Source organism: Oryx dammah, unplaced genomic scaffold (assembly GCF_014754425.2).
Source record: "Oryx dammah isolate SB20612 unplaced genomic scaffold, SCBI_Odam_1.1 HiC_scaffold_13, whole genome shotgun sequence".
NCBI lineage: Eukaryota > Metazoa > Chordata > Mammalia > Artiodactyla > Bovidae > Oryx > Oryx dammah.
Window position 1 is genome coordinate 15,135,584 of NW_024070197.1, and position 64,010 is coordinate 15,199,593.

The 64,010-nt window shown below is 44.0% G+C and overlaps 1 protein-coding gene and 1 pseudogene across 2 annotated transcripts; one reads left to right on the top strand and one right to left on the bottom strand.

The window, feature by feature from the left end:
• Positions 1 to 23,047: 23,047 nt before the first annotated feature.
• LOC120873275 lies at positions 23,048 to 34,982 on the bottom strand (annotated as a pseudogene).
• A 12,811-nt stretch (positions 34,983 to 47,793) lies between these two features.
• LOC120872401 (cytochrome P450 2F3) lies at positions 47,794 to 59,510 on the top strand. 2 transcript variants are annotated; one of them, XM_040252736.1, is made up of 10 exons: positions 47,794 to 47,934; positions 49,471 to 49,674; positions 49,755 to 49,917; positions 52,030 to 52,179; positions 55,090 to 55,250; positions 55,534 to 55,710; positions 56,115 to 56,256; positions 57,001 to 57,188; positions 57,715 to 57,878; positions 59,036 to 59,510. In XM_040252736.1, exons 2-10 carry the CDS (start codon positions 49,504 to 49,506, stop codon positions 59,244 to 59,246), a joined length of 1,527 nt encoding a protein of 508 aa, XP_040108670.1. In that variant the 5' UTR covers positions 47,794 to 47,934; positions 49,471 to 49,503; the 3' UTR covers positions 59,247 to 59,510. The 2 variants fall into 2 exon arrangements, with proteins under 2 accessions (XP_040108670.1, XP_040108671.1); XM_040252737.1 differs by having other exon boundaries at positions 47,796 to 47,934; positions 57,715 to 57,856.
• The last annotated feature ends 4,500 nt before the right edge of the window (positions 59,511 to 64,010 follow it).

Below are 64,010 nucleotides of genomic sequence, written 5' to 3' on the forward strand. Positions count from 1 at the left end.
CTCATTCAAACCAGACATCTTACAAGTGTCTGCAAGGTGAGACTAATGATCTCACTTTACAAATGAGCAGAGGGACTTGGAGGAAGTTTAAAGAATCTGCCCAGGGACTTCCCTAGCAGTCCAGTAGGACCAGTGCAAGGAATGTGGGTTTGATCCCTGGTCTGGGAACTGAGATCTCACATGCTAAGGAGTGACTCAGCCCGCACATCTCAACCAGAGAATTTGTGTGATACCACGAAAGAACCCACGTGGCACAGCAAAGATCCTGAGTGCTGCAACTAAGGATTGACAGAACCAAATAAATAAATAACTATTTTTTTTTTTAAAAAAGAATCTGCATAAAGTAACACAGGACACGACAAACGCAGGCAGCTGGGTTCCAGTACGCCTCTCTGGAGGTTCCGATGGTGATTCGGATGGACCTCCTGCCCCCAGAGGAATTCTGAAAGAGGGGAATGGTGCTTGGAAGAAATGTTGGAGAAAGGAGGTAGAGGGATGAAAATGCAGATGTCATATCACCCCTGACTCAGATGCCTGATGTGCCAATGTGTGGCTGTTCCCAGGACGCACGCAAACCTGTATAAACACGTGCACAGAGATACCTGTATAACTGAAGCGGTGCTTTTCTTATTCTTGAGAGGCATGCTGCTATTTTGTATTGTCTTCTGTTTTACTTTTTTAATGCTGGTGACAACCCCTCAAGCTGCTTTTATGAATCATCAGTTTGATTCAAACTGCAGTTTGAAGAGAGGAAGCTTAAAAGATAAATTCCAAATGTGCTGAGTCAGTCTCCAAGATCCTTTCCAGCCTGGGTTCTGCCCTCCTCTCCCAGGCTTGTTTCATGACATCTGTCGCATGACACTAAACAGATCCTATTCCCCAAGCTCACCAAACTTGTGTTACTGTGCGTGGGTTTGGCACATCTGCAAGCATTTGAATCGACTGTTCCCTCTGCCTAGAATGCCATTCCTGCCCTCTCTGCTGAAGGGAAGGACTGTTGTGGTGGTGATATTGGCAGGAATAACAAGCCAACAGGAAAGAAAGAATCCTTTCTTCTTCTACCAGGGACATTCCATTCTCCTCTTAATGGTCTAGTGGGATCCAGCAGGAAATGGAGAAAAAAAAATGGTTCCCAGGATTTCCAAAGAAGTATCACAAAGGAAAGTATCAAAACATAGCTTTGACATGTAATTTTTCAGACAATGTTGGCTATGATGGTTACTTAGCATCTTTCTCCATGATCTCTTGCAGAAAACAGAAAATAAGGAAATACTTCTCAACTTGTTTAAGGAGGCCAATATTCCCCTGATGCCAAAGTGAGACAATGATAGTACGAAACAGGAAGTTACAGACCAATATCCCTCATAAATACAGATACAAAAATTGTCAACAAAATATTAGCAAATCAAACCCATCAACATTTTTTTTTTAAAAAAAAAAGAGCAATATAGCCAGTGAGGTTTATTCCCAGGGTAAAGACTGGATCAACATTCAAAAATGAATGTTGACCAAGGAACAGATGCAATTCAACCAAGAAAGTATAGTCTTTTCAACGAATGATGCCAGAACAGCTGAATATCCACATGGATAAAAGAAATGAATCTAGACACAGCCCTGACACTGTCTACAAAAATCAATTCAAAATTGATCAAGGATCTAAACGTAGAATGGAAAAGAAAACTTTTAGAAGATAACATAGAAAATCTAGGTGTCCTTGGGTCTGACAATGACTTCTGAGACACAACACCAAATGTCCAATCCAATTGATAAATGGACTACAATAAAAATAAAAACTTCTGTTCTGCAAAGGACAGTTAAGAGAATGAAAAATACAAGCTACAGACTGGGAGCAAATGCTTGCAAAGCACATATCTGATAAATGACTTGTATCCAAAATATACCGAAATAAAAAGACATAAAATTGGACAGTAAGATAAAAACAACCCAGGGCCTTTCCTAGTGGTCCAGTGGCCAAGACTCCGTGCTCCCAATGCAGAGCGCATGTTCCATCCCTGGTCAGGGAACTATATTCCACATGCTGCAATTTAAAAAGATCCTTCATGGTGCAACTAAGATCCAGCACAGCTAAATAAATAAATGTGTCTTGAAAAAAAAGAAAAAGGAAAAAGCAACCCAGTTTTTAAATGGGCGAAAATTCTGAATGGACCACACACCAAAGAAGATGTACACATAGCTAATAAGCGTAAGAAACAACACTTGACATAGGGAATGTCATTTCATTAGGGAATTAACAAATCTTAAAAATACTGAGCTATCCGGGATACACATCTACTGAACAGCTAAAATCCAAAACACTGACAAGACCAAGTACTGGCAAGGATGTGGCATAACACATACTCTCACAGATTGCTGGTGGGATTGCAAAATGGTTCAGCCACTTTGGAAGACAATTTGGCAGCTTCTTACAAAGCTAAACATTGTCTATCATATGACCCAGCAAATGTGCTGTTTGGTATTTACACAAATGGGTTAATGAATTCCTATTCTTAAATTTCCTTGAAATCAAGACCCAGCTCCTTTTTGCTTAATATCCCTTTCCTCAATTTATCTCTGCCCACTCTCATTTTACTATAAGCAGTAAGAAGAAAAAGAAGAGAAAGTCATTCAGCCTTGTCTGACTCTGAGACCCCATGGACTGCAGCCCACCAGGCTCCTCTGTCCGTGGGATTCTCCAGGGAAGAACACTGAAGTGGGTTGCCATAAGCAGTAAAAAGTAACCAGATCACACCTTCAATGTTTCGCCTGGAAATATCTTCAGCTAAATATCCAAGTTCATTGTTTACAAGTTCTGCTTCCCATACAACTATAATACCCAATTCAGCTAAGCTTTCTGCCACAATATATTTCCTCCAATCTCAAAGCACATTCCACATTTCCTTCCTTCTGAGTCCTCACCAACAGTGCCTTTAACATATATATTTCTACCAACAATTTATTTAAGGCAATCGAGACACTTTTTATCATGTGCCTCAAAATTCTTCCAGCCTCTACTCTTTATACAATTCCAAAGTCACCCACATTTGAGGTATTTGTAACAGTGGCACCCCACTTTTTTAGCATTCTACCTCACAGGCTTCCCAGGTGGTAGTAAAAAATCTGCCTGCCAAAGCAGGAGATGCAAGAGATGCAAGTTCAATCTCTGGGGAGGGGGAAGACCCTCTGGAATAGGAAATGGCAACCCATTCCAGTGTACTTGCCTGGAAAATTCCATGGGCAGAGGAGTCTGGTGGGCTACAGTCCATGGGGTTGCAAAGAGTCAGACACGACTGAAACACACAGAGGAAGAAATGTATAAATATGATCAGATTAGAGGTAACTACGCCTTCCTCTGAAGTATATCCAATAATGAAAGAAAAAAAGAAGGAAGGAAGAAAAGGAATGAGAGGGGAGAGAAAGGGGGGTGCCACGGAAGAGAGAAAAAGAGCTCTGGATATAGGAAGAGAAAACAAAAACAAAAACTGGAGGGACTTCCCTGGTGGTCCAGTGGCTCAGACTCCATGCTCCCAATGCAGGGGGCCTGGGTTCAGTCCCTGATCAGGGAACAAGATCCCTCGTACCACAAATAAAGATCTCACATGCCCCAACGAAGATGGAAGATTCCATGTGTCGCAACTAAGATCCAGAGCAGCTAAACAAATAAATGAATAAACTGGAGTAAAAAAAATCCCAATTTGATCTAAGTGGAAGACCAAGATTTATAGAGAGAATTTGTACATTCAAAAGATAAAAGAGACTGAATAGTTTTTGTGCCTTTACACAACAGCTTCTAAATTAGTGTGCTGAAATGTGCAAATTGGCAAGCCTTTGTGGACGTAATCAATACAGGGCTCAAATTACAGTTACACCTGGAGATCCCACTAAATTTAAACAAGATACTCCCTATAATTTTAAGGGAGTTACTGAACATAAGTTCATGGCAAATACATCACTTCATGGCAAACAGATGGGGAAACAGTGGAAACAGTGGCTGACTTTATTTTCTTGGGCTCCAAAATCACTGTAGATGGTGACTGCAGCCATGAAATTAAAAGACACTTGCTCCTTGGAAGAAAAGCTATGACCAACCTAGACAGAATATTAAAAAGCAGAGACATTACTTTGCCAACAAATGTCTGTCTTGTCAAAGCTATGTTTTTTCCAGTGGTCATGTATGGATGTGAGAGTTGAACCATAAAGAAAACTGAGTGCCAAAGAATTGATGCTTTTGAGCTGAGGTGTTGGAGAAGACTCTTGAGAGTCCCTTGGACTGCAAGGAGATCCAACCAGTCCATCCTAAAGGAAATCAACCCTGAATATTCATTGTAAGGACTGATGCTGAAGCTGAAGCTCCAATACTTCAGTTACCTGATACGAAGAGCTGACTCATTGGAAAAGACCCTAATGCTGGGAAAGACTGAAGGCAGGAGGAGGAGGGGACAACAGAGGATGAGATGGTTGGATGGCATCAATGGACATGAGTTTGAGCAAGCTCTGGGAGTTGCTGATAGACAGGGAAGCCTGGTGTGCTGCAGTCCATGGGGTCACAAAGAGTCAGACACGACTGAGAGACTGAACTGAACATAAACTAAACTGAACTGAACATACCTGCAAGACCAGCAGGTATGCCTGTATTAGCCACTGGAATCGTTGCCTTGTCTAAGTTCCCCATAGACCTAGCACTCATTACCTTAAAATATGCTATAGTGGGCATAGACACTCAAATATAACAACGATTATATACTAACAAATTGAATAACCTAAATAAAGTAGACAAATTCCTAGAAACATTCAACCTACCTAGACAGACTGGATTATGAAGAAGCAGAAATACGAACAGATCTACATCTAATAAGGAAATTAGTGATCAAAAAGGTCCCATTAGAGAGAAGCCCAGGACCACACTGCTTCATTGGTGAATTCTATGAAACATTTGAAGAATTAGTGCCTGTCTTTCTTAAACTCTTCCCAGAACATTGAAGAGAAAATTCTCACAGTGTTTTGAACATCAGTCTTAGCAATATCTTTCTGGATATGTCTCCTCAAGCAAGGGAAACAAAAGCAAAAAAAAAAAAAAAGACTCTGGGACTACATAAAACTGAAAAGCTTCTGCACAGTAAAGGAAACCATCACCACAAAAAAGACAACCTACTGAATAGGAGAAAATATTTGTAAGTCATACATCTGATTAGGCGTGAAACCCCAGATATATAGAGAATGCATACAACGAACAATAAAAAACAAACAACCCATTACAAGTGAATAGAAGAGCTGAATAGACATTTTTCCAAAGAATACATACATATGGCCAAGAAGCACATGAAAAGATGGAAAACAGTATTTGTTACTAACGTTCATACTGTCTAAAGTGATTTACGGACTCTATGCAATCCTTATCAAAATCCAAATAGCATTTTTTACAAAAACAGAGAAAAGCAAAAATTAATATGGAACCACAGTTCAGTTCAGTTCAGTTGCTCAGTCGTGTCCGACTCTTTGTGACCCCATGAATTGCAGCACGCCAGGCCTCCCTGTCCATCACCAACTCCCAGAGTTTACTCAAACTCACGTCCATCAAGTCGGTGATGCCATCCAGCCATCTCATCCTCTGTCATCCCCTTCTCCTCCTGCCCCCAATCCCTCCCAGCATCAGAGTCTTTTCCAATGAGTCAACTCTTCACATCAGGTGGCCAAAGTATTGGAGTTTCAGCTTCAACATCAGTACTTCCAATGAACCCCCAGGACTGATCTCCTTTAGAATGGACTGGTTGGATCTCCTTGCAGTCCAAGGGACTCTCAAGAGTCTTCTCCAACACCACAGTTCAAAAGCATCAATTCTTCAGTGCTCAGCTTTCTTCACAGTCCAACTCTCACATCCATACATGACCACTGGAAAAACCATAGCCTTGCCTAGACGGATATGGAACACAAAGGATCCCCAAATAGCCTTAATAACCTTGAGGGGGAAAAAAAAAGCTGGAAGCATCACACCTCCTGATTTCAAAATATGTTACAAATCTACAATAATTAAAGCAGTATGGTGCCATTATTGCTGTTGTTGTTTAGTTACTAAGTCATATCTGATTCTTTGGGACTCCATGGACTATAGCCTGACAGACTCCCCTGTCCATGGAATTTCCCAGGCAAAATACTGGAGTGGGTTGCCATTGCCTTCTCCGGGGCTCTTCCAGACCCAGAGACTGAACTTGTGTCTCCTGCACTGCAGGAGAATTCTTTACCACTGAGCCACCTGGGAAATTTAAAATAACTTAAGACTTAAATATAGGACATGACACCATAAAGTTGCTAGAAGAGAACCCAGACAAAACATTCTCTGACATAAATTGTATCAAAGTCTTTTTTTGTTCACTTGTTTTCCTTTTTTGCCACACTTCAAGGCTTGTGATTTTATTTCCCCAACCAGGGATCAAACCAGGGCCCTCAGCAGTGAAGGTGAAGGCACGAACCCTAACCACTGGACAGCAAGGAATTCCCACCAATGTTTCCTTAGGTCAGTCTCCCACAGCAGTAGAAATAAAAGCAAAAATAAACAAATATGACCCAACAAATTATAAGCTTTTGTACTGCAAAGAAAACTGTAAACAGAATGAAAACTGTGAACAAATGGGCTGAAAGAAAACATTTGCATGTGATGCAATCAACAAGGGGTTGATTCCCAAAATATACAAACAACTCATACAATTCAACAGCAACAACAAAATAGAAACCAACACAATCAAAAAATGAGCAGGAGAGCTAAATAGGTCAGTTCAGTTCAGTCACTCAGTCATGTCCGACTCTGGGACCCCATGGACTGCAGCACACCAGGCCTCCCTGTCCATCACCAAAACTCATGTCCATCGAGTCGGTGATGCCATCCAACCATCTCATCCTCTATCTTCCCCTTCTCCTCCTGCCCTCAATATTTCCCAGCTCAGGGTCTTTTCAAATGAGTCAGCTCTTTGCATGAGGTGGCCAAAGTATTGGAGTTTCAGCTTCAACATCAGTCCCTCCAATGAACACTCAGGACTGATCTCCTTTAGGATGCCCTGGTTGGATCTCCTTGCAGTCCAAGCAACTCTCAAGAGTCGTCTCCAGCACCACAGTTCAAAAGCATCAATTTTTCAGTACTCAGCTTTCTTTATAGTCCAACTCTCACATCCATACATGACTACTGGAAAAACCATAGCCTTGACTAGACAGACCTTTGTTGGCAAAGTAATGTTTCAGTTTTTTAATATGCTGTCTAGGGTGGTCATAACTTTTCTTCCAAAGAGTAAATTTCATGGCTGCAGTCACCATCTGCAGTGATTTTGCAGCCAAAAACATAAAGTCAGCCACTGTTTCTATTGTTTCCCCATCTATTTCCCACGAAGTGATGGGACCAGAAGCCACGATCTTAGTTTTCTGAATGTTGAGCTCTTATATTATTTGAGAAATGCAAATTAAAACTACAATGAGGTATCACCTCACACCAGTCAGAATGGTCATTATTAAAAAGTCTACAAAGAACAAATGCTGGAGAGAGTTTGGAGAAAAGGGAGCCCTCCCTCATTGTTGGTGGGAATGTGAGTTGGTACAGCCACTGTGGAAAACAGTATGGAGGTTCCTCAGGAAACCAGAACTAGAGATACCATATGATCCACCCATCCCACTCTTTGACATATATCCAAACACACCAGAGTTCAAAAAAATACAAAATGCACACACTCATAGCAGCGCTATTTACAATAGCCAAGACATGAAACAACTTAAATCTTCATCAGTAGATGAATGGATAAAGAATATGCAGCACATATACACAAAGTGATACTCTTTGGTCATAAAAAAGACTAACTTGCCATTTGCAGCAACATGGGTGAACCGAGAGATCATCAGACTAAGGGAAGTCAGAAGAGAAAGGCACATACCACATGATCACTTATATGTGAAATCTAAAATAGGAGACAAATGAACTTATCTGTGCGACAGAAACAGTCTCACAGATACAGAGGAGACTTGCAATTGTCAAGGGGGAGAGGGGTGGGGAGAGATTAATTAGGAGTCTGTGATTAGCAGATGCAAACTGTTATACATAAAATGGATAAACACGGTCTTACTGAAGAGCGCAGGGAACTGTACTCAATACCCTATGATAAACCATAATGAAAAAGAATATAAAAAAGAATAGACACATATATGTATAACTGAATCACTTTGCTGTACAGCAGAAACTAACTCAACCTTGTAAATCAACTATATATCAATAAAATAAATTAGGAAAGAGAGAGAGAGAGACTGTTGGCTGCTTAGCTGGTTAATATAATCACCACTAAAATCACAGGGCTCTAACCGTCTTTAGGTACTGTTCTATAGTTGGGGACTCACTTAATCCTCTCAACAATCCTCTCTGAAGCAGATATAGTTATGACGTCTATCTCACAGGTCAGTAAGCTACAACCCAGAGAGACTGAGTTTTTTGTCTAAATTCACACAGAGAACAAGAGGCAGAGCTAGGATCCCAGCTCAGCTCAGGGCTGTGCACTTAACTAACATATTCAGCTGCCTCTCTGTGAACAACAGTGACGTTTCATGTTTGGTCTTCTACTTCATGTCATGTGTTCATATATGGTTTCTAAGTCATGATGGTGGGAACAGGGGGACTGAGTGTGAAGCCTGTTGTAAACTCAGCCTTTAACTCTGCAATGCTTCAATGCATCAGAAGCAGTCACTGTAGTCCATTTCTATTATTACTGTTATGTTATTATTATTCTCATTTTGCAGGTGAAAAAACTGAGTCTCAGACTTGAATGACATACCCACAGTTACATAACTAAAAAATAGTAGTGCCCAGACTTGAACCAGATCTATCTGAGTCTTTCTTGCCCTTCCCAATCTGGACAGGACAAAAAAAAAAGTAAATGTGAAATAATTTAACCTCTAGAGCCTAGTGTGTTTCACAATACCATCATTATTGAGTTTCAAATGTCTTTAGATTTGTTTTACTAGCTTAGATTCCAGTTTTTGCTGCTTTCCACAGTCTAAGGGAAAGGCCAAAGAGTGGCTATTAGGAAACCCAAACACCAAATGTATTGTTTTCTAACAAACACTAATGTGGGCATTCAGACTATTACCATCCATGTGCACAATCTCCTAGGAGGAAGCTGAAAATCTCTGACTCACACTATTTGTGTTGTTTGTTATCAAGATTTATGAAATCTTGGAACCACAGTCTCAAAACTAAAGGCTTAAAATATTATAATCATTATACACTGAATCAAAGTCTGTTTAAAATGTTGTTGTAATATAAACCTTTAAAATTTTCTCCTATTCCTTAAAAAACTAGGAATAAAATTGCCATATAACTCAGCAGTTCCACTACTGGGCATGCACTCCAAGGAAACCAGAACTGAAAAAGACATACGGACTCCAATGTTCATTGCAGCACTATTTACAATAGCCAGGACATGGAGGCAACCTAGATGTCCACCAGCAGACCAATGGATAAGGAAGCTGTGGTACATATACTCAATGGAATATTACTCACCTATAAAAAGGAATGCATTTCAGTCAGCTTTAATGAGGTGGGCAAACCTAGAGCCTGTTATACAGAGTGAAGTAAGTCAGAAAGAGAAAGACAAATACCATATATTAATGCATATATATGGGATCAGAAAGATGGTACCGATGATCCTACATACAGGCAGCAAAGGAGACACAGATGTAAAGAACAGACTTTTGGACTCAATGGGAGAAGGAGAGAGTGGGATGATTTGAGAGAATAGCATTGAAACATACACATTATCATATGTAAAATAGATAACCAGCGCGAGTTTGATGTATGGAGCAGGGCACCCAAAGCCAGTGCTCTATGATGACCTGGAGGAATAGGGTAGGGAGGGATGCAGGAGGAGGGTTCAGGATGGAGGGGACACATGTTTACCTATGGCTGAGTCATACTGATGTATGGCAAAAACCATCACAATATTGTAGCTATCCTCCAATTAAAATAAATAAATACAGTTTTTAAAAAATACAAAAAAAATTTTTTTTTCTCCTTAACCACTATGACCAGAGAGTCCAAAATGGTGAAAAAAATGCAATCACAGACCTAATTTATTCAATCAACTACTCAGTATACCTGCCTGTTCTTATTTGCCAGAAATCTGGTGTCCTCATCTTGAGAATCCTTCTTACTAACCTCTACCACAGTTGTCCAAACATTTAAGACTACAGATTTAGTGGAAGGGCGCAATCTTCACTCTCAGCCAGTATGAGAGGGGCTGTGAACTGGCATAGCCTCTAAACATGATTTGACAACATCAGCCAGAATTATAAAGAAATGTATTATATGACTCAGCAATTCCACATCTAATCATTTCTCCTACAGATGTGCTCAAACACCTGCAAAGTGACCCATGTGCAAGTCTATTTGTTGTGCCATTGTTTAGTAGTGAAAGACTGGAAATGACCCAAGCGTTCGTCATGAAACGACTGATAAATTGTGGTGGCGGTTGTTTTGCTGTTTAGTCGATAAGTCATGTCCAGCTCTTTTGCAACTCCATGGACTGCATGTAGCCCACCAGGCTCCTCTGTCCAAGGGATTTTCCAGGCAAGAATACTACATCCATATGGATAATACCAGACAACAAAAGAGACAAAGAGAGCAGAGAGATTGAGAAAACCAGAGTCCCACTCCAGTATTCTTGCCTGGAGAATCCCAAGGACAGAGGAGCCTGGCAGGCTACTGTCCATGGGGTCGCAAGAGTCGGACACGACTTAGCGACTAAACTACTACTGCTGCCAAAGACATCATCACAATCAAAAAAGGCTGAGCTGAAGAACTGATACCTTCAAACCGTGATGCTGCAGAAGACTTGAGAGTCTTTTGAACAGCAGGGAGATCAAACCAGTCAAACCTAAAGGAAATCAACCCTAAATATTCACTTGAAGGACTGAAGCTGAGGCTGAAGCTCCAATGCTTTGGCCACCTGATTCGAAGAACTGACTCATTGGAAAAGACCCTGATGCTGGGAAGGACTGAAGGCAGGAGGAGAAGGGGTTGACAGAGGATGACATGGTTGGATGGCATCACTGACTTGATGGACATGAGTTGAGCAAACTCTGGGAGATGGTCAAGGAGAGGGAAGCCTGGTGTGCTGCAGTCCATGAGATCACAAAGAGTTGGACATGACTGAACAGCTGAACAACAACAAAGACATCGTTTAAAACCTGAATCCAGCATGTCTGTCTGCTCTTGGCCTGCCCCAGAGCTCCGAAAAATAGATTCCCATTTCTGCCTAAATGAATTTGAGTTAATTTCCATTGCTTACAGCAGTAGAACTACATCTTTAGAGGGAAAGGCTTAGTCAAGCTCTGTTACACTCTCCCATCAGTCGTGAGCACTGACTCAACTCCCATTGGTTGAAAATCTCAACCAATGAACTCTCCCAAAGAAATCAACTGTCTCCACTAAGAGACAGAGACCAATAGCATCATAGCTTCCTAACATTTTAATAGGACAGTTTGAAAATATGCAGAAAAATGGAATGATTTTTGTACAGTAAGTCACTGCCTCGGTTCTGTAACTGGCATTAGTAAATGTTAGTTGCTCAGTCATGTCCAACTCTTTGTAACCCCCATGGACTTTAGCCCACCAATCTTCTCTGTCCATGGAATTCTCTAGGCAAGAATAGTGGAGTGGGTTGCCATTCCCTTCTCCAGGGTATCTTTCCAACCCAGGAATTGAACCCGGGTCTCCAACATTGCAGCCAGTCTTTTTTACCATCTGAACCACCAGAGAAGCCCCAAACAAATCTGTCCATCTATGTATCTTTTCATCCACCCAATCTATCTGAGTGTTTTTGTTTTTGTTTTTGGATGCATTTCAAAATAAATGGCAGATATCATTCCTTAATTCACCCCTTAATTCACAAATAGCATCATTTTGTAATCCTTTAAAACAAGACATCCTGTGATACTTAGAAGCACTAGAATAAGAATCTGAGACTCTCAGACTCCCAAAACCTTAGATTCAAGGACACTCAAAAATGCAGAACTAGGTGAGACTTCCCTGGCAGACCAGGGGTTGAGACTCTGTGCTTCCAATGCAGGGGGCATTGATCCTGAGATTCTTCTGCATTCGCCTTTACAGATAACGTCCACAGCTTCTCCGTGATAGCAAAAATGTCCTGAGAAGGTGAGGTCTCTTTCCATCACTCATCCTAAATCCTTCCTAGTCATAGCTTGTAAGGAAGAGGATGACTGAAACCAGCTTTTCTAACACAAAGTTCCCCCCAGGGGAAATAAAAGATTGGAAATAACCCAAGGTTTGAGATTGGCTGAACTGACATACACACGGAAAAATGACAGAGATGGAATGTGGGTTAATTCCTATAATCCCAACACTAGGAAAGAACATGGGTGTGATTGAAAACAGAACAAGAAGCAACAGGAGGAAATAGCTTTCATGCACCAGCTTCTCAGATTTTATCCAAACTGGAGCTGTTCAACCCCACTCCAAACTTTACAATGGCCACTCCCCATTTAGCAACTAAGCTCAGCTCAGCTCTCAGCTGAAATCCCATGCATCTCTGGGGTTTAGGAGAGGGAAGGGCTATGGAAGGAAGGGGTGCAGGGTTCTGGCCCAGGCTTTGCCATGATTCCTTGTGTCATCTTGGGCATGATGATAGCCACTCCTCCCACCTTGAAAAGTCTGCGGTAAATGCTAAAGGTGTGACCAGATAGCCAAGAGCTCAGAAAAAGTCAAAGGTTGCAGTGATCATCAAGCAAGTGCTGAGTGCTCCCTATGTGTCAAACACTGTTCAAAGCACTTTTCACTTTTCAATCGGTTGAATCCTTACAACAGCCCCAAGAGTTAGATGCTATTATTATCCTCATTGTACAGAGGAGGTTAACTGAGGCACAGAGGAATTAAGTAACTCACCCAGTGTAGTCTGGTTCTGAGACAGGAGGTAGATGCCCCCCCTCCCAGGGAAGATACTCCAAGAAGAGACTAGCAGGACCATTGAGGAAAGAGGCTGAGCCCTACCCAGACAGAAGATAAGAGACCACATATTTCTCATTCTCGAAGTCAGGAGACCTCCCTGACTACCCATGTGCAGAAAGACTCTTTGGAGGTCAAAACAGGAGTGATGCTACGTGTTGCTAACTACCCATAGGCCTCTTCGGTGGAACGCATCTTGGCTAAGAGATGCATGTGTACATATGGAAGGATCCCTGGTGCTGCTGCTGCTGTGGCTGCTGCTGCTAAGTTGCTTCAGTCGTGTCCAACTCTGTGCGACCCCATAGATGGCAGATCCCTAGATAAACTAAATGTGGACTGTGAACCAGGCAAATCAAAATAATTGGTCAAAGGAAAATCAGAAGAAATTCCCCATACAAGTAATTCAAACTGCCCCAAGAGTGTTCCTCTCTCTCTCTCTGCATCTGCCCATGTGTCTATCCTCATATACTGTACTCTTTTTTCCTCCTAATAAAACTCTTTGTTTCACTATTTTACGTCTTTATGGGGATTCTGCCTTTCCCTTCTCCAGAGGATCTTCCCAACCCAGGGGTCAAACCCAGGTCTCCCGCATTGCAGGCAGATTCTTTATCAGCTGAGCCATAACGGAAGCTCAAGAATACTGGAGTGGGTAGCCTATACCATCTCCAGCAGATCTTCCTGACCCAGGAATCAAACTGGAGTCTCCTGTAAGGCAGGTAGATTCTTTACCAACTGAGCTATCAGGGAAGCCCCTAAGTCAACTATACTTTGATTTTTAAAAGTAAATCTTCAAAAGTCACAATAATAAGTAAAAATAGACCATACTTGTCAATTAAGACTCTCCCCAATGACCCACACTCAGAGATTGAATTTTAAAAAATATCATACAAGACACAGTAAGGATGAAGATAAATGAATAGGAGAAGGTATACTAGCCTAATGTCTCCCCCAAAAAAAGACAATGTGGTTATAGATACTTTATGAAACAAGATTCACACTATGGAGAAAAAAAATCATTAAGACTAACAGGAACATGGTAATAAAAGGGCCTATGCCCCTGGAAAATAAAACAATCCTGACACATAACAAGACAGCCTTAAGTTACAAGATTTTAACTTACCCTTATGAGTAATTGATAAATCAAACAGATTTTTAAAAGACTAAGAGTATAGAATAGTTGAAAAAGATATTTAATTAGAGAGACCCATTTAACAGCTATAGGAAGGACCCTAGACACTTAGAGAACCCTCATTATTTTCAAACACACATGGAAATTTTACAAATATTAGCCCCATACCAGGCCAAGATACAAACCTTTAAAAATGCTAAAGGAATAATAGTATAGACAATACAACCTATCCACAATGTAAAAAAAAAAAGAGAGAGAGAGAATTCAATAACAAAAAGAGAAAAACAGACACCAAAATGCTCAGAAATTTTAAAGCATACTTCTATACAATGGACACACTGGTTCCAAATTGGGAAAAGAGTACATCAAAGCTGTATATTGTCACCCTGCTTGTTTAACTTCTATGCAGAGTACATCATGAGAAATGCTGGACTGGATGAAGCACAAGCTGGAGTCAAGATTGCCAGGAGAAATATCAATAACCTCAGATATGCAGATGACACCACACTTATGGCAGAAAGCGAAGAAGAACTAAAGAGCCTCTTGATGAAAGTGAAAGAGGAGTATGAAAAAGTTGGCTTAAAGCTCAACATTCAGAAAACGAAGATCATGGCATGCGGTTCCATCACTTCATGGCAAATAGATAGGGAAACAATGGACACAGTGAGAGACTTTATTTCCTTGAGCTCCAAAATCACTGCAGATGGTGACTGCAGCCATGAAATTAAAAGATGCTTCCTCCTTGGAAGAAAAGTTATGACCATCCTAGACAGCATATTAAAAAGCAGAGACGTCACTTTGCCAACAAAGTAGTCTAGTTGGACTAGAAAGAAATCTAGGCGCTGAAGAATGGATGCCTTTGAACTGTGGTGTTGGAGAAGAAGTCTGCAAGGAGATCCAACCAGGCCATCCTAAAGGAAATCAGTCCTGAATATTCATTGGAAGGACTGATGAAGCTGAAATTCCAATACTTTGTCCACCTGATGGGAAGAACTGACTAATTGGAAAAGACCCTGATGCTGGGAAAGATTGAAGACGGGAAGAGAAGGGGACAACAGAGGATGAGATGGTTGGATGGCATCACCGACTCAATGGACATGAGTTTGAGTAAGCTCTGGGAGTTGATGATGGACAGGGAAGCCTGGAGTGCTGCAGTCCACGGGGTTGCAAAGAGTCGGACACGACTGAGTGACTGAACTGAACTGAACTGATACAATGGATGCACCAAGTAGAAATCATATTTGATATTTAAAATGTTTAGAGTGAATGATGAAATTATTGCATCTCAAATCATTAAAGGATACAGACTTCAGAGAGGAGTGCTTATATGAAAACAAGAAAACTGAAAATGAATGAGTTCAGCATCCAATATAGGAAAAAAAGTTTAAATAATAACTGAGCAAGACTTTTTAAAAGATCAGAGAAGTAACCTAATAGCAGAAATGAATGAACAGCCAACACAAACAACAACAAACACACGAACACAAAAACAAAATAGTAGCAAGCTTCCAAGTTAGGGAACCAGAATGCTCAATGTGCCAACTTCCAAACTCCGTGGACAGAAGTACCTACAGCAGGATCTCACTCAGTAATAAGCTGGTAACCGGTAAACTAGTGTTGAAAAAAAAAAAAAGGTAGAATCAACAAGACCAAAAACCACTCCTTTAAGAAGGTAAAAAAAAAAAAAATGCTTTAACTTCTTACAATATTTGTGATACGCAGAATTCTTTAATTGATGCCCCATGACCCATACTTTCGTATAATCCCTGCTCCTAAGTGTAGCTGGCATGTGTGAATAGGATGGCATGCTCCCATGACTTTGTTACCTTCCATGACTAAGGGGATTTTGAAGACTAATTAGAGCCCCAAATATGTTGATTTTTTTTGAGTTAATCATAAATGTGATTATGCTGGGAGGGCCTGATCCAGTCAGACAAGCTTTTCAAAAGAATTGGCCCTTCGAACAAAAGATCAGTGGTCAGACTAAACTATAAACTAATAAGAAAAAACTAAAAGGCATTAAAAGGCAGTTCACAAATGAAAACATGGAACGACTCATACACACAGGAAATGCTCAACTCTGCAGTCATTTGGAGAAGAGTCAGTTAAAATGAGGTATCATTTCACACCCATCAGATTAGCAAAATTTCATAACTGATAGAAACAAACATTGAAGGACACCACCAGGAATCTTTATAATGCCATTGGTGGGAGTATATATTAGTTGAACTAACGTTGCAGGAGAATTTGGTTATGGTTGGCCGAGTTCACGTAGTACATACACTGAGACCCACAGCAATTCTGCTGCTGGCAATCAACCCAGGAAAAATTCTCACAGCTGTCCACAAGGACACAGCCTAACAAGAGTGTCAACTTGATGAGATCGGGGCTTTTTTTTTTTTTTTTTTCTGTTTTATACTTTGCTGTTTCCCCAGTGGCTCAGTGGTAAAGAATCCGCCTTCAATGCAGGAGACATAGGAGACCTGAGTTTGATCCCTGGGTGAGGAAGATCCCCTGGAGAAGGGAATGGCAACCCACTCCAGGATTCTTGCCTGTAGAATCCCATGGACAGAGGACCCTGGCTTGGCTGCAGTCCATGGGGTTGCAGACAGTTGGGCAAAACTGGGCAACTAAGCACATAGTGCCAGCACCTATACAGTTGACTCTGGAACAATGCAGGCTCTGGAGGAGCTGTTCCTGGCGATGGAAAATCTGCCTGTAACTTGACAGCCAGCCCTTCCTATCCTCAGTTTCACATTTGCAGATTCAACTAGATCACGCAGTACTGCAGTAGTACATATTTCCTGAAAAAAATATTTCAAGTCAGTGAACCCACAACACAGTTCAAACCCATGTTGTTCAAGGGTCAACTGTAGTTAGTTGGTCCTTGATTAATACTTGTTGACTTGATTAATGAATGACATGGTCATATTGAGAAAGATTCCTCTGGTCCCACCTAGGACCCAGCGGTTAAGGCTTTGCCTTTGAAATGCAGGGTGTGTGGGTTTGCCCTGGTCAGGGAGCTAAGATCTCATGTGCCTTAAGGTAAAAAACAAAACAAAACAAAACATAAAGCATATATTTGGGGGAGAGAGATAAATTAAGAATTTGAGATTAACATATACTCACTACTATGGGGTTTTGGGGGTTTTTTTTAATTGAAATATAGTTGATTTACAATGCTGCATTAGTTTCAGGGGTACAACAAAGTGATTCAGTTATACATATACACACTTTTTCAGATTCTTTTCCCTTACAGACTATTATAAAATATTGAATATAGTTCACTATATTTTCACTTTCATATATAAAATAGTAACCAACAAGGGCCTACTATATAGCACAGGGAATTATGCTCAATATCTTATAATAATCTATAAGTGAAAAGAATCTGAAAAAGTATATATATATATATGCATAATTGAACCACTTTGTTGTATACCTGAAATTAGCACAGCATTGTAAATCAACTGTATTTCAATTAAAAAAAAAAAAATAACAGATATGCCAGCCTGGATGGAACAGTGTTTAGGGGCAGAATGGATACCTGTATATGTATGGTTGAGTTCCTTCCCTGTTCACTGAAGTGAAGTGAAAGTCGCTCACTCATGTCCAACTCTTTGTGACCTCATGGACTGTACAGTCCAGGGAATTCTCCAGGCCAGAATACTGGAGTGGGTAGCCTTTCCCTTCTCCAGGGGATCTTCCCAACTGAGGGATTGAACAGAGGTCTCCCGAATTGCAGGTGGATTCTTTACCAGCTGAGCCACAAGGGAAGCCCTCCCTATTCTTTGAAACTACCACAAAATTGTTAATCAGCTATACTCCAACACAAAATAAAAAGTTTAAAAGTTTGAAAAAATACATAAAACAGAAGTAATATTGCACCAAATTCAATAAAGATTTTTTAAAAGAGTCCACGTCAAAAAAAAACTTTAAAAAAAAGCAGAGAGAAGGTATGCAGTGATTCAGTGGTCCTTGATAGTGGGAAGGGACAGGGTCCTTGATGGTGAAGACTGAGTCAGAGTGAGTGGGTCCCCTACTCATCTACCAATCCCCCAGAAAACATCTCCTTCATCCTCTGAGTACAGACAACGTGAAGGTCTCTGATTTCACTCTTCAGCCAGGAGATGCCTAAGTTGGCCTTTACCAGTCAACCAAGAGTTCAACACTGTAGACAGTAAGACTTCCTCAGCATCCTTGTACAGGGACCTAGGAAACAAAGTCTGAGCTCCTCAGCCAGGCATTCAGAGCCCTTGAATGCCCAAAGCCCAGCCCACTCGTGACACTTAAATGTTCCCAGGGACCTAGAAGTAACCAGCAAGTGATTCAGGCCTCCTTTCTGTCTGTCTTCCACCTCCGGGAGTGTCTGTCTTTGCCTGTCCCCATGTGTGAGAACTCCCTTCCTGACGTCTTCCTCTGTGTTTCTGACTTTTGGCCATTCTTCCACCTTCTTCTCTAAAAAGCCTACACTTGTACATCTCTCAGTTATGTTCTCCTATACAAGCGGCTTGTCCTCGCCGTCCTTCAATAATAGTCGCCTGGAGTTTGGGATGGATATGTACAGACTGCTCTATCTAAGATGGATAACCAGCAATGACCTGCTGTAGACCACAGGGAACTCTGCTCAACGTTATTCGACAGCCTGGCTGGGAGAGGAGTCTGGGGAAGAATGGATACATGTGTATGTGTGGCTGAGTCCCTTCACTGTTCACTGAAACTACCACAACACTGCTAAGCAGCTATACCCCAAAACAAAATAAAAAGCTCAAAAGAAAACAATAACACTCCCCGGGCTGTCATCTGTCCCACTGAAATGGAACATCTACCTTTGCTTGACCCTGTCTGTAACTTTCTTCCAACGTGTGCTCCTCTCAATGTCTCTTTCATGAATTCTTGTCCAATCCAGCCACCACTGCTATATAGAGAGGACCTGCTTAACAGGTAGCTAAGTTTCCCACAGCATGAGGGGGAAGTTCCTCTCCTTTAAGTTAAGTGAAGGTTGTTCAGTTATGTCTGACTCTGACCCCATGGACTCCATGGAGCTCTCCAGGACAGAATGCTGGAGTGGGTAGCTGTTCCCTTCTCCAGGGGATCTTCCCAACCCAGGCACCAAACCCAGGTCTTCCACATTGGAGGTGGATTCTTTACCAGCTGAGCCACCAGGACAACCTTCCTCTCCTTTTTCTCCATTCAAATCCCCAGTTCCTTAAGTCTGTCTTCGCTTCATTAATTCTCCCATCTCTTCTTTCAACCCCAGGTCAACTCTCCAAGTCTGTGACTGAATAAGGAAGCCACATCCCCACTACCCTTGATCCTTCAAATACCAAATGGAGGCTGAGGGGACAATGAGGGGGAGTGCCTCTGAGTCCCCAGGATTGTGATGAAGAAGGCTCGGAGCTGGGGAGAGGATGTGAGTAGTCTTCTCTGCAGCGAGCTTCCTTATGCCCAGGAACGAAGGGAAAGGAAGATAGTACCCCTATGCATTCCAACAGGCAGGTGGGTCTGAAGTAGATTCAAGAAAGGATTTGCTGGACACGAGGGATATTTATTCTCTCGCACTTCTATAGAAATCGCATATTAGTGCTGGTGTGCTGGTGCAGTAGTAAAGAATCTGTCTGCCGATGCAGGAGACTCAGGAGATACAGGTTAGATCCCTCACTCAGGAAGATCCCCTGAAGGAGGAAATGGCAACCCACTCCAGGATTCTTGCCTGGAAAACTCCATGGACAGAGGAGTCTGGTGGGCAACGGTCCATGGGGTCACAGAGAGTCAGACACGTCTGAGCACACACGCATGCATGGGGTGTGTTTGGGATTCTCAAGTTCTGGAATTCAATGATTGAAACCCCGTCTAAAGCTTTCCAGGGATGGCAAGGGGGTCTCAGAGCTGGGCTGGCTGTTGGTAGGACTGGAGTTATCACTTCTCTCCACCATTTGCCCCACCCTTACATGCCACTGACTTAGAAGAAAAAGGGTCAGGACTGGGTCACAACTCAAAGTCAAGGCTGTAAACTGACACCACAACAAACCTCCTCAGCCTCTTGTTTGGAATTCTACCTCTCTTTTCATCCATACCTCACCCAGGGAGAGGATATCAGAGAACATTTACTTGGCCTTTGGGAGGCCCCAGGAAGGAGTAAGAGCAGTTCTCAGGTACCAGCTGTTTACACTGGCAGGTGCTCTGCTAAGCCTGCTTGAGTTCATTGAGTTTCCTCAATAACCTTTTGGTGCAAAGACCAACATCCCCATTTATCAGACAGGGTCACTGAGGCTCAGAAAGGAGTGGCCACTTATCCAGGACACCCAGAAAAAATGAAGCAGAGCTGGGATTCATGTCAGGGTCTTCCTGATTCCAGAGTCCTCACCTCTATAACATCTACTGAGTCACTGAACATTCCTTCAAGGCCTGAGTCAAGCAATATATGTATAGTAGCAAACAGACATAACAGGTCCTACTGTCTCCCAGCTGACTTTCTGGGAGGGCAGAGAGGCTGTGTGCTCAGTCCTGTCTGACTCTTTGTGACCTTATAGACTGTAGCCCACCAGGCTCCTCTGTCCATGGGATTTCTCAGGCAAGAGTATCGGAGTGGGTTGCCATTTCCTTCTCCAAGGGATCTTCCCAACCCGGGGATCGAACCTGCGTCTCCTGCACTGGCAGGCAAACTCTTTACCACTGAGCTGCCTGGGAAGCCCACAGATAAACGTGTCTATTCTATTGTCAGGGATTAGTGAGTGCCTCGGTCACTGGCCTCCTAAGCCGGGGGTTGTGGGTTCGGGTCCCATCTGGGGTGATTAGACTTTGGGCTTCCCAGGTGACGCTAGTGGTAAAGAATCTGCCTGGCAATGCAGGCGACGCAAGAGATGTGGGTTCAGTCCCTGGCAGCCCACTCCAGTATTCTTGCCTGTAGAATTTCATGGACAGAGGAATCTGGTGGGCTACTGTCCATGGGGTCGCAAATAGCACACATATTCTCACGTCAGGGAGTGGTGAGTGCCTCACAAGAATAACTGCAGTCAACAGCTGCAGAGAAATGTCGCTGGCCGTTTCTGATAGTAAGATCCGGGGTTTGTGTGCAGAGTAGACTTTGAGCATAGATCTGAAGTGAGGCAGTGAGCCACTTCAGAGCCAGGCAGATGAGCTGGGAGAAGAGAGAAGATATTCTATGGAGCTAAAACCCAGCAGGCAGTGTTTTTTTAAGAACACAGATTTAATTTTATATTTTCTCTGCATTTATTTAATATATCCTATTAATACTTTTGTACAAACTTTCAATATATAATTAATCTGCTTACATAAAATCATGCTTAGCTCCAATAAAACTGTAAAAAGATTGCTTTTTAAAATGTAATAAATATTTAAAACATTTTGAAATGATAGATAATAAAAGTCAACATGAATCTGGTGACATTTAAAATTATCATGTGGGCTTCCCTGGTGGTCCAGTGGTTAAGAATCCAGCTACCAAGGCAGGGGACACAGGTTCGATCCCTGGTCCAGGAAGATTCCCCACGCCACGGGACAGCTGAGTCCATAACCATAAATACTGAGCCCAGACTCTAGAGCCCATGCCCCTCAACAAGAGAACCCATCACAATGAGAGCCGCACACCAAAACCAGAGGAAGCCCTCAAGCAGTAATGAAGGTCCAGCACAGTCAAAAATAAATAAAAAATAAAGTTATCATTCTATTCTCACAAAAGAGATCACTACAAAATAGCTGATGTTTTCACTCACAATTTGTGTCTTCAGCTCTAATCTCAGGCAAATATTTTATTTTAAGACTAATGCTTTACCTGTTCCTTGTAAAGACATCCTTGCTTTTGTATATTTAGTTAAATTATTTATGATTGTTCATAATTCTTATTTTTCTAAAATTTCAAGTAAGAATCCTTACACTCATTAATGCAAAATACTCTTAATTTTTCAAATGTCATTATTTCTTTCACTGTTTTTAAGTAGTCAGCCAAAGTGAATGTTTTGTGGATTTTAAAAAAAACAAATACCACTTCCACTTCCTGAGTTGAGGAGGTCTATGCAGCTCACAGTTGTATCAGGTATTAAAACAGTAAGGGTTAAGCCTCACCATCTTTGAGAATTTCCACAAGTTGGGTCAGTTGTCCACACCTGTAGTTTATTGTGCCCAGCTGCTCAAAGAAGAGCAATGCCACTCAAAGGAACCAGACTCCACATTCATGTCTGTGTCTGTTTTTTTTTTCAACATGTATACTAATTGATCGTCCAAGTCACAGGCAAAGGGAAAAAAAAATTTAACCCTAGCAGGGTTGCTAAGGTATTGACACCTATCCAATGCCCTGTAAATACTCTTACTTTGGCAGTGGCCCACAAAGTTAACTTCTAGAGTATTCAGCCTGATACAACAAAATAACTAATGACAATTAGACCATATAACTTTTTCCTACTTTTGCAACCAAACGTATAAATGAAGACGACATCCGTTTATATCACTTGCAAAATGTCTATACAGCCGGCCCTTCACACTCATGGCTTTTACAGCCATGGACTCAGTCAACCAGGGACAGAAAATAGCGCCCCCCAAAATTCCAGAAAATTCCAAAAAGCAGCCATTCACATAGCATCTCCACAGCATTTACACTCTATTAGGTAATAGATGTAATCTAAAGATGATTTAAAGTAGAGGTAGGTTATATGCAAATACTATGGGTGATATTTTGAATTAGAGACCGGACTATCTGACCGGCTCTTAGGGCTCTTGGCGCCAATGCCTGCGGCTGTATACCAACATCGTGACAGCCTGTAGTATGCAAGTCATTTAGAAAACACAGCTGATCACGCATGTTCTTTACAGACATGTTCATACAAAGACGGAAATCAACATCTGTGGCGTCGATAGCTTTGATTAGCAAAAACAGGTATAACAGAGTGCCCTTGACTCTAATAATAGGTATGAGTAGGCTACGTGGTGAAAGGCAAGCCCCCATCCACCACCAGGACATGCCCTATAACGTCCAGAGACTCTAAAAGAAACACAACTGAAGTCTCAGCCATGGAACGGACTCACTCCCTGGGACCCTTTTCCCAACTGAGGCTCCAGCTGTGCTGTGACAGGGGACTTCCCAGCACTGTTAAAATCTGGGTGTTGCTCAAAACCCAATTTGGTGATGTATTCTCTGCTCTGTTTCTCTTTTCTTTTCATGTTAGTAGGTTAAAAGTAAGCTACATAATTCTCTAATAAATATCTGTATTATATATTTGTAAAACAAGTGGCTTCTTTTGTTAACAAATCCTTTGAACCTGAGACGAAAGTGAAACATTTCGGCAAAACATTAATTGGCACTGTGAGCAGGATTTGTGAAACAAAATGCCACTCTTTAAGAAAAGAGATTAAGGTTGATGAAGTTTTTATTCCCAGATGGGAAGATTCATTTTATTGCTCGTTAGCTAGGGAATGGGACGGATTCACTGGATTATGTGAGAATTGAAACTTTAAGTTAAAGGGGGCTGAACCATTAGAAAGTATTGAATGTTTTCGGCTCACACAGATTGAAAATGGATAAGAATGTGATACGCTGAGTGAGAGGCTGGATCCTCCTCTCTGCCTACTGTTAGGTACATGAAGCTAATTTAAAATTGTCTGAAGAGAGGTTTACAATTGGAAAAAAAGAATTATTCAATTTGTGAGTACAACTGTCCATGTCACAATGCCAAGATGGTATTTTAGTCGCTCAAATCTTCACTTCTTAAGTCGGCTCTCCCTTGAGCCGGCGCACAGCTCTAACAATGTCCTCCACTCCCTTTTCTTTCTTTTTTCTTTTTCCTGTTGTGGCCTTACACCACCCCCACTTCTGCCTCTGTCTCCCTCTCCATCAGCTAATCCCCTTCTAACTTTCTCATCTCTCAGTGGGGGGAGGAGAAGCCCAACTTCTTCCACTCCGTCGCCCACTCTAGCATTTTTTTTTTTTTTCTGCCTGTATTCTGAGTCAATTTGAGCACCATTTGGTCTATATTTTGGGCTTCCTTGGTGGCTCAGCTAGTAAAGAATCCGCCTACAAGGTGGGAGACCTGGGTTCAATCCCTGGGTTGGGAAGATACCTCAGAGAAGGGACCAGCTACCCACTCCAATATTCTGGTCTGGAGAATTCCATCGACTGTACAGTTCATGGAGTCACAAAGAGTCGGATATGACTAACAACTTTCACTTTTCACTTTGGTCTGTATTTTTAGCTATAAAACTATGACTACAGAAAGAAAAGGTGACTTTTTGGCACTGGATAGCCATGATATTCTTTAGACATGTTGACTAAAAAAAGATGTACAACTTGACAGTTGCAAGTTAAGTTTTCAGTTCAGTTCAGTCGCTCAGCCGTGTCCGACTCTGCAACCCCCATAGACTGCAGCACACCAGGCCTCCCTGTCCATCACCAACTCCCAGAGTTTACTCAAATTCGTGTCCATTGAGTCCGTGATGCCATCCAACCATCTCATCCTCTGTTGCACCCTTCTCCTCCTGCCTTCAATCTTTCCCAGCATCAGGGTAGTATTGGAGTTTCAGCTGCACCATCAGTCCTTCCAATGAATACTCAGGACTGATTTCCTTTAGGATGGACTGGTTGGATCTCCTCAGTCCAAGGGACTCTCAAGAGTCTTCTCCAACACCACAGTTCAAAAGCATCAATTCTTTGGCCCTCAGCTTTCTTTATAGCCCAGCACCCATATCCATCCATACATGACTACTGGAAAAACCATAGTTTTGAGTAGATGGACCTTGTCGGCAAAGTAATGTCTTTGGTTTTTAATATGCTAAGTTGGTTATAACTTTTCTTCCAAGAAGCAAGCATCTTTTAATTTCATGGCAGTCACCATCTGCAGTGATTTTGGAGCTCGAGGAAATAAAGTCTGTCACTGTTTCCATTGTTTCCCCACCTATTTGCCATGAAGTGACTGGGGCAAAATGAGGACTGTAGCCTGGGAGGCAGCATTTCAGACAGCTCTGAGATACTGCTCCAAAGTGGCAGTGGGAGAAGGACAGAATATAAGGTTTTGGTGAAGGGCGGAGTTCAATACCATTAAGCATTCATTTACAAAAAGTTTTCTGTTAGTCAACAGGATCTGATGTCACCATGAAGGGATTTATTGCTTCTCTAGATATGAGGAGATGCAAGGATTGAGATCATAAAATCTGTTCTTAAAAACATCAACTATCTAAAGACCTGTCCCAGCAGATTGCCTGCAACAGAGTGCCTCGCTCCACCCTGAACTCTCTCAGGGTCGTTGAAGGTCAACAGCTATAGCAGCATGGGGCTCAATCTCCATAGAAAGTGAAGTCATTCAGTCGTGTCCGACTCTTGGCCACCCCATGGACTGTAGCCCACCAGGCTTCTCTGTCCATGGGCTTTTCCAGGCAAGAATACTGGAGTGGGTTGCCATTTCCTTCTCCAGGAGATCTTCCCATCCCAAAGATTGACCCCGGCTCTCCCGCATTGTAGGCAGACAGTTTTACTGTCTGAGCCACCAGGGATTTAGAGCAATTTCCGTAGAGGCAGATGGCAAATGCCTTTGTTGTCCAGTCTTTGACAAAGCTCTTGGTAAATGCCAAATTGTAATTAACAGACTCCGGAGAAAACTGGTTAAAATGAATTTTTTTTTTCTTCCTTTGAAACTATAAAACCGGTTCTTTTTGCATATGGAATTTGAAACAGCTAGATTTTTACAAAGGTCTGCCTAGAAAAAAGCTTGAAGTTAACCTTTGCCTAGGCTTTCCAGATGGTGCTAGTGGTAGAGACTCTGTCTGCCAGTGCAGGACAAGAGATGTGGGTTCAATTCGTGATTTGGGAAGATTCCCCGGAGGCAGGCATAGCAGCCTACTCCAGTTATTCTTGCCTAAAGGATCCCATGGACAGAGGAGCCTGGCAGTCCATTGACTCGCAAAGAGCTGGACTCGACTGAAGCGATTTAGTAGAGCAGGCTACTTGAAATACAGAGCCCAGTGTGCCTGAGACCTTAACCTTGGGCAAATTAGAATTTCAAGCCAAGGGGAAAAAAAGAGAGAGAGAGAAAAGAGTCAAAGAGACATTTTGAATCTGATCTCTGTCTGTCTGTCTGAATTTACCTTGTCTCAGTGTATATCTTTGTCAATTGGCTTAAGGAAAAGCAAGCACTTATGAATCAAACAACTACATGAGAAATTAGCCTAAATGAATTTCAGGTTCACGTGAACTGGGAAATATTCAATATTAAATACCTAGTATTAATGTTTGTTTGCTAATCTAATTAAGACATGTCTTGAATCACTAGCTTGTGTAAGACCTTTATTGTGCCTAGGTTTAATGTAAGTGAAATTTGCCAACAAGGAAAGTAACTCAGGTGAAGAAACTTTTAATATTTATTTATTTATTTATTTAATATATATAATATATTTATATATATACAAATAGGACAAGAGCTTTTAAATAAACTCAATTAAGAATAATTATACTTTAGGAATGTCTGTCTAAAATAATCTCTGAAGATTGGGGTAACTTGAATTTCTAGTGTTCTACTAAACTAAGTGATAAAAGCTTACTGAATAGCTACATCGTTTCCAAATAAAATAAGAATTTGAAACATTAATTACTGAACAGGACTAAAGTGATTTAGCAGCAGCAGCAACAGCAGCAACTTCCTCTTACAGAGAAACTAAGAGATTTTGGAGTATTAATGAATATGTTTGGTGCCATCCTGAGATGTTCTGTATAAGAAAGCAAATGTTTTTAGAAATTAAACTGGTTCACCAATCTCAGTTTAGTCGCTTAGTCATGTCCAACTCTTTGCAATCCTGTGAACTGCAGTACGCCAGGCCTCCCTGTCCATCACCAACTCCCGGAGTTTACTCAAACTCATGCCCATTGAGTTGGTGATGCCATCCAACCATCTCATCCTCTGTCATCCCCTTCTCCCACTTTCAATCTTTCCCAGCATCAGGGTCTTTGCAAATGAGTCAGCTCTTTGCATCAGGTGGCCAAAGTATTACAGAATGCTAGTATAAAGTACAGTTCATAGTTCCTTAAGGAAAATCAGATGTGTGTTTTAAGTAAAAAAAAAAAAAAAAAAGCTATGAGAAATGGAATTGCATCTTATTAAGAAAAAAGAAAGTAGATCAGTTACAGGTGGCTGTTTCTAAATAAAGTGATTTTTAAAAAAGAGAAAGAGGTTTTATGAAAAGTGGACCCCAAGAAAAATTTTGTACATAATACAAGTTTTCTTGAGATGTTGAACTGCCTTCAATAATGGATTTTACCTCTGAAGTGATCGGTTCTGTTTACCTTTGAAATCTTTTGTTAACTTTGGCTAAGCAAATGGCTATTGTTTCACAATGATTGATATAATCCTGTTGGACTGAGTGTTATAAACCCTGCTGATATTTTTGGCAAAACTTCCTAAAATTAAAATCTCATGAAGTTCTTTTGATCTCTGGCTGACTTTGGGATGCTTCAGAGGACCCTGAGACATCCCAAAGAGAGGTATTAAACTACATGGGTTCATTTGATATGTTAAATTACTTGGGAAGTATTGTTGGAAGAGTGATAAATCTCAGGTTATATGTATGGTTAATGTTACTAATATAGATATCCTAAAAATTATGTGGAAATCATAAAGATTCGATATGTCCTGATAAAATGTTGTCAATTATAATTCTAGTTATCATATTAAAGTGTTACCTGTCACAGCAATGGCCAGGTTGCTTTGTCAATTGCAATATAGTTATATTTTAAACATGCTGTCTATGGTTTCACTCTCATGCGCTTAGAAGAATATTGTTACTTCTTCAAGATTTATGGAAAAGACTTTATAAGATTAACTAGATAAACACATTTTACATATTTTATTTTTAACAGTAAACTGGTGCCAGACTGGAATTTGGTTTTCTCTCTCTGTTAAAAGAACAAAGTTTTCTTATAACATAGCTTTTGATAACAGATTGTGAATTTCTTTGCCTTTAAGTGATTTATATTTGCTTGTAAAATCTTTTGTTACTTTGATAAAGTTTTGCAACCCCACAGACTGTAGTTCACCAGGCTCCTCTGTCCATGAGATTCTCCAGGCAAGATACCGGAGTGGGTTGCCATTTCCTTCTCCAGGAAAGTAAATAAGTATTATTTCACAATGATCTATGGTACATGTAGATAAAGCTCCTTCTGCTTCTCCTTTGACCTCCTGGTGGCTCAGACAGTAAAGTGTCTGCCTGCAATGCAGGAGACCTGGGTTTGATCCCTGGGTTGGTAAGATCCCCTGGAGAAGGAAATGGCAACCCACTCCAATACTCTTGCCTGGAGAATCCCATGAAGGGAGGAGCCTGGTAGGCTACCTTGTTGTTATGTTATTAAAATTTTAATCAAGTTTTTAAAAGGGTACTCTGATTTTGTTTATAAAGCTTATATCTGGACTGGAATGCAAAAGTAGGAAGTCAAGAGATACCTGGAGTAACAGGTAAATTTGACCTTGTAGTACAAAATGAAGCAGGTCAAAGGCTAACAGAGTTTTGCCAGGAGAACACACTGGTCATAGCAAACACCCTCTTCAAACGACACAAGAGAAGACTCTACACAGGGACATCACCAGAGGGTCAACACTGAAATCAGACTGATTATATTCTTTGCAGTCAAAGATGGAGAAGCTCTATACAGTCAGCAAAAAGAAGACCAGGAGATGACTGTGGCTCAGACCATGAACTCCTTATTGCCAAATTCAGACTTAAATTGAAGAAAGTGGGGAAAACCACTAGACCATTCAGGTATGACCTAAATAAAATCCCTTATGATTATACAGTGGAAGTCACAAATATATTCAAGAGATTAGATCAAATAGACAGAGTGCCTGAAGAACTATGGACAGAAGCTCATGACATTGTACAGTAGGCAGTGATCAAGACCATCCCCAAGAAAAAGAAATGCAAAAAGGCAAAATGGTTGCCTGAGGAGGCTTTACAAATAGCTGAGAAAAGAAGAGAAGCTAAAGGAAAGGTATACCCATCTGAATGCAGAGTTCCAAAGAACAGCAAGGAGAGATAAGAAAGCATTCCTCAGTGATCAATGCAAAGAAATAGAGGAAAACAATAGAATGGAAAAGACTAGAGACCTCTTCAAGAAAATTAGAGATATCAAGGGAACATTTCATGAAAAGATGGACACAATAAAGGACAGAAACATATGGACCTAACAGAAGCAGAAGATATTAAGAAGAGGTGGTAAGAATACACAGAACTATACAAAAAAGATCTTCATGGCCCAGATAACCACGATGGTTTGATCACGCACCTAGAGTCAGACATCCTGGAATGTGAAGTCAAGAGGGCCTTAGGAAGCATTACTACAAACAAAGCTAGTGGACGTAATGGAATTCCAGTTGAGCTATTTCAAATCGTAAAAGATGATGCTGTGAAAGTGCTGCACTCAATATGCCAGCAAATTTGGAAAACTCAGCAGTGGCCTCAGGACTGGAAAAGGTCAGTTTTCAATCCAATCCTAAAGAAAGGCAATGCCAAAGAATGTTCAAACTACTGCACAATTGCACTCATCTCACACACTAGTAAAGTAATGCTCAAAATTCTCCAAGCCAGGCTTCAACAGTACGTGAACCGTGAACTTTCAGATGTTCAAGCTGATTTTAGAAAAGGCAGAGGAACCAGAGATCAAATTGCCAACATCTGCTGGATCATCAAAAAAGCAAGAGAGTTCCAGAAAAACATCTATTTCTGCTTTATTGACTATGCCAAAGCCTTTGACTCTGTGGATCGCAACAAAATGTGGAAGATTCTTAAAGATATGAGAATACCAGACCACCTTACTTGCCTCCTGAGAGATCTGTATGCAGGTCAAGAAGCAATAGTTAGAAATGGACATGGAACAATAGATTGGTTCCAAATCGGGAAAGGAGTACATCAAGGTTGTATATTGTCACCCTGCTTATTTAACTTATATACAGAGTGAAGTTGCTCAGTCGTGTCCAACTCTTTGCGCCCTGTGGACTATAGCCCACCAGGCTCCTCTGTCCATGGGATTCTCCAGGCAAGAATACTGGAGTGGGTTGCCATTTCCTTCTCCAGAGTACATCATGAGAAATGCCGGGATGGATGAAGCTCAAGCTGGAATCAAGATTGCCGGAAGAAATATCAATAACCTCAGATACGCAGATGACACCACCCTTATGGCAGAAAAGAAGAACTAAAGAGCCTCTTGATGAAAGTGAAAGAGGAGAGTGAAAAAGTTGGCTTAAAGCTCAACATTCAGAAAACAAAGATCATGACATCCGGTCCCATCACTTCATGGCAAAAAGACGGGGAAACAGTGGAAACGGTGACAGACTTTATTTTAGGGGGCTGCAAAATCACTGCGGATGGTGACTGCATCCATGAAATTAAAAGACACTTGCTCCTTGGAAGAAAAGTTATTGCCAACCTAGACAGCATATTAAAAAGCAGAGACATCACTTTGCCAACAAAGGTCCATCTACTCAAAGCTATGGTTTTTCCAGTAGTCATGTATGGATAGATGTGGGTGTTGGACTGTAAAGAAAGCTGAGGGCCAAAGAATTGATGCTTTTGAACTGTGGTGTTGGAGAAGACTCTTGAGAGTCCCTTGGACTGAGGAGATCCAACCAGTCCATTCTAAAGGAAATCAGTCCTGAGTATTCATTGGAAGGACTGATGCTGCAGCTGAAGCTCCAATACTTTGACCACCTGATGAGAACTGACTCACTGGGAAAGACCAAGATGCTGGGAAAGATTGAAGGCAGGAGGAAAAGGACGCAACAGAGGATGAGATGGTTGGATGGCATCACAGACTCAATGGACGTGAGTTTGAGTAAACCTTTGGAGTTGGTGATGGACAGGGAGGCCTGGCGTGCTGCAGTCCATGGGGTTGCAGAGTCGGACATAACTGAGTGACTGAACTGAACTGCTCTTGTTAAGTTTGCTTCTTTGAGAATGCAGCAAATGAATCTCCAAATGGTAATACAAAAATATCACCTGGCCAACACCCAAGCATTTACCTGCCCTACTGTTTGGCCAATAGAAGCATAAAACCATAGACTCTTGCAAAGGTGGTTAAATTATCTAGACTTTGATAACTGCCCCTGTTTACTGACAGAGGCAATGGAAGTCCTGCTGTATGAACCAACTTCTCAAGTTTGAGAACTCTGCTTATTGGAACACTCCATCAGTAACTGTGAATGGACTGTTTTCACTAAAACCTACAATATGTCCTACATTGTTACTTATAGAATTAGTAAGACTGCCTGTGTTATTTTGTCTTGTTCCTATGTTCTTCAGTCTAAACAATCCTGGGGCCAACTGTTAGGGACATTACATGAATATCTTGTTTAGGCCTCAAGGACAAAGCAGAGCAGACCTCTGACCTTGCTTCTACATCTGCCGGGACACTGCCCTGACTGGGAGTGAGTGGGAGTGACTGCCTGCTTCGAGTGTAGGACTTGCAGCACCATAGGTGAAATGGAGGAGACATCTCGAGATGGTTGAGCCCCTGGAGGGGCCTGGCCTACCAAGCCCTAGGCTTAACTACATTCCAAGTTTTACACAACAAAACAAACAGCATTAATATCAAACCAGAGCTGCAATTTGGTCACCGATTGATGGAGATAATGATTTGCACCCGTCCTGGGATTATGAACGGAACCCGGAACTCCCATCTTTGAACTCTCACCCATGTGCTGCCAGGGACCCTTTCCCAACTGGGACTCCAGATGTGCTGTGGAGTCTTCCCAGCACTGTTTAAGTCTGGATGTTGCTCAAAATCCAATTTGGTGATGTATTCTCTGCTCTATTTCTCTTTTCTTTTAATGTTAGTATGTTGAAAGTAAGCTAGATAATTCGCTAATAAATATCTGGATTATTTTAAAAATAAGTATATAAAAGAAACACAACCACATGGGCCACATCAAGGGGGCCTCCAAACCTCCCAAGAGGAGTATTTTTCTTTAAATGTTTTCCTTTCAAGTCTTTTTGTCATATCCGCATGAACAAATCCTGGTGCAACTACATTCACCTTAATTTTCTTTCTTGCTACTTCTTTAGCAAGAGCATATGAAAATCTGACTAATTCTTTATTAGCACTGTGCATAAACTGGCCAGAGTTTCCTCTGAAACCAATAAAACCTCCTACATTCACAATCGACCTGCTCTGCTGTTTAATCATTGTCTTCATGGCAGCTCTACAGATCAGCATGGAGCCCGGAGGTTAGTATGAAACAGAGATAGCATATTCTCAGCATTTTTCGTTACTAAGAGTTTATTAATTCCAGCTGCATTTACCAAGAAATTAATTAGACCCAAATTCTTGCCTCTGTTCCTTCAAATGTGTTATGAATGTCATGTTTTTAATGACCGTCTCAAAGCTCAATGCCAAATAAACTCCACCCAGGTCTCCAGCTGCAGCCTCTGACCCCTCAGAGATTCCAGGCAACAAAGGCCAGTCAGTAGAGGCTCTTTGCCATCAAGCAGCCCACCGCCCTGTTGATGCCCCTAGACCCTGCCCACCTGGGACAGAAAACCTCCGGCCCCAGGGCTAGATGGGGAGGCTACAAGGGCCCGCCCTTCCCAACCACCTCCCAGGTTTTTTGGATGTGTTTCACATGGTATTAATGGACTGCCCAGGTGACTCAGTGATAAAGAATCTGCTTGCAAATGCAGGAGATACAGAAGACACAGGTTCAGCCCCTGGGTCAGGAAGATCCCCCAGAGGAAGAAATAGCAACCCACTCCAATATTATTGCCTGGGGGATCCTACGGACAGAGGAGCCTGGCCAGCTGCAGATCAAGGGGTCGCACGAGTCAACTAAGTGCTTGTCCCATCACCAAATCCTCCCAATTTTAAAAAAGTGAAGTATAGTTAGTTTACAATGTTGTGTTCATTTCAAGTGTACAGCACAATGATTCAGTGGGAATAGAATCTAAAAAAGAATGGATATATGTGTATGTATAACTGATTTGCTCTGCCATACAGCAGAAACTAACAGACCATTGCAAATAAACTATACTTCAATAAAAATTAATTTAAAGAAAGAATTCTTTGTATAAAGTTCTCTCAATCTAAATTTATTTCTCACTGGGTATGGGTTAGCAATTGTGAGACTATTTTATATACATATGAGGGTTGAACACATAAGTAAATATAGTGTAAAAATGAGAGCCAAATTTTTGCTATCAAGGAAAGAATTTTCAAATAGAGGAAGCTAGAATGGAACCTGTGTGTTAGATTGAAATCAGAGATATCAATATGAATTGTTTCTGAGAGAGAAATCAAGCTCCATCTGCTGAGAGGGCCAGTAAGCAAGGATATCCCACTAGCAATGAGCACAGCTAGTATCCAGATCTTGATTTCTAAATACCACCTTCCAATAAAAAGAAGCAAGACTTCTTAGAGAAGTGGTTGATTCCAGGGCTGGGGAAGGGAAAATATAAGAATAATTTATGATGCCAGAAAAAAAGAAGTAGTTGAAAAAAGATGGGGCATGTCAAAAAGAAACAGGAGCCAATCTGAAGAAGCCCACAATGACAAAGCTGAAACAGTTTGAGCAACAAAATAAATAAAATATTGGATTATAATTCATGAAATAAAATAAATGGTCTCTGGATAAGAGACCATAGTGATATAAACTACTGGCTAAATAAAAAACTGGGAAGAAGAGACAGTTCTACCTTATGGAAGAATTCCAGTTAATAAATGTAGGAGGGGGGCTTCTCTGGTGGCCCAGTGGCTCCCAATGCAGGGGGCCCAGGTTCAATCCCCAGTCAGGGAACTAGGTCCTGCATTTCACAACTGAAAATTCTGCATGCAGTGAAGACTTGTTGCGGCCAAAGAAATAAATTTAAATATTAATCAATAAATGTAGAAGGAATGAGGGAAATAGAAAATCACTTTTAGAACAAACACCAGAGTAATAATTGTGTGTGAGATCCACTGATGGATACCAACATTCATGGGCAAAAGTTCGAAGAGAAACAGAATTTTGCATAGTCTTAAATATATTCCTTCAGATATTTATTAATTACAAAGAGAAATATAGTAACTTTACAGTAAAGAAACCTTAACCAAGTGATCAAAGTTGACATTATCAGTAATAAGACATATCAGAGGGCAGCATCGTGTATCCCCTGATAGGATGAACTAAGAAAGGCACATCATTTCTGTACTATTCTTGCCAAAAATGCACAATATAATATAATCATAAGAAAATATATATAATATATAATATAATCATAAGAAAAATTAGGAAAATAATTTTTTAATATCAGACTGAGGCACATTCTACAAGTAACTGACAAGTACTTTTTTTTAAGTCTCAAGGTCATAAAGACTGAGTAATTATTACAAAAGAGAGGAGATTTAGAAAACACAAAAAATAAATCCAACGTGAGATACTGGATGGCATCCTGGAATAGAATAGAAAAAGAACATAGTGGAAGAGCTGTGAAATATAAATAAATAATGTCTGTGGTTTAGCTAAGAGTGTTGCACCAACACTATTTTAGTTCTTTTTGTTTTTTTTTTCTTTTACTATTTTTAGTTTTGAACATTGTACTGTGCTTACCCAAGATGTTCTCATTAAGCGAATTCAGATGAAGGGTGAATAAAACTGTAACACTGGCAACTTTTCTGTGCCTCTGGAAATATTTCAAAATTTATAATTTATTTTTGTTTTACTTAATTGATTTATGTTTGGCTGTGCTGGGTCTTCGTTAGTGCACGGGCTGTTTTCTCTAGTTGGGCTGAGCAGGGGCTGTTCTTCATTGCAGTGCACGGGCTTCTCATTGCGGTGGCTTCTCTTGTTGCAGAGCACAGGCTCTACAGTGCAGGCTTAGTAGTTGTGGGTACACGGGCTCTGGGGCACCTGGCATCTTCCGAGACTAGGGATTGAACTCATGCCCCCTGTACTGGCAGGCAGATTCTTATCCACTGCGCCACCAGGGAAATTCAATATTTATAATTTCTTAAAAGACACTTCAAAGACCTGCCATTTCTGATCTTCTTCTGTATCCTTCCACTGCATGAAGTATGAAAGCTTTCAACCAGGCAATAAAAAGGACTTCTAAAACTCTTTCACACCATCCCTTATTCATTACCCTAAGCCATGACTCTTTTGTGTCATATATATTGACCACCCTTTACTGTCTTGTCTTTTTAAAATTGTGTTTGTTTGTTTTTGGCTGTGTTGAGTTTTCACTGCTATGTGGGGGCTTTCTCTAATCGTGGTGAACAGAGGCGAGTCTCTAGTTGTGATGTGGGGGCTTCTTTTGTTGCAGAACATGGGTTCTAGATGCTCGGGCTTCAGTAATGACTACTGTGACTTTTATCACCTTAGATTCACATAGTCTGTTCTTGAACATCATGTAAATGGAATCAAACAGTGTGTTTTCTTTTTAATTTAGTCAACCAAATTTGAGATGCCTTCAAATTCCAGTCTTAAGACTCTAGACGTTTAAGCAGACCAGCCTCTGATCCCATTCAATTCATGCATTCAGTCAATGATTCAACAAGTAATTATTAATATTCTACTTGACCTCAGGCATTCTCCCAGGCACTGGGGACACGGTTTTGAATGAAACTGACCAAATCCTTCATTCTCACTGAGCTGATATGCTAGTGGGGAAAGCTGATTCTAGAAACACACACAAATAATATTTCAGAGAGTAATAATTACTATAAAGAAAAAAATTAAGCTGGATAAGCCAATGGGGTAAGAGGCTGGTAATTTAGACAAATTTTTCAGGAAAGGATTCTCTGGACTGGCGATGTTTGAACTGAAGCCTAACTAATATAAGGACACATCTGAACGTGTCCCCCCACCCAAATTCATATGTTGCCAAAGGTGATGATATTGGTAGGTGGGATCTTTGGAGGTGATCTAGTCATGAGGGTGGACCCCCTCATGGATGGGATTAGTGTACTGATAAAGGATATACTTCAGGGAATTTTCTGGTGGTCTAGTGGCTAAGACTCCATGCTCCTAATGCAGAGAACCCAGATTCAATCTCTGATCAGAGAACTCGATCCCACCTGCCCCAACTAAAGAGTCTGCATGCCTCAATGAAGACTGAAGATCCCATGCTGCAACTAATACTCGGTGCAGCCAAATAAATAAATATCTTAAAAGAGAGAGAGAGAGATCTCAGAACTCCCTAGCCCTTTTCACCACTTAGGTCACATTTGGAGAAATGCTGTGTTTACACAGCAAAGGAAACTGTAAACAAGGAGAAAAGACAACCCTCAGAATGGTAAAAAAAAAAAAATCATAGCAAATGAAACAACTGACAAAGGATTAATCTCCAACATTTACAAGCAGCTCATGCATTCAATACCCGAAACACAAACAACCCAAACAAAACGTGGGCAGAAGACCTAAACACACACTTCTCCAGAGACGAATTCAGATGATTGACAAGCACATGAGAAGATGCTCAACATCGCTCATTATTAGAGAAATGCAAATCAGAACTACAATGAGCTATCATCTCACACCAGTCAGAGTCAGTTCAGTTCAGGCGCTCAGTCGTGTCCGACTCTTTGTGACCCCGTGAATCACAGCACGCCAGGCCTCCCTGTCCATCACCAACTCCCAGAGTTTATCCAAACTCATGTCCAGCAAGTCGGTGATGCCATCCAGCCATCTCATCCTCTGTCATCCCCTTCTCCTCCTGCCCCCAAACCCTCCCAGCATCAGGGCCTTTTCCAATGAGTCAACTCTTCGCATGAGGTGACCAAAGTACTGGAGTTTCAGCTTTAGCATCAATCCTTCCAATGAACACCCAGGACTGATCTCTTTTAGGATGGACTGGTTGGATCTCCTTGCAGTCCAAGGGACTCTCAAGAGTCTTCTCCAACACCACAGTTCAAAAGCATCAATTCTTTGGCGCTCAGCTTTCTTCACAGTCCAACTCTCACATCCATACATGACTACTGGAAAAACCATAGCCTCGACTAGATGGACCCTTGTTGGCAAAGTAATATCTCTGCTTTTTAATATACTATCTAGGTTGCTCATAAATAGGAGTAAGAGTCTTTTAATTTCATGGCTGCAATCACCATCTTCAGTGATTTTGGAGCCCAAAAAAATAAAGTCTGACACTGTTTCCACTGTTTCCCCATCTATTTCCCATGAAGTGATGGGACCAGATGCCATGATCTTCATTTTCTGAATGTTGAGCTTTAAGCCAACTTTTTCACTCTCCTCTTTCACTTTCAACAAGAGGCTTTTTAGTTCCTCTTCACTTTCTGCCATATGGGTGGTGTCATCTGCATATCTGAGGTTATTGATATTTCTCCCGGCAATCTTGATTCCAGCTTGTGCTTCTTCCAGTCCAGCATTTCTCATGATGTACTCTGCATAGAAGTTAAATAAGCAGGGTGACAATATACAGCCTTGACATACTCCTTTTCCTAACTGGAACCAGTCTGTTGTTCCACGTCCAGTTCTAACTGTTGCTTCCTGACCTGCATATAGGTTTCTCAAGAGGCAGGTCAGGTGGTCTGGTATTCCCATCTCTTTCAGAATGGCCATCATCAAAAAGTCTACAAACAATAAATGCTGGAGAGGTTGTGGAGAATCCTCTTGCACTGTTGGTGGGAATGCAAACTGATACACCACTATGGAGAACAGTATAGAGAGTCCTTAAAAAACTAAGAATAAAACTACCATATGATCCAGCAATCCCACTACTGGGCATCTACCCTGAGGAAACCATAACTGAAAAAGATGCATGGACCCCAATGTTCACTGCAGCACTATTTACAAGATCTAGGACATGGAAGCAGCCTAGATGTCCATCAACAGATGAATGGATAAAGAAGTTGTGGTACTTATTCACAATGGAACATTACTCAGCTATAAAAAAGAATGAGATTCTAATGAGGTGGACAAACCTAGAGCCTATTATACAAAGTGAAGTATGTCAGAAAGAGAAAGACAAATATTTATATTAATGCATAGGTATGGAATCTAGAAAGATGGTACTGATCATCTGCAAGGCAGCAATGGAAATGCAGACATAGAGTACAGACTTGAGGACACAGAGGGGAAAGCAGAGGGTGGGACCAATGGAGAGAGTAGCGTGGAAACACAGACATCACCATGGGTAAAATAGGTAGCCAGTGGGAACTGGCTATATGACTCAGGGAGCGCAAACCAATGCTCTGTGACAACCAGGAGGAGTGGAAGGTGGTGGGAGGTGGGAGGGAGGTTCAGGTAGAGGGGACATATATATACCTATGGCTGATTCATGTTGATGTATGGCAGAAACCAACACAATATTGTAATTATCCTCCAATTAAAAATAAATTTTAAAACAAATCACCTGGCATACATAGGTGTGTAGATTTATCATGAAATGCAGGCAATGTACCAGGAACATTCCTGATGTGATTCAGTCATTTGTTTAACAAATCTTGAGTTCTGGGTCACGCACTTCATTATGGGTTGGAATGTAAAGTATTAACTCCATTCCACTCAAAAAGAAAGTGATGTACAAAGATATCCAGTATACAAAATGGATGGCTAGGAATTTGCCAAATCTGCCAGTGGCTTCAAAAACAAATCAAAGGTTGAAGAGGAATTCCTTAGTGGTCCATCGATTAGGACTCCTCCTCTGTACTGACAAGGGTCTGTCATCACAGGAAAAAATAAGTTATATTAAAAAAAATTGAGAAACAGTCTTCAATTAAAAGAGACTCTCATCTGGTCTTCCAAACCAGAAAAAAATTATTATAATGAACATTATTTGGACAACTACCCAATGGAAATATTACCAGAAGATTAAATAATATCAATACTAAATTTTTCTATTTTGATAATATTACTCTCCAGTTCAGTTCAGTCACTCAGTTGTGTCCGACTCTTTGAGACCCCATGAATCGCAGCACGCCAGGCCTCCCTGTTCATCACCAATTCCCGGAGTTCACTCAGATTCACGTCCATTGAGTCAGTGATGCCATCCAGCCATCTCATCCTCTGTCGTCCTCTTCTCCTCCTGCCCCCAATCCCTCGCAGCATCAAAAGTCTTTTCCAATGACTCAACTCTTCGCATGAGGTGGCCAAAGTACTGGAGTTTCAGCTTTAGCATCATTCCTTCCGAAGAAATCCCAGGGCTGATCTCCTTCAGAATGGACTGGTTGGATCTCCTTGCAGTCCAAGGGACTCTCAAGAGTCTTCTCCAACACCACAGTTCAAAAGCATCAATTCTTCGGTGCTCAGCCTTCTTCACAGTCCAACTCTCACATCCATACATGACTACTGTAAAAACCGTAGCCTTGACTAGATGGACCCTAGTCGGCAAAGTAATGTCTCTGCTTTTCAATATGCTGTCTAGGTTGGTCATAACTTTTCTTCCACAGAGTAAGCGTCTTTTAATTTCATGGCTGCAGTCACCATCTGCAGTGATTTTGGAGCCCCCAAAAATAAACTCTGACACTGTTTCTACTGTTTCCCCATCTATTTCCCATGAAGTGATGGGACCAGATGCCATGATCTTCATTTTCTGAATGTTGAGCTTTACGCCAACTTTTTCACTCTCCTCTTTCACTTTTAACAAGAGGCTTTTTAGTTCCTCTTCACTTTCTGCCATAAGGGTGGTGTCATCTGCATATCTGAGGTTATTGATATTTCTCCCGGCAATCTTGATTCCAGCTTGTGTTTCTTCCAGTCCAGCGTTTCTCATGATGTACTCTGCATAGAAGTTAAATAAGCAGGGTGACAATATACAGCCTTGACATACTCCTTTTTCTATTTGGAACCAGTCTGTTGTTCCATGTCCAGTTCTAACTGTTGCTTCCTGACCTGCATACAGATTTCTCAAGAGGCAGGTCAGGTGGTCTGGTATTCCTATCTCTTTCAGAATTTTCCACAGTTTCTTGTGATCCACACAGTCAAAGGCTTTGGCATAGTCAATAAAGCAGAAATAGATGTTTTTCTGGAACTCTCTTGCTTTTTCCATGATCCAGCAGATGTTGGCAATTTGATCTCTGGTTCCTCTGCCTTTTCTGAAACCAGCTTGAACATTAGGGAGTTCACGGTTCACGTATTGCTGAAGCCTGGCTTGGAGAATTTTGAGCATAACTTTACTAGTGTGTGAGATGAGTGCAATTGTGCGGTAGTTTGAGCATTCTTTGGCATTCCCTTTCTTTAGGATTGGAATGAAAACTGACCTTTTCCAGTCCTGTGGCCACTGCTGAGTTTTCCAAATTTGTTGGCATATTGAGTGCAGCACTTCCACACCATCATCTTTCAGGCTTTGAAATAGCTCAACTGGAATTCCATGACCTCCACTAGCTTTGTTCATAGTGATGCTTTCTAAGGCCCACTTGACTTCACATTCCAGGATGTCTGGCTCTAGATGAGTGATCACACCATCGTGATTATCCGGGTCATGAAGATCTTTTTTGTACAGTTCTTCTGTGTATTCTTGCCACCTCTTCTTAATATCTTCTGCTTCTGTTAGGTCCAGACCATTTCTGTCCTTTATCAAGCCCATCTTTGCATGAAATGGTATCTCTAATTTTCTTGAAGAGATCTCTAGTCTTTCCCATTCTGTTGTTTTCCTCTATTTCTTTGCACTGATCGCTGAAGAAGGCTTTCTTATCTCTTCTTGCTATTCTTTGGAACTCTGCATTCAGATGCTTATATCTTTCCTTTTCTCCTTTGCTTTTTGCTTCTCTTCTTTTCACAGCTATTACTCTCAAGGTAATAAAAAGTGTCCTTCTTTGGAAATACTCATTGAACATTTTAGAGGTATAAGGACACCAAGGCTACAATTAATTCTCAAACGATTTATCTAATTCAAGGAAATAAAGATAAAGAGAGACTCTAATAAAGGGTGGCAAAATGTTATCAACTGATGAGTCAGAGGAAAATATGCATAAAAGTTTCTTGTATTATACTTGCAGCTTTTTATTAAGTTTGGAATTATATACTTTTCACAAAAGATTCCTAAGACATGGAATTCTTCATGACAGAATAAAATGCAAGAATATTTATAGGAACACAAAAATATCCAGTACTGACAAGGTAAAATTTACAATGACTGACATCCAATCAAAAATTACCAGGCAGAAACCATAAAATTCTCAGATGAGAACATAGGCAGAACACTCTCGGACTTAAATCACTCCAAGACCCTCTATGACCCACCTCCTAGAGTAATGGAAAAAAAAACAAAAATAAACAAATGGGACCTTATTAAACTTAGAGGCTCTCTCACAGCAAAGGAAACTATAAACAAGGTGAAAGGACAATCCTCAGAATGGGAGAAAATAATAGCAAATGAAACTGACAAAGGATTAATCTCCAACATTTACAAGCAGCTCATGCAACTCAATACCCAAAAAACAAACAACCCAACCAAAAAGTGGGCAGAAGACCTAAACACACATTTCTCCAAAGACATACAGACGGTTAACAAATGCATGAGAAGATGACCAACATCACTCATTATTAGAGAAATGAAAATCAAAACTACAATGAGCTATCATTTCACACCGGTCAGAATGGCCATCATCAAAAGTCTACAAACAATAAACGTTGGAGATAATGTAGAGGAAAGGAAATCTTCTTGCATTGTTGATGGAAATGCAAATTGATACAGCCACTATTAATTGAAGACAGTACAGAGAGTCCTTAGAAAATTAAGAATAAAGCTACCATGTGACCCAGCAATCCCACTTACTGGGCATGCACCCTGAGAAAACCATAACTGTAAAGACATGAACCACAATGTTCATTGAGGCACGATTTAGAAGAGATAGGACATGGAAGCAACCTAGATGTCCATCAACAGACGAATGGGTAGAGAAGTTGTGGTACATATACACAGTGGAATATTACTTGGCTATAAAAAGGGAATGCTTTTGAGTTGGTTCTAATGAGGCGGATGAACCTAGAGCCCACTATATCAAGTCAGAAAGACAAATATCATATATTAACATGTATATGTGAAATCTAGAAAGATGGTACCCAGGCATCAACTTGCAGGGAGCAATGGAGATGCAGAGAGAATGGACTTGTGGGCACAGTGGGGGAAGGGGCGGGCAGGACCGATGGAGGGAGTAGCGGGGAAACACAGACATCGCTGTACTTAAAATAGATCGCTAGTGGAAATTTGCTGTATGACTCAGGGAGCTCAACCCCGTGCTCTGTGACAACCTAGAGGGGCAGGATGGCGCGGAAGGTGGGAGGGTGGTTACAGAGGCACAGGACATGTCTATACCTATGGCTGACTCATGTTGATGTGTGGCAGAAACCAACACAATATTGTAAAGCAATTATTCTCCAATTTAAAATATATTAATTTAAAAAAAATTACTTGGCATACATAGATGTGTAGAAGATTTATCACGAAATGCAGGCCATGTACCAGGAACATTCCTGATGTGATTCAGTCATTTGTTTAACAAATCTTGAGTTCTGGGTCAGGCACTTCATTATGGGCTGGAATGTAAGGTATTACCTCCATTCCACTCATAAAGAAAGTGAAGTACAGAGACATTTGGTATAAAAAAAATGAGTGGCTAGGTTTGCCAAATTTGCCAATGGCTTCAAAAACAAATAAAGGTTGAAGGGGAATTCCCTGGTGGTCCAGAAGTCGGGATTTCTCTCCTGCACTGACAAGGGTCTGTCAGCATAGCAAAAATTAATTAGTTAATTAAAAAAATAAAGGTTGAGGAACAGACTTCGATTAAAAGAGACTCTCATCTGGTCTTCCAAACCAGAAAAAAAATTATTATAATGAACATCATTTGGACAACTAGTAAAATTGAAATATTACCAGAAGATTAAATTATATTGCAACAATACTAAATTTTCTATTTTGATTCTACTACTATCAATGTAATAAAAATTGTGTTTGTTCTTAAGAAATACACACTGAACACTTTAGAGGTATAAGGGCACCTGGGCTACAATTTACTCTCAATTCATAGAGAAATAGAGAAAAAGAGAGATTTTAAGAGTGAAAAAAATGTTAGCAGTTGGTAAATCCGAGGAAATTGTACATAAAAGTTCCTTGTACTATTCTTGAAGCTTTTTGTTAAGTCTGAAATTACATTTTTGTTAATGTTCACAAAAGATATCTAGGCAACTTAACTTCATCACAGAATAAAACTCAAGAATATTTATAGGAACACAAAAATATCCATCACCCACAAGGTAAAATTTAGGAAGACTGACATCCAATCAAAAATTACCAGGCATACGTAAGTGTGTAGAAGATTTATCATTAAATGCAGGCCATGTACCAGGAACATTCCTGACACTTTTCAGTCATTTGTTTAACACATCTCGAGTCCTGGGTCAGGCACTTCATTATGGACTGGAATGTAAAGCCCATTATATAAAGCCCAGTATAAAGCCCATTACCTCCATTTCACTCCTAAAGAAAGCGAGGTACAGAGACATTCGGTAACTCATTCAATGTCACACAACTTTCAAGTTATAGAATCAGGATTTTAATCTGAATCTACTGACTGCAAAATCCATGCTCTTTCTATGTGTCACACTGAAGGGGAAACAAAAGGCTATGACTCAGTAACATAAAGCCATGGAGAGGACTTCACTGGTGGTCCAGTGGTTAAGAATTCACCTGCCAGTGCAGAGGACCTGGGTTCTATCTCTGGTACAGGAAGAACCTTCATGCGGAGGGATAACTAGATCCGTTTACCACAACTAATGAAGCCTGTGCTCTAGAGCCGGTGCTCAGCAACAAGAGAAGCCATCAAGATGAGAAGCCTGTGCGCTGCAATGAACAGTAGCCCCCCACTTGCTGCAACTCGAGAAAGCCTGCTTGTAGCAATGAAGGCCCAGCCCAGCCAAAAATAAGTAAATTAATTCTTTGGAAATAAAATAATCTAGAGTGTAAGACCCTAATTTTTCCCATACAGAATCTTTCAGAATCAAATTGTACTGTTGATTTAAAATATTTCCTTTTTTAAAAAAATTGACTCTTTACAGATGAGCCACCAGGGAACCCCTACACCATCATATGCGGCCAAAACTTAGTAAATGTTCATGCAAGATCTGTATTTTTTTTTAAATTGAACTATAGTTGATTTACAATGCTGTATTAGTTTTGTTCTGTTTTAATTTTGGCTGCACTAGGTCTTCAATAAGCACTCAGGCTTTTTCTAGGTGCAGCGTGCAGGGTCTTCTCTAGTTGTGGAGCACAGGTTCTAGAGCTTGCAGGCTCAGCAGTTGTGGCACTCCAGCTTAGCTGCTCCACAGCATGTGGGATCTTAGTTCCCTAATCAGGGATTGAACCCATATCCCCTGCATTGGAAGGCGGATTCTTCACCACTGGACCACCAGGGAAGTCCCTGTGTTAGTTTCTGGTGTATAGCAAAGTGATTCAGATATGTATACATAGGCATGTATTCTTTTGTAAAATGTTGTTGTTGTTTTTCAGCTGCTGAGTCATGTCCTGCTCTTTGCAACCTCATGGAAGGCAGCCCACCAGGCTTCCCCGTCCACTATCTCCCTCAGTTTGCTCAAATTCATGTCCGTTGAGTCGGTGATGCTATCTAACCATTTTATCCTCTGCTGCCCTCTTCTTTTGCCTTCAATCTTCAATTCTTTCTTTAAATAATTTCATTTATTTATTTATTTGCTGTGCTGGGTCTTCACGCTCTGAGGGCTTGTCTCTACTTTTGGTGAACAGGGCAACTCTTCACTGAGATGTGTGGTTTCTCCTGTTGAGGAGCAGACTCTAGGCTCACGGGCTCAGTAGTGGTGGTGCATGGGTCCAATAGTTGTGGGTCCTGGGCTCTAGAGCATGGTCTCAATATCTGTGGTGCACAGACTTAGTAGCTCCAAGGCATGTGGGATCTTTCCAGACCAGGGATCAAACTTGTGTCTCCTGCATTGGCAGGTGGATTCTTTACCACTTAGCCACCAGGGAAGCCCCTATATAAATATAAGTATATATATATATATATTCTTTTCATATTCTTTTCCATTATAGGTTATTACAAGGTATTGAACATAGTTCCCTATGCTGTACAATAGGACCTTATTATTTATCTATTTTATATGTAGTAGTTTGTATCTATTAGTCCCAATTTGCGTATTTCATTACATGTAAATTTTACCTCAAACAATTGTAAACTAGGAAAAAAATCTATCTGCCCACATCCAGCTAGTGACAGGGGTGGGATGCCCTGTCGCCTTCAGGAAAAGCTGCACTTGGGAATTCCGGTGGTCCAGTGGTTAGGAATCTGCGCTTTCACTGCAGGGGCCACGGGTTCCATCACTGGTCAGGGAACTAAGATCCCACAAAAAAAAAAAAGAAGAAGGAAATGTTGCCCTTTCTCTGTCAGGAAAGCAAGGCTATATATGTGGCTCAGATTCTGGTAGGCAGGTGAGCATGCTGCTTTTTCTATGGAATAAGAAATGAGACCATCAACAGAGGTAGGAAAGGGTCTGGAGGTTGGAGAGGGCAGAGAATAAGGTAAGTGTTGGGACTTCCCCAGTGGTTCAGTGGTTAAGAATCTGCCTGCCAATGCTGGGGATAAGAGTTCAATCCCTGCTCTGGGAAGATTCCATATGACACAGAGTAACTAAGCCCCATTCACCACAACTACTGAGCCCTGGCCATGCCTACTCTTCAAAACAAGAGAAACCACGACAGTGAAAAGCCTGAAAACTGCAGCTAGAGAGTAACCCCATGCTATGCCAAGTTGCTTCAGTCACGTCCAGCTGTTTGCGACCCCATGGACTGTAGCGCGCCAGGCTCCTCTGTCCATGGGATTCTCCAGACAAGAATACTGGAGTGGGTTGCCATTTCCTTCTCCAGGGATTCTTCCCAACCGCAGGGACTGAACCTGAAGAGAGTAACCCCTGCTTGCCACAACTAGAGAAAACCCAGGTGCAGAAACAAAGACCCAGAGCAGCCAAAAATAAAATAAATTAATTTTTTAAAATTAAAAAAAAAAAATTTTAATGTAAATGTTGGAAGTCAAGGAGAGGCCAGTTGGAGATCAGGAAAGTTCAGCTGCCCTTGGGTGTCTTTCAGTTTCTCCCATTACACCTTCACTTCCCAACCGGGTTGGACTTTGCCCCCAAGTGGACATTAAATAATATCCGGGGTCATTTTTTATTTTTACACCTGGGAGAGGGGTTACTATTGACATCTAGGAGGTAGAAACCAGAGATACTGCTAAACATCCTGCCACTCACAGGACAGCTTCCACCCCAAGAGAATTACTAGCCCAAATGTCAATAGTGCCGAGGGTAAGGAAACTCACAATACATCCCTCCTTACCCTACATTCCCTCTGCAGCAGGGCAGCAAGTCAGACCATAAGAAGAACTCAAAGCCCCTTAAAACTCCCCTTCTCAGGAGTCCCAAGTTCCCCACTAAGGCAAGTCCCAAGAGGCCCCTCTCAAACCAGTTCTGGGGTCAGAGAAAAGTCACTTGTGGGTTCCCATAGGTCAAGTACTACTCCTCTCCCCCAGAAGTAGCGGTTCATGCCAAGGGAAACTAGAGATCTGTGATCCCATAATCAAGCCTTCACCCCTCTTCCAGGACCTGCCCTAACCAGCCTTTCTGGGACTGAAACAGTAGCACAAGCCCCACCTCCATCCCAATAGGGGCCTGAGATCTGGGGTGTCAAATTCCCCAGGGCCTCCAAGCACTTCCTCCGCAACCCTCCATGGGAAAAACAACCACCATGGTGTCTACCAACAGACCTGGTTGCCAGGGGAGGCGGGGGGCAGAACAAAACCTCCACTTGGCCTTGCAGACTCTTGACCTCTGGGGCTCTCTCCCACATCTTACCCTCCAAGGAACTAGAGTCCTAGCCCCCCTTCAGGTTTTTGCAACCTGCCCTTCTGACCTAGCTAGGAGTTGAGTGTAGTCAGTTTCTGGGTGTAACGAGACAAGGGTAGAATCAGAGCAGGTGGGGGGGCTTAGGAGAGAGGCAGAAGTGGAGGTGGGCAGTAGCAGGGGTATCCTTCGCATCTGAGGCCCTGTCTAGTGAGGTTCCTGACTGCCCTGCCCTTCTCCCAAATCTTCCTTGATCCTCAGTCTGGCTTCAGTCCTGTCCACTGCACTCCACCTCTTGGAGGTGTGAGAGACAGACAGACAGTCAGGAGGACAGAGCGACTGAGAAAGACTGTGGAGAGAGAGAAGCAGGGAGAAAAGAGAAAGGCCACAAAGAAAATCAGGGGGCAGAAGAGATGGTGAAAGACAGACACACAGAGGAAGAGAGACGGGGAGCAACAGAGACATAAAAAAGAGACAAGAAGATGCAGAGGCCAAAGCAGAGACACGTACAGAATTTCAGAGATGGACTGCAAAAGACAGAGAAGGCTGAGAAGAGTTGTGAAAATGGGGCCCCAGAGAATGAGAATCCTTCCCCTTTTCAGGTCAGAGACCCCAACCTCATCCCTACCCCTTCATTTGGCCAAAGCCCTACCACTCTAAACCAGACCCAGAACTAGATCCAGGATCCCCAGTGGCAAGAACAACAAAAAATAGAGAAGACTTCACCCCCAATCCAGGGCAGATGGCCAGCATTGGCCACAGTGAGAAGAGGTAAGGTCAGCCTAGGGGAGGAGAAGGCAGGGCTCCCAAGCACTCATTCGAGGCCTCATTCCAGCTGGCTATGAGCCCCAGCCCAGGCAAGGAAGGCAGGAAAATGGGAGGGATTAAAAGTCACTGGATGAACTAGGGAAAAGGGTGGTAAGCAGCGGTGGACGGAGATGATTTAAGGGCAGCTCCCACCCCTCAGTTCCGAGCTCCTGGGCACACATCTGGAGCAGCCGCTGCCAGCCGGACTGGTCCCTCCAGCACCCCCCTGAGCAGCTCAGCAGGTAGAGGGCTGGTCACAGAAGAGGGGGTGACTCTCAAGAGAGAGGGTCACTGGCTCCGTCTCCCTGTCCTGAGACTGGCCGGGGTCTGCCTTGTCAGCTCCTCTGAGGGGTCTCTGGGTCTACCTCTCTGGGGCTCTCCCTGGGACCCTGTTCTTGAATTTACCAAAGTGTTTCAGAGTTCCGAGCAAGGGCCTGGCACTGCACACTCTTTGTGACGCACTTTACCTGGCCAGGTGGCATCTCTCTCTGAAATGTGATTCCTGGGCTCAGGACACCTTTCGGCCTGTTTCTGCTTCTGCCCTCCCTCTGTCTCGTCTGTCTTGGTCTCTCTGTCTCTGCCTGCCTCCGTCGAATGTCCCCTGCCTGTCTGTCTGTCTGTCCGTCTGAGTGTCTGTCTCTCTCCCTCCACATCTCTCTGTCTCTGTCACTCTCTTCTCCACCGGCCTCTGGGCTTGCCTCTGCTTCCTCTCTCCATCTGCTTGTCACCCTCTTCTTCCTATCTGTCAGTGTCCATCTCTATGTCTCTCAGTCAGGGTGTATCTCTGTCTCCCCACCTCTCTCGTCTCTTTCTCTAGCTCTGTGTCTTCTCTAGTTCAATCTCGCTTCTCTAGTCTCTCTCTGTCTGCCTCTCTTTCTGTGATTTCTCTCTGTCTGGCTATTTCTCTGTCTTGATTTGTCTGTCTCAGTCCCTGTGTGTCTCTATCTCTATATATCACTATGTGAAAGATGATAGATGAAAATTGATAGATGGTAGGCAGATAGTTGGGAGAAGGCAATGGCAACCCACTCCAGTACTCTTGCCTGGAAAATCCCATGGACAGAGGAGCCTAGTAGGCTGCAGTCCATGGGGTCACTAAGAGTCGGACACGACTGAGCGACTTCATTTTCACTTTTCACTTTCATGCATTGGAGAAGGAAATGGCAACCCACTCCAGTGTTCTTGCCTGGAGAATCCCAGGGACAGGGGAGCCTGGTGGGCTGCCGTCTATGGGGTCGCACAGAGTCAGACACAACTGAAGCGACTTAGCAGCAATAGCAGCGGCAGGCAGATAGTTAGATAGATAGACATCGATAGATAGAGAACAGACTGAAGACAGACAACAAATAGACAGATAATAGATTACTGTTGTTGTTCAGGCATGTCTGCCTCCTGATAGACAGACAGATAATAGATACAGAGAAGGCAGACATGCACAGATATCCAGATAGCTCGCTCTGGTTTTTGTCTCCTCATTATCTCTGCATGTAACTCTGTCTCTCTGTCTCTATCTCTCTTCTGTCCCCCTCCATCGGTCTTGACTTCTGTCTCTCTGTATTTTGACTACCTCATGCCCTTTTTTCTGTCTCTCCCTCCCTTCCCCTCTCCTTCCATCTCTTCCCCCATCCCCTGGCCTTTTCCCAGTGTCTCCCTCTCTCTACTTCCTTTTTTCTCTCCATCTGCTCCTATTTCTGGGGTCTGGGGGAGGCAAGTTCCAGAGGGAGATGAGGAGTGAAAGGCTCTCACTCCCTCCCCGGCGCTGCCTTCTCCCCACCCAACTCCCAACCCAGGTGCCTGCAACTGCCTGCACCATGGACAGCATAAGTACAGCCATCTTGCTCCTGATCCTGGCTCTCGTTTGTCTACTCCTGACCACCGGCTCAAAGGGCAAGGGCCGGCTGCCCCCAGGCCCCAGGGCCCTCCCATTCCTGGGGAATCTGCTGCAGCTTCGCTCCCAAGATATGCTGACCTCCCTCACCAAGGTCAAAGGACTAGGCTTGGGTGAAGGGAGAGGGGTCCCTGGCCCCAGAGCCCCCTGTGACCTCTGTCTTCTTGCCCTCAGTTGAGCAAGGAATTCGGCGCAGTGTACACGGTGTACCTGGGGCCCAGACGGGTGGTGGTCCTCAGCGGGTACCAGGCAGTGAAGGAGGCGCTGGTGGACCAGGCGGAGGAGTTCAGTGGCCGCGGCGACTACCCTGTCTTCTTCAACTTCACCAAGGGCAACGGTGAGCCTGCTCCCGCCTCCTCCACTCCCCACCCATTCCACACCGAGGGAGGGAATAGGGCAGAAGAATGGCCTCCCAATTTTGGTGACACTCAGGACCTCTGATCTCACTGATGACACCAAGTGGAGTGGAGCCAAATAGGGTGAAGTCTGTCCCACCTTCACCACCCCCAAATCCCACCACCACCTTTTTTTCTTCTTCTTTCCCTGGCTGTGCCATGCGGCATGTGGGATCTCAGTTCCCTGACCAAGGATGGAACTCATACTCCCTGCATTTGAAGCAGAGTCTTAACCACTGGACTTCCAGGGAAATCTCTCCCTCAGCCGTCTTGAACTGTACTTCTATACCCATTCCCATCTCCACCCAACTCCAACCCAATCCAACTCCAACTCTCATTGCAATGCTTCTCTCTACCCTAACCACATCATCAAATTTCCATCTCAGTCAAGTGGCTAAATTATCTGGCCCCAGTCTGTATTGTCCACTTCTCCGCAGTCCCCACCAACCCTGTTTCCATGTTCTCCATTTCAATCTCAACTCCATCTCTCTCTCAACACTGACTATACCTCACTGCAACCTCCATTCCCACTACAAACCTCTCCCAATCTCCATAGTAAAATCCAGTATTAACCCATCCTGATCCTTTAGTCAAACTCAATTCCATTATCATTTTCCTCCCCAGCCCCATTTTCTATCTCAGTAGCCTACTGAAGTTCTCAGTCCCTAGGTCTCACTTTTGACCTATATCCCTCTACTGTCACCAGAACCAATCCTACCACATATCGACCCAACCCCAAGCTCAATCTCAACCCCAATCCACCAATCACTCTCATTCTACCCAGTTCCATTCCCACATTAATCTCAGACCCAACTTCTCATCTACCCTGTTATCTCCCCTCATCCCCACTTTCATCCCCATCCCAACTCACACCCAACTTCATCCCCACCCACCCAGCAACTCACATCACTCACTCCAAACCTCTCCTAGCTCAGTAGCTTGTCCTCCGTAGGTCTGGAAGTCACCTAGTCTTGTGGATTTTTTGTAACATAAATCTCTTCCTCAAAGGAAGCCGTGTGGCACGGCCCAATATATGAGAAAGAAAGAACAAAAACAAAAGGAAGGAAAGAGGAAAAGAGGGAGGGGGAGGGAGATGGGAGGGAAAGAAGAAAGTTGCTCTAAATGAACAGGGGGTCCTGGAGACCTGTCTCCTGGACTGTTCGTCTCCCCCTAAAGAATCACTATGGCTCCCCCTTGCCCTTACACTAGATGGGTCCCGGCTGCCCCAGGATCTGAAGTTGGAAAGTTCTAATTTAAAAAGAAAAAGAGAGAGAGAGAGAGAAAGAAAGAAAGAACACCTATTGGATACTGAGTACACTTGCTACCTTCGTGTCTCCTGGCTTGATCTTATGACCGCACCAGTCCAGATGCAAGGAGGTAGAGAAATGCCCCCGCTACTTTTACACAGAAAACATCTGGATATATACATCATCTGTTACTAGAAATAGCCAGCATCTGGTTATTCAGTACAGAGGGTAACAGCAGGGTTCTTCCGCCTAGCCTGCACCTTTGGCACTCCCCTCTCCGACCCTCAGTCTCTCATCATGAGAAGGCTGCTACGAGAGGTCGATGAGATGATGCACACGATGAAGGCAAAACACGATACTTTCTTCCTCTTTAGCATCCAGTTCTCTGAGGACTGGAGGACTAGAGGACTCGGAGATGAACACATGTGAGACCGCATATCCTATTGCAGCTCCTATTGTGCTCCTAGGAGCACAGTGATGGCCAGGACAGGCCCCCACCCCGCCTTCACGGTTCACTGAAGGGGCAGGTTCCTTGTCAGACAGTGACAGCCCAGAGTGGGCAGGTCTGTGATAGCAGAAACAGAGACAGGATAAGCAGGACTGTGGGGAGAAAAGCCCAGGGCCCTGTGGAAGCTCAAAGGAGGCACCTGACCCAGCCCAGAGGGTCTGGAAGGACTTACTGGCAAGGCTGGGGAGAGATTCCAAACTCGGGGTCTTTGTCTTATCAAACATTGGGAAAGGGGATTCAGATGACAGCGGTTTTGGGAATAGGTCATTGGTGGAGCTGGCCCCTTCCTTTCTACCCAGGCATTGCCTTCTCCAATGGAGACCGGTGGAAAGCCCTGAGAAAGTATTCTGTTCAAATTCTGCGCAACTTCGGCATGGGGAAGAGAACCATTGAGGAGCGGATCCTGGAAGAAGGCCACTTCCTGCTGGAGGAGCTTCGGAAAACTCAAGGTCTAGTTCCCCACATGCAGCCCATACCCCTCATTCACCTCCAGCCTACTTAGGGGGTCAGGGCAGCCCCATACCATAGCATGGGTGTGAACTCAGAACTAGAGGCTTCTCACTTGACCAGTGATAAGAGAGGCGCCCCCTGGAGGTGGATCAGTTTATGACGCTGTGTTTCCTTGAGGTATGGTGACAGTGGGCGTCCCAGGTGACACTAGCAGTAAAGAACCTGCCTACCAATGCAGATGTCAGAGATACGGTTTTGATCCCTGGGTTGGGAAGATCCCCTGGAGGAGATCCCCTGGCCACCCACTCTAGTATTCTTGCCTGGAGAATCCCATGGACAGAGGAGCCTGGCAGCTACGGTCCATAGGGCCGTAGAATTGGACACGACTGAAGCGACTTAGCATGCATGCACAGGGTGGCAGAGTATGTCCTGGTCCCTTTGTTGCACTGTCTCTGTGTGGTCTTTCGAGCGATGCTCCTGTCATAGTGGCGGGCAATATGCTGCTGCTGCTGCTCTTGAAAACTCACCATGTGCGGGGGCCTGTGTTAAGCTCATTTTCAGGCGCAAGCCCCTTAAGCCTTGGAACAATCCATTTTGCAGATGAGAAGACTGAGGCACAGAGATTGAGCAACCAGCTTGAAATGATAAAGCTAGAAAGTAGAAGAGCCAAGATTTAAACCTAAGTCTTAGATACCAAAGTCCTCATGCCAAACATTAATACTCATTTATCCAGTGCTTACAGATTCCAGGTACTATGGTAAACTCTTTGCATGTGTTGACAAGTTGCACCCTCCCAGAAAACCTAGGGAGTTATTACAAGTGATGAAGCTGAGGCCTAGAAAGGTTAGTCATGTGCCTGGGAAGTGCCAGAGATGGGATATAAACCCAGGTCAAAGCTGTCGACCATGAAAAAAAGTTAATAATCAACATTTAAGGTGATGCCTATCATATGCCAGCACTATTCCAAAACTCTGTGTATATCACCTTGAAAAATCACCCAGGGACGTCCCTGGTGGTCCAGTGGTTCAGGCTCCATACCTCCACTTCAGGAGTGCAGTTTCCAGCCCTCGTTCAGGAACTAAGACCTGGCATGCTGCACAGCATGGCCAAAGTAAATTTAAAAGTTTCAGTTCTCCTTTAGAAAAGAGAAATCACCCAAACCTCAGAAGTAAGTACTAGCACAAACCCCATTTTACCGAAGAAATTGAGGCAGAGAAAGGTAATGGCCCTCTACCCTGATCTCCAAATCTTGCTGACTTTGGGGGGAGAAGTGGCAGGTAATACCTCACGGATTAAATAACGTGATGTAAGTAAAAGAATTATAACTGCCTGAATTATTTTCCTGTTGCTGCTGCAACAAACTGCCACAAATTTAGTGTCTTAAAACAATACAAATTTATTCTCCAGTTCTGGGGGTCCAAAGTTTAAACTGGGTCAGCAGAGGTGGCTTCTTCTGGAGGTTCTAGAGGACAATCCAATTCCTCACCTTTTTTAGCCTCTAGAGGCTGCCTGCATTCTTCAGCTTGTAGCCCCTTCCTTCATCTTCAAAGCCAGCAGCATAGCATCCACCAATGTCTCTTCCTCTCTCTCTCCCTCTTTCCATCACCACATCACTTTTGGGGGGTTTGGGGGTTGGCCACACTGTGCAGCTTGATCTTAGTTCCCCAACCAGGAATTGAACCTGAGCCCTTGGCAGCAGAAGCACAAAGAACCAACCACTGGACCACCAGGGAATTCCCATCACATCACCTTTTCTACTCAGACCCTTTGCTTTCTTATAAGGACCCATGTGATTACATTAAACCCACCTAGATAATCCAGAATAATCTCCCATTCCAAGATCCTTAACTTAATCACATATGCACAGGCTTTTGGAATTGGGACATGGACATCTTGGTGGGGGGTGGGGAGCGTGGCTGGAGCATTACTCAGTCTACCATACCACCTTTCTTTGGCTCGTGATGGCATGATGGCCCTTAACTAAGCATTGCCAGCCACACATTCACTGACTCTTTATAAGAGCCCCATGAGGAGAAGACTATCATCAAGCCCATTTTATAGATGGGAAAACTGAGGCTCAGAGAAGGGAATTCGGTTCCTCTAGGTCACATGTTGGAGAAGGCAATGGCACCCCACTCCAGTACTCTTGCCTGGAAAATCCCATGGGCGGAGGAGCCTGGTAGGCTGCAGTCTATGGGGTCGCTAAGAGTCAGGACACGACTGAGCGACTTCACTTTCACTTTTCACTTTCATGCATTGGAGAAGAAAATGACAACCCACTTCAGTGTTCTTGCCTGATGAATCCCAGGGACAGGGGAGCCTGGTGAGCTGCTGTCTATGGGGTCACAAAGAGTTGGACACAACTGAAGTGACTTAGCAGCAGCAGCAGCAGGTCACATGTAGACTAAGAGGCCAAGCCAAAATCCAGACTATGTCTAGTTAACTCCAGATTCAGTTTTCTGGGCTGTGCTCTTGTGTAATGGCCAGTGTGGGAATGTGCTGTATTGGTGTTGCTTTCTGTGATCTGTTGGGTCATCAGATCACATTGGGTGTCAGGTGTTGTGTGGCTGTGTGTCATTGCTGAGTGAAGTTGTAGTGTTGGCAGGCACTGGGTGTAAAGTTGTATTGTGTAGGCTGTGTATTGTGTCACCAAGAATACCCTGTGCAGCTGTTTAGTATTGCTGTCGATGTGCTATAAGGTAATGTGCGTTCTGTGCTGTCTGTTGTGTGGCCAGATATTTTGTGGGTGCTGTTGTGCTGTGTTAGGTGGCCAGGAGCAGGTGTTCAGTGCTGTGAGTCACACTGATACGGTTGGGTTGGATGTTGTGCAGTTGCTGCCTGGGGCCTGGTTTGTCGTACACTGTGTCTCCTGAGCCATGCCCCTTGACCCATTCACCCTTCACCTTCAGGCAAGCCCTTCGACCCCACATTTGTGGTGAGCCGCTCAGTGTCCAACATTATCTGCTCAGTGATCTTCGGCTCCCGCTTCGACTACGACGACGACCGTCTGCTCACCATTATCCACCTCATCAATGAAAACTTCCAAATCATGAGCAGCCCCTGGGGAGAGGTCAGGAGACCAAGTTCCACGGGCGACAGGGTTGGGGGTTCCAGCCAGTTCAGGGCTCTCGGGGGAGAAGTGGGTAGGGAAGGAATTGCTATTGGCCCCGCCCTCTCCGTATGACCCCGCCCCCGAGGTATGCGGCCCCGCCCACTCCGCAGGGGCTCTGCGGACACACAGGACCTGCCCCACCCTACACACACACACACACACACACACACACACCCCTTCACCTTACCTTCTCTGCTGCTGCCTGCTCCTCCCAATCCCTTCAACTCTGCTCCATCCTTAGATGTACAATATCTTTCCTAACCTCCTGGACTGGGTGCCCGGGCCACACCGACGCCTTTTTAAGAACTACGGACGCATGAAGGACCTCATCGCCCGCAGCGTCCGTGAACACCAGGCTTCCCTTGACCCAAACTCTCCCCGGGACTTCATTGATTGCTTCCTTACCAAGATGGCACAGGTAAGTAAGCCCTACCTGGAAGTCCCATCTCTGATCTGACCTTCCATCCTGCTTCGAACCAACAAATATCTCGAGATGAGCGTGTTTGGGTCTGAACTCCCCACATCCAGGAAGTGAAGTTGGATTACCTGGCTCTTCTGGGGCTACTCAGGGCCTCCGCCAATTAACAGCCTCATTAAGAAATCCTTCAGGGTTTGTTTATTTAATCGGCCGCGTGGCTGAGATTTTCCCTACCCTACCCTCCGCGCTCCCCAGATCCCCGAAGGAAAGGAAATTGAACAGAGGAGGCGCTGAACTGACCCCCAGTAGCAGCTGTGCAGGTCTGCGGGGAGTGGGGCACAGAGTCTCGGCGCCCAGAGACCTCCCTCCGCCTTGGCGCACATCCCCGGCCCTAACCCCTTCAGGAAAAGCAGGACCCGCTGAGCCACTTCGTCATGGACACTCTGCTGATGACCACACACAATCTGCTCTTTGGCGGCACCGAGACCGTGGGTACCACGCTGCGCCACGCCTTCCAACTGCTCATGAAGTATCCAGAAGTGCAAGGTGCGAGCGCCGGGAGCCCCGCCCACAGACCTTGAGCGCCCCCCCCCCCCTCAGTGTGCCTGGTAGCGAGAGCCCCCAGCTCATGCTTGGGTCCCACAGCCAAACCCGCAAGCCCACTGGAGGCTGACCCCACTCACGTGGCTCCCCCGATCCACATATTCTGTCCGGACGGGGACCCCGTCCACAACGTCTTGCTTTGGGACCCATCTCTGACCCTGCACACACAACTCGTACAGACGCCCAGAACCCGGGCCTACCCAAGAATCCCTCCCTCCCACTGCACAGCCTGCGACCCCACCTGCCTAAACCCTGCTTCTGGGTCTTCCCCTGAACCTTCCTGGCCGCCTGGACGCTGTGCGGAGACCGACTGGATCTTTGCCGGCCGCCCCACCTTTGATATCTCAGCTGTCCTGCACACCCCGCTCCTAGTCCTCGAAACCCCGCCGGCAATCCCATGTGGGACCTGGACTCCAAGCAGCCCTGTACACTGTCCGCACAACCTCGCCCCTGGTAGCCCAGGCGGGAACGAAACTTTCGCCCTCACTGCATCTCTGAACCCAGCCCCTCCCTCTGAACCTTCATCTAACCTTCACATGCACCCCTGCAGCGGCCCCCGACCCCCGACCCCGACCTCGACTGGAAAGCAGTGGCTGGACTGCTTCCACACGCATGCACACACCTCTTCTCGGCACAGTCGAGTCTGCTGATCCCCTCAACAACCGCTCTCCCCTCCCCCCACCCCAGTCCGAGTCCAGGAGGAAATCGACCGCGTGGTGGGACGCGAGAGGCTGCCGACTGTGGAGGACCGAGCGGCGATGCCTTACACAGACGCGGTGATCCACGAAGTGCAGCGCTTCGCAGACGTCATCCCCATGAGCTTGCCGCACCGTGTCACTCGGGACACGAACTTTCGAGGCTTCACGATACCCAGGGTACGGGGGACACCTGGCAAACCATACCTAAAACCTCAGGAAGAGGCATCCCACACTCGATATGGTCATCCAGGGTTCTAGAAAGGAAGACCCAGGCCCTAGCAAAAGACATCTGAGGCCCTTAAATCCAGAACCTCAGACCCTTCCCAAGACCTCGTCCTATACCATACTGGACTAGACCTTGTCCTGAACACCAGGCCCCTTCCCTGTGACCCCTAGGACCCCTCTCTGAAATCCCCAAGGTCTGAGACTTCACTCTGGGGACCCCCTGTACCTAAACACTGTTCTGGGAGAACTTTCTCCCTCCCCAGGAACCCCAGATTTGTTTCTACAAGGAGGATATCCCACATCCCTACCTCAGACCCCAACAGAATCATTTTCAGCACCCGTCACTGGGAACCCTAGACACTGATACCCATTTCCTGGACTCCTGATGTAGATCCAGGCTCTGTAGAGTGGAAATCCTCTACTGGGAACCTCCCAGCCCTTCTAACCCGCCACTGATTCTGCCTCCCCACCCACGCAGGGCACCGATGTCATCACCCTCCTTAATACAGTCCACTACGATCCCAGCCAATTTCAGAAGCCCAAGGAATTCAACCCTGAACATTTTCTGGATGCCAATATGTCCTTCAAGAAGAGTCCTGCCTTCATGCCTTTCTCAGCCGGTGAGAGTGGTGGGGGGCAACGGTCAGTCTTTCTGGCCCAATATTCCACCTACATTCCCCAAGCCTAATTCAACTCTCCAAACCCTTTCACCTCTTCATCCCACCCAGTCCTCAGCTTTAGATGCGCAGACATCCTTTCTCCTTCCCAACTCTTCCCCTACAGGCTGATAGCAACTGAAAGCCTTGTGGAGGGAAGCAAGGAGACAGGATTGTCATCTAACTTGGACATGGTCATTATCAGTCTCTCCACTGGGTGGTGCAGTTGAAGTCGTTCTGGTTTTTCTTGGCTTTGGTCTTTAAACGGCTGGGAAAAACATCTTTTCCTGCTTAACTCAGTGTTCCAAAAGGGAGTAGGGTGCATAATAATAGGTAACATACAACACTGCCTGCTGTGCACCAGTGCTACCTCTGAGAACTGTAAGAGTGGTGGCTAAGAGATGCACTTTGCTGCCAGACCCCAGCTTTGTTATATTCTAGCCGTTTGGCCTTGGATATGCTCCTTCCCTTCTCTGTGCTTCGGGTTTTACATCTATGAAATGGCAATCATAAAAAAGCCCACCCCTGGGAGTTGTTACAAGGATGAAATCAATTGATAGTAGGGCTTAGAGCAGCGAGGTCACATGCATACTAAACTGACATAGCATTATATTCTCACTGTTTCACCTCCATTTGCCTTTCACAACAACCTGAAAAAAAAGTGAAAACGTTACTTGCTCAGTGGTTTCCAGGCTCCTCTGTCCGTGGAATTCTCCAGGCAATAATACTGGGGTGGGTAGCCATTCCCTTCTCCAAAGGATCTTCCTGGCCCAGGAATCCAACCCGGATTGCAGGCAGATTCTTCACAGTCTGAGCCACCAGGAAAAGCCCCTCGTGGCAACCTAATGAAGCACTATTATCCTCCCCATTTCAGATACCTACCCAGAAACTCTGGCTTGCCCAGGATCACAGAACTAGTAATAGTGGTCAGGATTCGAATCCCTGCAAGGTTGCACTTGTAGGAGGTCCACAACATACTTAAACTGTCTGTCCCGCGCCTTTAGATAGATGGTGCCTGGAAGCCACTGAGCAAGTAACGTCTGTGAGTCCCCACTCATTATTCTCATGCTTTCCTCTGAAAGTGGAGGAGGCCCTTCACCCCCGTTTTGTCTCATTGCTCCTCCCCCTCCTTTCTCCCTGCAGGACGCCGGCTGTGCCTGGGCGAGGCGCTGGCGCGCATGGAGCTCTTCCTCTACCTCACCGCCATCCTGCAGAGCTTCTCGCTGCAGCCGCTGGGGGCGCCCGAGGACATCGATCTGACCCCGCTCAGCTCGGGTCTTGGCAATTTGCCCCGGCCTTACCAGCTCTGCGTGCGCGCGCGCTAAGGCCGAATCCCTTCCAGATTCGTCTGTGAACGATGGGGCCTGTGTGGAGGGGTGCTTCGATCCATCGTCTCGTTCCCCTGCGCCCCATCCCTCTCGCTGTCACACTCGCTTCCCATCACCTTGCGCCAGCTGCATGCCCTTCCCCAACATTCCTGTCTTTATCTTCTGTGCCCCTGAAGCATGGGGAAGGGAAAGCACGTACCTTGTTTAAGCCACAGAATTCGTTCTACTGCACACCCTTTGGTGGAGAAGGTTTTTTGTATCCGTTTCTATTAAATTATCTTTAGAATAGATTCAAACCTACCTTGGCTGAATTAAAGGGAGGAGGACGGTCCTCTAGGATGGACAGAAGTAAGGTCTGGCTGCAGAGAAGGGAGACACCTGGTTTGGATGCGTTCAACCCTCACTCTTAGGGAAGTTTAAATAAAAAAAATTGGGAGAAAGTGTTTCCTGGAGACAGACTGGGAGGTAAAGGCTGAGAGGGCCTGAGTGAAGACAGAAGTAAAGAAACCAAGGCCAAGAAAAAGACAGCAGCCCAGAAAGGTTCCATAGGTCTGCCAGAGATGCAGGGCGCTGTACAAAGATGGAGATATAAGCAGAGAAAGTGAGAGATACGGAGAAATAAACAGATGTGGAGACTGGGAAATCACAAGTACTACCACTTAGTGCTGCTGCTGCTGCTGCTGAGTCGCTTCAGTCATGTCCAACTCTGTGAGACCCCATAGACAATTGCCCACTAGGCTCCTCTGTCCCTGGAATTCTCCAGGCAAGAACACTGGAGTGGTTGCCATTTCCTTCTCCAATGCATGAAAGTGAAAAGTGAAAGTGAAGTCAGTCGTGTCCGACTCTTAGCGACCCCATGGACTACAGCCTTCCAGGCTCCTCTGCCATGGGATTTTCCAGGCAAGAGTACTGGAGTGGGTTGCCATTGCCTTCTCTGACCTAGTGCTTCCTATTCACACACGGGTCCAAATGCCTCATTTAAATCTTCCTATGGGGCAAAGCCAGGTGGCGCTAGTGGTAAAGAACCTGTCTGCTAACGCAGAAGACATAAGAGAGGTGGGTTCCATCCCTGAGTGAGGAAGATCCCTTGGAGGCAGGCATGGCAACCTACTCCAGAATTGTTGACTGGAGAATCTCATGGACAGAGGAGCCTGGCAGGCTATAGTCCATAGGGTCCCGAGGACTTGGACGCTACTGAAGTGACTTAGCACACAAATACCTGGCACAGAGCAATTTTGTTATACATTGTTTTAAATAAGGTAGGCTTTTATTTAGTTTACTATTTTTGGCTGCACTGGGTCTTTGTTGCTGCACACAGGCTTTCTCTAGTTGCTGTGAACTGGGGGAGGGGCTAGTCTAGCTGGGGTGCACAGATTCCTCATTGCAGTGGCTTCTCTTGTTGTGGAGCATGGGCTCTAGGGTGTGCAGACTTCGCCAGTTATGACACAGGGGCTTAGTTGCCCCTCAGTATGTGGTATCTTTTCAGAGTAGGGATCAAACTCATGTTCTTCATTGGCAGGCGGATTCTTAACCACTGGACCACTGGGGAAGTGCTATTATATATTTTTACAGCAAAACTGAGGTTGCTCAGAGAGGTGAAGTGACTGCCCAAGATCACAGTCAGAAATGAGCAGAGCTAGGTGCAGAAAGCAGATCTTCTGGCTCCCACCCCGCTCTTTGAAATCTTATGAGTCAGAGACACAGAGGAAAGTAGAGAGATAACAAGGACTGAGACCTGGGGAGGTAAAGAGAATAGAAGATAGAGACAAAGAAAGAAAAAAAAACAATGACCAGAGAAAGACAGACAGAAGGGCAATTAATGGGGAAGTGAGGCACTGGAAGGCTCAAACTCTCACTCATTTCTCATCCCTCTCACTGAATTATCTCTTTGTCTTGCAATTCCTCCCTTTGGGGTGGATAGCAGTCCCAGGCATGGGGCCTCCCAAACTGGGACTGGATTTGACAAGCTGACAATCCTGCTGACAGTAGCTTTTCTCAAAGAGCAGGCATCTCAAGCTTCACTGAGCTGGAGGTAGACAGAATGAGGCTGGCCCCCCAGCCAGGGGCAGAGGTGACGTGGGAGGCCCTTCCCTGAGTGGAGTTTCCCAAGGTCATTCAGAAGTTGGGACAGCTTTGCTGAGTACGGGGCCAGCTAGAGGGAGGCTTATAGGCAGTCCCCACATGGGGCGGCGGCTCCCTAATCCCCATGCTGTTCCCACCCCAAGCCGAGTCTGCCCCAAGGCCCAGGCAGGGATGCAGAGGTAGAGGGGGAAAAGGAGATTCACAGGTCCTAAGAAAGAAAGATGGAGAGACAGCAAAGAGAAACACATGGTGAAGAAAAAGAGACAGGAAGAGACAGAGAGATACATAGAGTGAGATCCTGAAAATCAAAGACTGGGAGTGAGAGAGACAGAGGAGGAGAAAGAGAGGAATTGAGAAATGGGGAGAGACAGGTGTCCAAAGAGATGGAAGACAAGGAGACGGTAAAGCCAAGATGGAAATTAAGAGAGGCACAGAGCTGAAGAAAGGCAGCGATCTGAGAGGACAAAAAGAGAACTGGAGAGAAACCTCAAGAGATGAAATAGAGACAAGGCGGGAAGAAAGACATTTACAAGGATTCAGCCAAAGACAGAGACAGAGAAACAGAGTCTGAATTAGAGAGAGACAGAGAGAAAAAGGCACAGAAACAGGGATGATACAAAGCCATGCCTTCATTCAACAAACATTTACTGGGTGCCCACCATGTGCTGGGCACTATTTTAGGTGCTGGGGATACAGAAGTGAACAAAACAAAACGCCTGCTCTTGAAAAGAGCTTGAAAGGAACTTTCCTGGTGGCCTAGCAGTTAAGACTTCACCTTCCAATGCAGAGGGTGTGGGTTCGATTCTTGGTCAGGAAGCTAAGACCCCACATATCTTGTGGCCAAAAAACCAAAACATGAAACAGAAACGGACTTCCCTGGTGGACCAGCAGTTAAGAATCCACCTGCCAGCAGCGGGGACATGGGTTTGATCCCTGGTCCTCGAAGATCCCACATGCTGCGGAGCAACTAAACCCATGCATCAAAACTACTTAGCCTGCGCTCTAGATTCTGCACACAGCAACAATAGAAGCCACCAGCACTAGACAATAGCCTCTGTTCTCTGTAACTAGAGAAAACCTGCGTGCAGCAATGAAGACCCAGTGCAGCCAAAAAAAAAATTAAGTTAAAAAAAAACCCAAAACACCCAGAAGCAATAGTGCAACAAATCCAGTAAAAAACCTCTTAAAAATAGCCCGAGAAAGAGGATCCATATGAGAATCTGGGAGGGAAGTTGGAGGGTGGAGTCCAGGAGGGCACACTTGCTGCAACCCTGCAGTCTGAAGGGTCAGCACCTCTAAGCAGAGCCCTGCCCCTAAACCTCTGCCATTCACCAGACAGGGAAAGGTTGACAGGTAGGGAGATGTGGTACACAAACAGGCAGGGAGATGGGGAAGCAGAGACAGAGGGAAATTAAAGTAAAGACAAAGTAAAAGAGGCTCAGGGAGAGAAAAAGACGGACATTGAAAAGAGCACACCAGAGAGAAAATTTGTTTTCAGACACAAACAGAGGCAGACCCTGAAAGTAAAACAGAGAGAAAAGGGAAGAGAGAGAAAGAGACGAATAGAGAAACAGAGGGATTGAAAGTGAGAGACACTTCCAAAGGCAAGCCCAGGCCTGGACTCTGCAGTGTCCCCCCATCATCACCCTGGGTCTGGGCCCTGTGCCAGGCACCTGGCAGAAGCCTGGGTCCAGCAGGGCAGGGTGGGCGGGAGGGTGGGCCGCATTCCTGAACAGTCTGTTCCAAGTACAGACTCAGCCACATCCCCCACCCCTGGCCCATCCAGGCCTGGGTCTGCCCCACCCCAACCTACCCCAGCCCACACTCCCAGGGCCAGCCGGAATGAGGGCAAGTTTATCTGCCATCGTGGTCTGGCCTCAGGTGGAGGTGCCCACTGAAGGACCTGGGGAACTGGAGACCAGGGGTGTAGCAGCAAGGGTATAGGACATTTGGGGCATCTCGGAGCCAGAACATTGGGAACAGAGATGGAGGAGTTCAGGACAGGGCCTAAGTATGAGATTCAGGGGGATCAACTGTGGGAAGGTACCCAGGAGTCATAGGATAGGCATGGAAGTGGCAGGCTGAGTGGCACTAGGGGGCTCCTAGTGAGCATCTAGAAGACAGGTACAGCATACAAGGCTCCAAGAGTAATGAGTGTGGAATTGACAAGGGCTAAGGTGTTGAGTCCTTAGGTAACACAGCCATGGAGCACAGGTGCCGGAGTCCAGCTCCAGCAGCCAGGGAATCAGCCTGAAGGGGTGAGCAGTGTCGGTGGACAATGATGCAGCCTCTGACTCGAGGTACAGGACTACATGTTTATTTAAGCCTCAGGTTTTCTTTTATACTTTGACAAAAGCATTAGGTCAAAGGTTTGACATTTTTAGTTTTCCCCAGATTTATTGTCTCCAGAAATCATTGTTGCCCTACAGAGTTCCTGCTTCAGCATTCTCTCAGAATCAGCTTTACTATGTTATCTACTTCCTCTTATGTGTCTTATACTTAACTTGTGATTACATTGTAACTCATGTTACATTCCTCAGTTTATTTTTTTATCTTTCTAAATCCTGTTTGCCCCTAGCATCTTAAGATCACTATCTCCTAAAAAGGCTTCTAGCTATTCTTAATTCTTCCTAAACCCTAAGCTCAGCAAACATCTTTTGCCATAAATATTTCCCTCACAAACAGGTCTCAGATAACAATCCTTCCCA

Excerpts from the sequence above, each read along its gene's own strand:
- LOC120872401 (XM_040252736.1), top strand. The coding sequence starts at position 49,504 with ATGGACAGCATAAGTACAGCCATCTTGCTCCTGATCCTGGCTCTCGTT. Across the intron at positions 57,189-57,714 it reads GAGGCTTCACGATACCCAGG|GGCACCGATGTCATCACCCT; the intron begins GTACGGGGGACA and ends CCACCCACGCAG. Across the intron at positions 57,879-59,035 it reads GAGAGTGGTGGGGGGCAACG|GACGCCGGCTGTGCCTGGGC; the intron begins GTCAGTCTTTCT and ends TTCTCCCTGCAG.